We start from the raw sequence: 64,492 nt of genomic DNA, 5'->3' as shown, positions 1-64,492 counted from the left end.
CAAATCCATAGCATAATTTTGCTTTATAACTTACCTTTAATGAGCTTAACAGGCTGATAATTATGCCTCGTGAAGTAGCGTCAAAAATATTACCGGAAGTTGTCGGATTCATTTAACCTAATTATTCGGCTAATTCAGAGACAAAATAGATTATCTACATCTCTGGCTAATTCTGATTTCAATATCCACTTTTGCAATTATAAACTTACAAAATTTATCCGATAAATAATGTCTTTTTCAAAAATTTCTTGGAATATAATACAAAAAAATGTGATGATAAGGCGGATGAGTAAGTTAAAAATATTGCAAGCCGTCAAGCACTATGACCCAATTAATTTACTATCCCATTCATAGAATTATGTTGACCTTTCAAATTATATCCGCCCTACGTTTCTAATACCGTAATTCAAGCTCAATTGCACATTATTTTCAAAAAATAAATAAATTTCTTGTCTCCTCTTCTGTTCGCAATAAATCGAAGTTTTCAGAAATTCAGAGCACTATTTTTCACTCGCGGCGGTTATCGCGTCGGGTCATGGTCGGGTGATCACTATGAATTCAGCTTACTTTGATTATGTTAGAATACAATATAGCAATAGAGTGGCCGATGAAACGTCACAGCAGTGGGCGTTACCCTGTATGGTTGGAAATTTCGGGTTTGTAAGTGCACTAGTTGGGACTACGTCCCAACTAAAAATTGCAGACTCGATTTCTCTCAATTTTAATAGTCTGTTATCAATGATCACAAAGGCCAAGACAAATATAACAACTCTGATGTGATGTACGGGGCAAACATTTTACAGCTGACAATTGCTGTTGTGAAGTATAAAAATGTAAAAACAAAAGGATCCCTCGGAAGCATTTATCACAACAAAATTACATAAGATTGCAGACTCGGCTTGATTGAGTCTGTACATGAGGAATAATGAATAAGTGCATCATCCCTAATACTCATTAACACCGGCTTGAACGGTACTCAATTTTCAAAATTTATTAGCGCTGGTATCAATGATCCCGAAGGACCAGAAAAAATAACAACACTGAAGCGAAGTACGGGACTGCCACACGACACTTGACAAGCCAACGTCCACGCCCCCTTGCACCGGCCTTAATAGAATTCAACATTTAAACATGATACTGATGAATTTTTGATGTTCAGAGTTTGAAACATCCGCATATGTGTTCAGAATTATGTCGTTTTATCATGAAACCTTCAATAGGACAAGTAAGTGCAATTCCATGAAAAGCGGCAGGTAAAAATGCGTGTGCCCTAAAGGCGAAAACAATGGGCGGAACTGAATTGAATGGAGTTTTGAAGGAGGATGTAAGGTAATGAAGGCTGCATAACATAGATAAGCTGACAAAAGATGAAGTTAGAAAGGATGAAGTTAGAAAGCAGGCAACTTATACTATGGTGATTCAACATATTTAAGTGATATATTAGAACCACCCGACTAGGAAATCAAAGAAACTTAAGACTTTAAAGTACCAAACACTTGCATGTCGTGCTGAACGATCGTCAGTGATCGAATATATAATATCTTTGATTAAATATACGGTGAGATTCTAGTTCTGCAAATAATACATCTAGGATCAGAAGTGCCCCCGATAGGGGTCACAAAATTAGCAAATTTGTACCATTAAGGTATTTTTTTTTCTTTTTTGCGTCAATAATATTGTCGAAGACAAAATACTTTGTGGAACGTTTTTATGTGTATATAAGTATAAATCATAATGCACAAATATGTTGTTACTTTGAAATAAAAAAAGATAAATAATAGAAATATTGATAACTTTATTAACAGAATCAAATAAAACCTGTTTTTTAATGTGACTATTCAATTATATTAAATGTGATCTATTAACCGTACATGATTGGTTAATTGACCTTTTCGAAAACCTAGCTAAATACCGTTAGCCGGTACGTTACGGATTTACCCCGAGTTACATCTGATTAAGAACACATATAACCATTACATGATATTTCCAATTTTCTATAATTATTTTACCGTTTAAGGTGGAAAATCTTCAATGATGTGTTTGAAAAAAAAATAGCAATGATCAATGTTTCTTTAATATCTATCTCAAATTTTACAAACAATAAATTGTTTATAGTGAAAATCTACAAAACATTCGTGGCATCTGCCATAATAAATAGAGATATTTTCTGCGTAAATTTGTGTAAATATTGCACGGAATCATTCATACAATGATATTTAATCATTTTCTTAAAAAGAAATACCGTAATTATTTTATGTTCGACATTCTCTCCGGCCTCCGGTCTTCAACGATCACCAGTCTCCATAGACCTCCTTCTATTGATCGATTATTTTAAACTATATTCCTGATACAAACGTTTATTTATTTTTTCCCCAAACATTGTTGAAAATAGTTAAATGAAATATCTTTATATCATTAAAAATGTTTCCCGCAGGAAACCATTTTATTTGTACTTGTCTTGGCAGAATATCAAATACTCATATGTGCGATTCTGTCTGTGTTTATTCCGGGATGTGTATTTATATAATTATGGCAATAGTTTATACTCAAACAAAATGATATAATGGAGAGCGGTTGTGTTTCAAGGATATCATGTACGAAAGAAAATATAGTTATTTTTTTCATTATAACACATATTAGTGAAAAGTAGAATAAACAGTTGACTTAGTGCATTAAAACATTAATTAAAAAGAAACAAAATCAAAAATAAGAATTGTATATGTATAAAGCTTGAATAAATTAAGTGTTTCACAACAGCTTGTTGTTTTTCAAAACCTAAAGTTTCAAACAATAATATGTTGCAAATATTAAGAGGATATTTTTTTTTGTTTCAGTGAAATATTGAATATATTTTCACGAAACATGATAAAATGCCACATATTTCCATGAGAAAATAACATTTTTATTTAATTTCATTATCAAAGAAAAATGGTTACGAACCCCTTTGCTTGCTACGCAACTGCAATTGTACAGCGTGCAGTAATCTTGTTATGCACGCGATATTTAGCGTTACATTGTGACGTCATGTAAACAACTCTTTGAACGTCTGTACAGCGTTAATGACAGAAATAGAGGATATTGAATGAGTGTAAGTTCAATACTGAATTTATTGTACGAGTTGAATAAAATATATTATGCAAGCCTCTGGCGAGCATAATATTATTTTATTCAACGAGTGCAATAAATTCAGTATTGACTTACACGAATTTAATATTCTATTTATCACATACCCAAAATAAAGACCGTTTAAAGTGTAATAAGAGTCATTTTTCATTGACGCGCCTATAGCGCGTCTTTATACTATGTTTGTATAACGCTAATGACGTCACGTCAAAATATATGCACGGCCGTGCAATACCATATTCACGGAGTCGCAAAATCGGCACGGGTGTGTGATAATTAAAGATATTGGTGTTCGGATTTATGTTCTTAGTTAGACCATTTTCTATCATTCTAGATAGTTTTCAAAAATTCAACAAAAAGTTGTTTTGTATTTTTCAAACAAAATGGTAAAAGAAGTCCCTTTAAATAAATATGAGTTTTGACTCCGTCCAGTTTCATATTTATATTTCATATTTATTTTTTAAAAATATGAAATATATTTGACTGATATTGCATAGGTAAAATTAAATAATACCAATTATTATATTGATAAAGGGATCGAACAACGTGCTACAAAGGCGGAGTATGTAAATTTAATATTCGTTTGATTTCTACACAATTATTCTGTAAATGTATGAAGTTAAAATTTCATTTTTTTGTATGCATCAAATTACAACATTTTAATATTTGATGACCCAGTCACATTCTTAGTATGGCAATAAGTACAATTAATGTCTTGATTTTCTGTAAACAAGATACTCATGGTATGTTCTTAGATAGAGTGGAGTGTACTTAGCGTATTCTTATACTAGTGTGTATATATGTTATAGACCGTTGGTTATTTAGCTGTCACAACATTTTGCTCCGTTTTGTAGATGCCCATTCCGTCCCATTTCGGCTTGTTTCCTATTATCGAACATACATAAACGGTGTAACAATATTGCAATGTTTTACACGGTACATATTTTGTATTGTTAATTTATTGTAAGAAGATTTTCATTTGTCAATTACAGAATATTTTATCTTTTTTAAAGTAGTATAAAAACTACCATAAAACTGTAAACATGACAATTGTATGTTTTAGAATGGATAGATCATTCAAAAGCACACAATTGTAAAATAGTGAAACTCGCAGACTATGTGAATTAAGTCTGTTCTCATAGCTATGTAGAATTGTTCTACACATGTCACATTTCTTACACCGGCCAGATTCTTACATAACCTACGGGTTATTTTCTAGAAACTTAAATATACAAGTATGTTTCTTTATATTATACCCTCGAAATCTGGCCATGAATTCTGCAACCAGAGTTATGAAACAATAAACAGTATATTCAGAACTAAACAATATTTTTCTGTAATTTATTAATTATGCATGTGCAATAAATTACAGATATTTTAAAACAGTATATCAATTTCCGCCACCATCCAGTCTTAAACATGACAACACATAGAATAACAGCAACATTTTGCTTGATTTTTTTACACACGCTGTTAATTAAATGCAATTATAAGATATTTACACTTTTTGCTTATAATTATTTCAAGTATGCAGGATAAAATCTTTTTGCATACCTAGAATATTTTCAGATTGATTATATTTGAGTATAGATGTCAGATTCAGAAGTGTTTAATACTAAGTATCATGTATTGAAAAAAATACAATCTTCAAATGTGATGCTATAGTTTTTGAATATTTTTAAAACAAGCAATGTATATCTCTAATTTGCCTATGGTTTTGCGTAAGAAACCGATAGGGAAACCGTTTGCAAGAGAAACGTATGTTGTTTGCTATCCCTGCAAGAAGATAAACGAAAGAATGTGAATATGTTATGCCTACATAACAGAAATAATACAGAGTATATCAACAAGAAGGCAAATTAACATTACTGAATATTAAAACATGACGCAATTCTTGCATGTAGTAAATGCAAGTACATAATTATGTCTAATACTGGAAATTCTTGAAACGATTAATACAAGTTACCAATCGATAACGCCAAGTATTAAATACACTAATTGTTTCACATTGAATAAGATAGTACTTTATCTGTATCTATGTATCTTCTACAGGTACTCATCAATAAATAATGTAATTTATATTATGAGCTTTTGTTGAGAAGTCAATTTTCCCTGACACGAGCACAATTTACCGGTATTCCGATAAAAGGCGTTAAACATAACATGATGTCTTTTTTACACTTATATTTATGTATTTGCTTAGTTTATGAATATGAAAGTTGTGCTACTATACCATAATTCAAATTCATTATTAATCTATAAATAGAAACACGTTCCTTGTGATAAATTTACGATAAGGATTTGTGTCTAATTATTCCAAGTATATTTGAGATTAAAATTACAAACAGACCAATATATTCTTAAAACATATTCTGAAAATATCTTACACTCTGTAGCATTGCGGTAGATTAAATGCGGTAACATAAACTTTGTTCGACATGAGTTGCTCCGCATTTAACCCTCGTTTAGATTGGATCAATTAATAAGTGGTCTCCCGATATTAAATATGAATTAAGTGATGCATTTTCAATCACTATACCTTACACCTAATAAGAGAGAAGATATGAATCTTAGATAATAACTAAATATATATGTTAATATATATAAAGTTTAAAGATGTTTAGTAGATTTACTAACAACAAATAATGTAATAGAATCATTGGTATATAATGAAGTATTGTCGTAATATATGAAGCGGTTCAAATTTATAACATCACAAACACGAAGGAATGAACTATCTCACGAAACTAAAATTGAATGGTGAAATCGGAAATTGTCTAGAATGCATTTGGGAAATATATGATTTAAATAATGAATCATGGGGTTAATATACTCACATTTTTTATGAGTTGTTTTGACGGCTAATACAATTCCAATAATGGATATACTCATTGATGTTAAATCCCTTCCACATGAGTTTAAGATATTTGTGATATGAAAAGCAATAAGCACATAATTTTCACACCTTTACATTTCCAATTAATGAAGTTTTATAGTTTATTTAGTGTGTCTAACTATTCTATTTATGATTATAAGACATCTTCTCATCTTTTTATATTAGATTACTGTGTGACAATAGACTCCGGTGATCACACACATTGACAAGAACGCATTATAGTTATCATATCTAAGTGTGAGAATACTGTAAAGTTTGTACTGGAATGATATTAATTTACAATTTTTATCATTAATATTTGTTATATACACTGACATACTACAATATATTTCACCAAATATTAAATATTAGAGTATAATATCATATCAAGTCATAAGAGTATCTTACTGCACGATTTAATATGACTTTAAAATATTACCACCACCAAGTATTTGAATTATAGTATTTATATGGTCAATCTAATGAGTTACTACATCGTCACAACATCGATGGAACACTATGAGTCTTTATAAATGTATGGTTTTCTTAACTCATAATGTAAAATAGTCTGTCTAGATGTGTGGAGAGTGAGAATAAAGTAACCAATACAGATACTCATTAATCAAAGCCTTAAGAATGTCACACAAAAATATTAAAACTATTGATTTATCCTTGCATTAAATTCATACATTAAAAATTACATAACTTTGAAAATTCCGTCATGTTCAGTGAAAGGTCAATGTTATTTTATAAGACTCATCATCACATAACAAATCACGGGAGAGAAAATGTTTTTTTTAAAACATTTTTTTCAGATTGATGATGCGAGTGAGTGAGATGCACATTTTCGAGTCCGCAAAGCGATCATAACATATTCCACTGAAATACACACATATCATGTTGTATTAAATAATTCAGAGAAATATTGAGTGAGTATAAAAAACATATTCTAATATGCGAAACAGAGCATATCACTTCTCATATGATTAAATATCAAAAACACCAAATAATTATGATATGTCGATATAAAATGAATAGGAATACCACCCAAGGCATTAAGATTAATATGTTGGACCAAGAAAATAAATATGGATGGCTGTCCATAATACTTATAAAAAACATTTATATATAGAAGACATTCGTTTATGATGTTGCCTGATCTTGCGAAATCGAAGTAGCAAATCAGAAGTTATATATATATTTTTAACCCGGTGAATTGAGTATTTATCTACTGCAAATCTTCCGTATAGGTATATGCCCCAAGAAAGAAGCCGCTGGCAAGATATAAAATGAAATCGAAATATAGATTTATGAAGGTAAAAATATTAAAAGAATAAATGAAAGATGTACAAAAATAATTTATCTTATGCGTATGAGTAATGGCTCTCTCTCGGATTGCCATATTCAACATAATCAACTATTATATCCAAAGAAATATGTAAAAATTAATTCTGTGATATATTAATTATATATAAATCGCTCTCAAGACAGTGTCATAATCAGGGAATGTTCACCTAGTAAATCAAAAGTACGGCACACACGAGAATGGTGTCTCTACAGAACAACGTGAGCATTCGGTAAACACGCCAAATATTCATGAATTGCGGTTAGGAAAAATCAACATGTCATGAGTACATTGTTAGTAAATATAGTAGCACACTTTGAGCATCAAGTGATTTCGAGAATCGAGAGAGTGAAGAAGAGCGAGAGTGTGCACCTCTATATTGCTGTCTTACATATGGTGGTTATTTTTGTGTCTGTAGTCTTGTTGTTTTTACTATTACAGAAATAGAAAACATTCATTATTTATATCTGAGTCTCACGACCAATATAAATATATATTCAAAATTAAAAATAATTTGTGCTACTATGAGTGAGATATAAATATAAAATTATTCATGGAGCGCTCTTTGATGTTAATCTTGATTTCTTAGTGTTTTGTTGTAATTATAATATTACGCATATATTTGGTTTTCATAAATCTTTTGGGATTCTTTTTGCGATTACAATATAAGCAACTCGCTTCCTCAAAATTTGCTCTCATTGTTCTATCAATTTTATCAAATACTCTTGTTATAAAACTTTTAAGTATATTCTGTTACAGTTCCCTAAGAGTGGTACGATCTCATTTCTATATAGAATAGAATTTTTGCGATAAATATAATTATTGTAAATAAGTATTTCGTGAAGAATGTCAAAAATACTGCGCCTAGATACATATTAGCTACCTTTACGACATATTATTGAACATTCATCGATACTTTCCTCCATATGTTAAAGCATCTTACATTCTCTAAAAATCTTGATAAACCAATAGTGAATACATGTTTTACATTATCTAAACATTTTAATTATTATGGATTTCTGCGACAGATTGTGCCTTAACCTTTTTAACATTTTGAAACTAGCTTTTATCATCGAATATATTTCCTTGATACGCATATTTTCTATTATGTTTATTATATTGAAATTAGATTTTTTATTTTTGTGTCTGAACTTTCGATAAAAATCAGAAAAATAGATTATTTGAGATCAGAATTCTGCAAAACACATAATGTTAGTTATTTGTATTATATTCCGATGAATGTTCAGGAACGTCCAAATTTGCCTTAATTTTCGTTTGCTGCAGTAACACAATGACATTGAAATTTTTATTAAAAAAATAAAAACTATAAGCCCTTTATATGCATAAATGTAATTGCAAGTTTAATGGTTTTTTTTTTGTTTGTTTGTTTGTTGTTTTTTTATCCAAAAAAAAAGAAGCAACAACAACAACAAACAAAATAGAAAAGAAGAGAAACACAGGGAAAAACGATCCAAAAGAAACATATCATTGAAAATACTTATGAATATAAATAGTACTATATTTGTTATAACAAAGCAACCTCGTTTACCATGGCCGAACATTTTTGAGATATTTTTGTTTTTGATGAAAAAATAGTTTCATTTTCAGTTATGTACGGTGGCATAAAAGTGACATTTGCAATTCTTTATATTTTTTTTTGTTTTGTCTAAATTTTTGTTTTTTTTTTTGTTTCGCATACATATTTTATTTAAGTGTTGAATACATATTTGTTTTTTGCATACATATTTTTTTTTAGTTTTAAGTTTTGAATACAATTTTTTTTAGTTTCGCCCCGGGGGAGTGCGGGTTAAAACAAGAATCATGATCATGTTTTGACGTTTGTGCTGTTCCGGGCATCAGGCAGGAATGTTATTATCCCCCACAGGTCGAATATTTTACCAGAGGTCGGCTTATGTATTCACATTGTCTCTTGTTTGTATTTGAACTTATAATAGTTATCATAAGGTAGGCAAGGTATATTATATTATAATATTTTTAAAAACGCATTTTTTAATGAAATGCCTAAAGATGATGTAGAACTTCTCACACATTGTTGTAACTAATCAGCACAATGTGTAACTTCTGTATTTATTTCCGCGTTATGTGGTAAGACTATTAGTGCTTCAGTGGTATTTATTGACTACTAGCGAAATGATTAATGTGGAATCGACTGTCAGTAAAATGGACATTATTTTACAACTAGAGATTGTACGATAGCTGATAAGATTTACTACTTCTTTGAGTAAAGAAATCTTAGAACATTGAATTGGCACTTTTGGAACATACATGCATAGCAAACAGTTATGTGTCATTTTTTTGTCCGCATAAACTTGGATATAATTTTCAAAAGAATTAACAGATGAAGATGTGCCAATATATAACCATAACAAATTAAACTTTGGTTGAAATGAGTTTTGTATTTTCTCGATGAGACCGGGTTATATAATTAAGCTATTTACTCAGCATTGAAACAATATATTTTCATCAAAGCTATCAATCACATTATTGCATATAATTGATAATGATTTACCGCAGATAAATAACATTTTTACCATTTGATGTTTTTATCACATTTCAATCACCTTATATTACATCAATGATTTATATATATATATTTATTTATTTTTTTCATATATTTATTTAATTATTTATTATTTACTTATTTTTTCATCCCTTTTTTTATTTGTTTGTTTATTTATCAGTTATTAAAAAAGAAAAAGAAAAGTAAACTTTCCTATCATTAAATGCTATACGAGTAAAGTACCTTTTCATTTTGTTAATGTTAGAAAGCAAAGATGCTTTATCTTTCACCGTATTTGCCACTTCAAACAACTTTTCTATGCCCACACTGAAGTAATGGGGTAATTTGGGAACACATTCCCCGGTATATGTAACAGTTATATTATATTGAATAAAGCAAAATTTTTATCTGATATTTTCATTTACACTTCTAGGCATATAAGTTTAATGAGAAAAATAGTAAAAATAGTATAATCTTATACTAAAACACTAACTGACATTAATTTATTTTTCTCATTTCAATATCACCCTGGCAAATAAACATGGCATATATTTTTGAAAAGAAAATGAGAAACATCAGTTGAAAGTCACTTATTAATATATATGTTTATATATGAATATTGAAGTTCATTATTATTATAATTATTATTTCTATTGTTGTTGTTATCATTATTATTATTCATTTTCACTATAAATATTATATTTTTTGCACTTGTTTTTTTTAAAGTTGATAATTAATGTAAATAAATGTAATGATTACATTGTAGGTAATGGATACGTATTTTTATAGATAGTTTGGTTAAAAATGGATTAGTTGGCAATAAATACGTTTACCACTAGCTTATTAATTATCATATTAATATCAGTTGTAGATAACTTTTAAATATTTTTTATTTTTGTTTGTTTAACTACATTTTTTTTTCATTTTAACAACATGATGTATGATGGAAAATTTTAAATAAAGAAACTTATTGTCATAAAAAAAGAAACAAATGTTTTGCGTTATTGAATGACCCTCCATTTTGTCATTGATTATATCATCTTCATATAAAACGGGGGTAAAAAACCATATATCACGAACACATTTTCATCTACACAAATAACAATTATCAGCAAAGATCATACTAACGCATGAGAAATATGGAGAAAAAAATATCATATTTATTCATTTCGTAAAAATAGTATTACACACATTTTTTGCGATTTCGGAGAATGAACTGCAAAAATGACAGTAATATTAAATTATGATAAACAAGACCAACAAGGAAAGGCGGCGTCCAATAAACGCAACCCCCATAACGACCCAGCAACAAGAACCATTTTAAAGTATGAACAATATACTTCTATGCATATTTATCAAAATAACTCCAAACAACAGTTTTGCAAAAATTATCCTTAGAAAATAAACCCCTATAAAAAGATAGTCGAATAGTATCCGCAGAACGGACAGGTACTAGGTTTAAAAGATAGGGGAATTATTCCCCTATCTCTCTAGTCTCACTATGTATCTATCTCTGCATGTAAATTTGTTGCTGAAAAAGTGGCTTAAGGTCGACCCCCGGAAAAAGGACATCTGGAATTTCCTTTTTTATTCTGGAACGCATTATAGATTTAAATAAACTTTTAAATCATCAATAACCGGCTGTTAATTTATTTTTCGTCAATTCTTTCCGTTATCAATTTATCATAACAACTTTGCATAATGGATACATGGTAATAAATACGTTGGCTGATAATAAACCATCACACAAAATACAATGACTTTGAGAAGGATCGTTGCTATAAATATGTTGTATCGTTGTTATGAATAAGTTTGGTAAATATTCTATATACATGTATATTGTATGTGTTTTTCTTTATGCTGAGTAAATAAGCTTTTTGATACGACATATATAAACTATAAGACAATAGTGGGAAAATGTGCTATTATGTGTAAATGGCCTGTCTTGAAAGCAAAATGTATCTTGATGACGATGTCATGTCCTCAAACAATGTTAAATCTAAAAAGTCTTTTCACATACGTTCTAAAATTATGTATATTTTATGATAAATTTACTTGCAATCGAAATTTCAAAAGTATTGATAGGCACGATATCGTTCTTTGAGTCACACATCATGGCATAGAAGTAATGCATTCAATTTCTTATCAAATTTGTATATAAGACAAAATACCACAAACCAAAAAACAAAATAAGACAATATAGTGCTATATGTTGTTCGATGTAACTAGATTGACAGGTCAATTCTGTGGTGAAAATTCATTATGTGACGCTGTTCGCCTGTTATAACATTATTGATGTTTCATGAAAGGATGTGTTAACAGATAATTTTGTTGACAGCCAATAAACCACATTTGAAAGTTTAATTTTAGTTAAGTGTAGATAACACACTAAATGTGTTACAAATTGTATTGTAGAAGATAAGTTTGGCACTGTTATTACCATATATTTGTTCATGTCAATTGATCATACACTTATATTTAAATAGTACGGGGTACGTGGCAATGTGAGAAAGCTATGCAGATAGCTTAAAGAATGTCGATGGTTTAACTCAGGTGCCCGTTCGTGCTGAGGGGTGGGTGCCTTTGGACTTCCTTCACCATATAAGTTAGAAATGACCTATATGACCTCGACGGTGTCGGTGAGACGTAAAACAGAACAAAAATGAATTGCACATATGTTTCTCACGATAAATCAATAATATAACATTTTATCCATCTTTACTACTATTAATACTCTAAGGAAAAAAGAAAAAGTGATCCCGTATTAGCCTTTGACCTAGCTAAAATGTCTATTAAAATATTGAAATATCATTTCGAAATTTTGTCGTAAGAAATTCGATTCAATGACATTTTTTATTTTATAAAATTGAAAATAAAAACCTGACCTTTCTTAGAGAAAACCATTTAATGTACTGCTATATTTATTAAACTAGGCCAACCGGTTGAAGTCAGGAATTTCAGTGATTCTACTAAGATGCTCGCTCGTGTCTGCAATAATAAACCTGGATTGAGGTTCGGCATCTGATGATGATAACATTTTTAGAGCTTCATCCAAAGGAAATAAAAAGTAACGGTTATGAAACTCTAAATATTGCAAATCATTGAATGACAGGATTATACAAGTAAAGTGATGAATTTAAACATAAAACATGGATAGGGCAATTTAAACCTTTAAATATTTCTGTTATTTAATTGCACAAGGACTAATGTATTATGTATTTCTAGATAAGACGTTTTCTCTCTGTCTAGACTGCATTGGTTAAATGTCAAATTGACATTTAGAGATATTTTACTTGCTTCCTGTAGGAAACATATCCATTACTTTGTTCAGAAACGAAGCATACCGTGTCAATAAGTCTTAGTGTACTTTGTTTAGACTCGCCATTATAGGTTAATGTTGAAAAACATAGACATTACTTGAGTCTTTTGTAGAATTCTTCTTGGGAGTTGATATAACATCACTCTGAACATTTTTCCACCCAACCCCTCCCAAAAAAGTAATTTTGTGTAAAAAATAGAACATGATAAATAGTTTTTCTATGAATTCTTAAAAAAATGAATTATAAGAAACTTACATTGGCTAACTACTACAGATGTTTTAGAACCTTTAAGGCATCAATATTAAACTGTATGATAAATGTGAAAACCCTTTTGATGCAATCAAGCATACGATTTATGCAACTAAGTATCAGACTAATGAGATGAAAAAATGTTTTGGCTGTCAGAAATATATGACGACATTTCAGCGTTTTATCCTGATGAATACATTGGTCTTAAACATCTCTATAAGTGCATGACGTAAAGTCAGACCGGCTTTATAATTCCTTAGATCATTTACATTAGCGTGTGCTATATTTTCAGCTGTCTAAGGTTTGATATTAACATTAAATTTCTTAAGACCGCATTGGGGGACGCACGACCTGACTAAATCAAGACGTTTATGCCTGTTAAGGATTGTCTTAAGAATTGTTGTCCCAGGGGTAAACATTTTGCTGAAGAATTTAAATAAATGAAATAAACACATAGTATAAAATGTCTACCTAATAGGTATCATTGTACTTGAGGGATCGGCCCCATTACATGTTCTAAAAGTTAAACAGAACACGTGCTTTGTACTACAGAATGTTTGAAAACTATAATTATTTCATAAATGAACACGATTCCTGAAAGAAATTGCAGTTATAGTTATAACAAAACGTTATAATTTACTTTATGCAGAATTGCCTTTTTCATCGAATCGAAAATCAAAGCAAGTTAACGTTCTTTGTTTTCCCTCTATTCTTAATTCATGCTTTTAATCCATGTTAGTTAAAGACAAATATAACGTCATTGAAAACAAAGTCAATATATGTTGTTATTATTTTAGATTACTTAGTCTGCGTTTTTTTATGAATCTGAAGACATAATTAACCGAAAGCCAACTCTTAAAGTCGTTACAAAAATATTCTTCTTCACCACTAATAATACAATAACTTTTTTAGAAGAAGCAATGTCTTTAAATAATAGTTTTCAACGGTTCTAGTCAGTCTGATAAATTTAAGGCTTGTTTTAGTGACATATTATATCTTACACTCGGCGACCTTTCTTAAGTTAATTTGAAGACTATGCTGCTCTTATTTCGTTGTTGAAAAAGAAACTAACAAAAAATAAGTGACCAAGAAACAGTTATTACATATACATGTATCTTTTATAAAATTCACGTACAATATGATTCCAAAGCCGGCATATTAGGGAACACTATTTGATTTCAGTCAATTAAAAGATGGACAACATATTTACGGCTAAATGATTTATGGTTGAGGACACGTGCTTTATTGGCGCAATATAAATAAATATTATGCAAAAAGTCTTTAAACGTTTCTTGGTTGCTTTTTGAATCTACGATATATTGTTTCTGTTTATCCATTGAACGGCCATTTTCTGTAAACATTTTACATCATGACAACGCTATATAATGGTGTCAGAAAAAGTCAGTTGTTCTAATGATAACAGAAATAATATAACGCAGATCCAAACAGCGATCAAAAAGAGCGGGTCTCTCGTGGCAATTGGTTTTGTGCCTTATATTGCCTTAAAGGTGAACATTCAAATTATTACTATGACCTATTTGCAAAAAAATTAGACACGGTTATCTAATGGTGAGCTCAAGAAATTGTGTCATTTTTAACGAAAATTTAAAGACTTTATATACAGAAAGAACAAATCGCCAACTCTAACCTCCAAAAGCGACCTTGGCATGCGGACGGACTGTTCGATGCTTTATTCCTTTGACTATATATTTTGCCGAAAAAAAAACAGACCTCCAAACTATTGCTATGGCTAATCCACAATGGAATCAGACAAATAGTCTGTTGTTGGTTCCTGCAGAAAATAGTGCTTTTTACGGAAATTCGAAGACAATATACGGAATTAACAAATCATCAATCGATCAAGGGACTATACCATGCGGGCCTCTCACCCCTTTTTTCACTTGAGCTAGAGCATGGCATTGTCACAAGAAAGAAAGCAGCGAGATGCCCGCATATGGAACGCGTGACTGTCTTATGTGATCAATGTTTTTGATCTCTTGTAACATTATGATACTATTTTGTCGTTTAAGCATGTTAACATGTGCAATTTACATCATATATTGTCAAAATACCATGCTGACTTGTTTAAACAGCATGTTTACTTGTCAAATAATCATGATGACATGTGCAGACAACATGTTAACTTGTCAAAGTACCATGACGACTCGTGAAAACAACATGTTAACTTGTCGAAAAAAATTCATGATGACATGTTCTAAAAGCAAGATTACATAGCAAAAAAACATATTTTGTATGTTGGAAAATATGTCTTTTTATTGCATACGTAAAATAAATTAGAAATGTTGAAAATATCTGCATGTTAATTTCGTTTTTTATACTGATAGGAATGTTAATGTCAAAATAATCTATGTGACTTGTTGTAATATATCTGAATGATAGTTTCATTTCTAAATTTTATTTTATTTAAAAAAATATTTTAGAAGTATTTTTACATGTATGCACATTTGAATGAGTTTTAAAAAGTGTTGAAATTGGATTTTATATTAACCTTAATTAATACATGATTAAAATCAATTTTAAGAAATGTGATTGAATACATTAATCCGTAGCTTAATGAACAATTGTTTTCGCTTATCAGATTATTCAAATAAATGTATAAAAAATCAAAATATATGCAACAATTGCCTTGTGTTATATATGAATATAAACTTGTTCTGTTACTTCAATAATGATATGTTTTATTAAAGATATGTTACATTAAAATACATTAAAAATTCAATTCGTCCAATTTTAAACGAATGTAATCTCAAGTTAGCAAGAGTCATTTTGGATTTTATGAGCAAATTCATTTGAGCAATTTTCCTTTGCGCTACATATATGTTGGCCTTTAATAAGAAGAGATAAGAATGAATACTGACAAGCGATACATTTCTTCTAGTGCAATTCCGTAAAAAGCTGCCACTGAAAGCCAAAGATCTAGAATTGAAAACAAATGGTATCAATCTCTTTTCAAGAAAATACACTTATTTAAATGATTGATACATGAATTGAATTTATTAAAGTAGAAGTCTGGGAAATTGTTGCATAATTGTCAATCTTCCTAACCAACTATGTAGAAAAAGGCCAACACTTGTGGATTAAGATTAATATTATCGTCTGCAATACAGCAAGTAAATAAAAGCAGATATCAAAAACAATACATACACATGTATCATAAGCTCACAGTAACTTTAGCGGATTATTTCCCATTTTTTTTCAAAGGTAGCTAAAAAGACATATTTCAACAGATATGAAATTTGCAAAAACTTCCTGCTCGGTTTAACTGTCTGCGTATTTTTCAAGTTCAAATATACACACATTTAATTTTATTTTCGAAATTATTCATTTTCATTTTTTCCGCATAAATTATTTGACATGTCAAGTTTTTAAATCGCATTCATTTCAAAAAGGTTGAAATTGTAAAGGTCGTCTTCGTCATTGAAAATGAAGCAAATGTTAATTGAAAACTGTTCAATTCAATTATAAGACGTTTCCTTCCTTGACAATTTGACAGTTTTCTCATTATTAAACCAAATTAAAGCTTGCTTTATTGAAACACAACCTTTAAAAATGACAATTTTTATAAAATAAAAAATCTACTCTATTAGGAAGTTTTGTTATAAAATGTATTGTCACAGTGATAAATTGCAAATATGTGATTTAGTGTTGCTTTTATTTTGTTGATAATTCTGTTAGCCATATTTAAGGGTAAATAATCCTACTTTGTCTTGAGTACTGTTGCATTTGCCAAATTTGAATTTAATCTGTTCTACCGTCTCTTCGTATTGATTGATATGAGTATGGTATAAAACATGCCAAAATGATTGAAAATGTTGCAGGCTCGGTTTGATTGTGCGTATTTATTGACAATACTGGAAAGTGTAAGTTACCGTCCACACCCCGTAGTACAGGCTTAAGCAGAATGCATAAAAATGGTATTATGTATTTGGGGTATACTGTTTTTTCTCCTATGTACTTTTTGAAATTCTACACAATATGTATATGTTTAACATTTTTCCTGTGAACTATCCAGTTCACGGCATGAACACAACAAGGACATATTGTATACTTATGTTTGTTTTTGTAAGGGTTTTACTACACTGTACATTACTACACTGTGCATTATGTTGAAGATAAAATGCCTTGTGTTTGTACGTATCTATTAAATGGGTAATAAGATATTAATTTAAAATAAAGAAATGTACAAATGAATTATTGTTTCAAATCAAAATTTTTTCCCCGGGAAAAATTTGTCACCAGGGCCCAAATAGCTAACTTTTTTTTTTAACCCAATTTTTTGCCAAATTTGTTATTCTAAATAGCCCTTTGCCAGTTTTTTTAAAAAGTTTTCCCTTTTTTGTAAATTGTCTATGTACATTTTAATTTACCGGGGTTTTTTCCTTTTTTATTTGCAAGTCTTATTTGCTAATCAAATTTGGGAAAGCAATAAATTTACTTTGGGGTTTTCATAAACTCTCGGTTTGAAAAAATTTTTTAGGGTCAACTAACACCCTATTTAAAATTGCCCTTTCCATTCATATCTTTAAATCAAGTGCGCCCAATATTTTTTCAAAAAAATATATATCTTTAAGGATACTCCTAAGTTTTTTGATTTTGTTTCTATTAAAACATTTTTTAAGTATACAGATAAACCCGAAAAAACCGGGAAATCTTCACCTTTCAACAAATTTCAGGTTTTCAGGGTCCCCGAGATTTTTCCTCGCGTTTGTGTTAGGATACGATTGTCAGCTTGTGAAACGAAAGCAAAATCGCGGATTAAAACTAATTAAGCTCTTTAAAATTCATACCGCATGTCAATCCACATTTTCTTGAATAGAAAGAAATAATTTTGTTTCACGCGGAAGATAATACTTTCCCTTAAATTATAAATATTGGTTTTATTTTTTTTTGTTGATTAAACATCTGTAAGGTACATATATAGGATTAGAGAAGGTTATTTAAATTATTGAAACACAAGTCTAAAGTAAGGGGGAAATTACAATTATTGTATTTTTTTTAAAATATTTTAAATTATCGTTGTTTTTGCATTTTTACACTCGTCATGAAATAACATCAATATCAACTTAAAGTAAGGATTCAAATGGAAGATGTGGAAAATAAGCATACATTTAAATTAACTACTCAACTCCTCCAGTCTTTATTAGTTAAGAACGTCAAAGCCTTAAATCTTCAGTAAACGGGACATGAACCCTCGCTTATCCGGAAATTTAGTCAGGTCCCAAACATGTCCGGTTATAGTAGTTTTTTCATGTATTTGTGGTTTAAATTTTTAACATAAAAACATTACGGCCTTTGTTAACATACCATGATCTTTTTTAACTTTATATGATCTGTTTGTATTGAGTAAAACTAACGCCTGTGTTTGCAGACAGTTTATGGCATGATTGCTGCTGCAAAACATCACAATTACGTTCTACAATGAAGGATTTATACCCATGCATCTTCATCTAGAATAACAATATTAATGTTGTATATGCTTATAAAAGCTGGCTTACAAAGGTTACGCCAAGGCGCCTATGGAGGAGATAGTATGATATGTTACTGTGTTATTTAAACTTGCAATAAGGAGACCCATTGGTATAATTATAACAGCTGATTGAATTTGATAGATGTTTTCGGCTTTAGAGTCAACACATCTGTATGCTGATTATTTAAATTGAAAGTAAAACAATCTCGATGGAAATCAAATATAATTTCATACTGTAAACAAAATAAAATGAGAATTTCTCTCTTATCATTTCTTAACACTCCTTAAATAATTAAATACAAATATCATCACTGTTGCCATTAACAATAAAGTCAGTAGGAAACAATAAATCTGTCTCATTATTATTCAATCATTTCAAAAAACGTATAAATGTGGCAATAAAATGCTGTAACACGAAGTGATTTTTTCCAGACTTTTTCCTCAATTTCATTTTTGATTCTGAATATATCAGTAGATTTGGATCGAAAGAGATAATAAAATAAATGTTCAGTCGATTTATAAAGATAAAGTTTAGTTTTAAAAGTGAGCAAAGAACGGGTATTGTGTTAAGTGAAATTCAGGTATAATATAAGTAACACAAAGAATTCATGAAGATTGTAATTAACTTATTTTCCTCCAAATACATTTAAAGCTATGCTTCTTTTCATAAAATGTTTAAAAGGAAATAATATATCAAGATATGTTCTAAAAACAAATTAAATTTAAAAGCCTGTGAGCTTTGAAAAATATTTTCAAATATAACTTAATATAACTAAAGCAACACTTTTCAATAAACCTACTTAAATATTTCTACTTTTTAATTTCATATTAAGAATTTTAAAAGAATTTGTGAAAATGAAACAACCACAAAATTGCAGATGTCAAAAATCAACATGCTGACATTAATCAAATACGACTGTTGATAAAGATTCCACTGAGAAATCTTTGAGAGGTTTCTCAATAAGGCGAAATCTGTTTCCTTATTACAATACATTTTTAAGGTGAAAAATACCATATTTCTCCTTTCAAATATTAAGTAAACGTTATTGAATAAACACGAAAAACTCACAAGTTTAAATCTAGTTGTAACAATCTAAAGTATACGGTAGTTACGTACGCACAGAACATGTTCCGCGTCATTGTATTTAATCGAGCAGATATTTATGCATTAAAACAAGCGGACCGAGACCGCTCTTCCACAACAAACTTGTGCAGCAAATTATCGTTTTAAGAAGTAATATATGTGCGTTGGGGTTGAAAATCCACATCGATATATCCGAAATATCGATACATGCGATATCGATATATGCGAGGATGCTTCCGTTAGGTTATAATGGAAGTTGGCAGGGACCAAGACAAACGTATCGATATAACCGATATATCATTACAAGCGATATCGATACAGTTGGAGTTTACTGTATATTTTTTTTTAAAAAAAAATCTTGATATTAATTGTACATACAATATTCATGTTTGTTACGAGACATTCTATGTTGCAACTCTTACTAACATATTTAGATGTTAAAACATTTCATTTCTATTTATTGTCAGGTTACCATTAAAATTATTTCGATTACATTTCAAAAAGGAGATTAGGGAAAGAATGACAAATATTGCCGCCAACAGTCTCCTTTGAAACAATAAATATGTCTCATTGTTATTCAAACATTTCAAGAGTGCAACAAACACGATCATAAATTGCAATATGAAAATAAACCAAGCTACGATTTATGTTTTTAACCAAATTGAATAAAAACATAAACTTCCTTTATAATAATTTCAAAAGGTTTTCGGATCAATAATCTTGTAGGATATAAAGTACTGGGTATGTTGCTGAGATAAAATACAAAGTACGTGCCATTTAATGTTTTTTTTTTACGGGACCTCTGTGGAAATTTATATCTGTAAATCTTTTAGAAACATTAAAGATAATATGAAATCAGACATGTAATAGCTGGCGAACAAAAGTCACGATCTACTGAGGAGGAAATAGAATAATGTATAACTGGGTTTTTAAATCTTGCCATTAGGAGAACAATGGGTAATATAGATTATTATTTTATAGATAAAAGGTAAAATTATACAGCTCATTAAATTAGGCAAAAGAAACATTGCAACTTTAAGATGGAAATGTTTATTTCAACGGTTGTATGCTAAAGTTCAATTCTCGTCTTCAAAAATTAAGAGTTTACCCTCTTATCATTTATTTTTATACAGATATCATTTTTAAGTACAAGAAAAATCTGACGCCTCATAGAGATGAAGCCAATGTGAAAATCTAAATTTGAAGAGGTTATATAGAAATGAAATATCTATCCATTCCGGTATATGCGGTAAGCTCGCCATTGTAGGCTTTCAATGTGTCAATGAATTTGTAAGCTAAGGTACAAGACTGAACATGTTTCTTATTATACGTGTATAAATATTTAATTCAATTTATCTATTTATTGATTTTGCTGCTTTTTAAATAGTAGCTATTGTTGATAAAGAGAAAACAAATAACCATAGTATATTTCTGTGACTGTCCTAGGTAACATTGGCATGATAAAAAACTCAGTTCGTATAAATTCTGTAGGAAAAACACAACAACCCCCCAAATTTTAATATGAAAACATGTCTTCATGTACTTATCAGGTTCAATAATATCCGCTGGTTTTAGTAAGATTAAAAAACTATTTCAAATAAAGTATGAATGTACTCTTTGTATTATGGAAATTTCTTTCAAAGTAATCTTCTCAAGATTGTTTGATATGAATTACAAATAGAATGACGAGAAAATATTACCGCCACTTATCTCCTTTAAAACACTGACTATTGGTGTACTATTTTATTTACAATGTAGAAGTATCAAATTAATGTATGTCATGGTTTGAAAATAAAGTAAAATGTGCTTTTTTACATCGAATACGTCTCGTAAACTACTTTTTCACTTGTCATTTGTTTATAAGACATAATATTTATTATGTATATTCATGTCTTTAATCATCATTGAATGAATACAGTTCATAGACAAAGTTGACAGACGATATAGAAGATAAAAAGTTTCAAAATTAATAATAAAATGGGTGATACAAAAAGTAAAGACAAATACATGCGAACAAAACAACTTTCGTATAATTATACTATAGTTCCTCTTTTAGAAACCTACTTCGTTTCACCAAGAGAGATCACCCTATTTCTGGCTAATCTTGAGAAAATTGTAAAAATTGATGACATATTTTTGATTAATGGTGTCTCTGCAAATCGAGTTATCCTGATGCGGTATGAGTACAGTTTCCATTTAATTCTAATATATGAGAGAAGAAATAATTAAACAATGTATAGCTTTTTCCTTCAAATAAATAGATGCAAATAACATGAAATTTCTCAGGCACCGTATAATCATCTTTGATAAATCCTATGTTACACGTTAAAGCTTCCTAAAATAGACTCGGATTGTATTTGGCAATGAAAAATTTCTAGGAATTGAATCTCTTTTCTTTAATAACACATTCTGACAATCTAATTACTGTAGTTAACAGATTACTACTTAGAAACTTCAACACACTATTCAGCTCTGTTCAATATCTCATTGCTTTTGTATGTAATACAAATGTCTCTACCTTAGATTTACATACTATATGGATACAATTCTTGACTCAAGTTTTTCAAAAGTGCATTGTTTTTAGTTTTAATAAAAGTTTAATTACGTTATATTAAATGACACTTATGGCAGTATGCAGATAACTGCGGTCTACAACATGGATAATAGTAACTTAGTTTCGTAGTGACTGAGATATAGAATGTAAAATAATGCCTAATTGATTATAGGAGACTGACATAGAGGTTTGTATCATGTGGTATCGTGCAGTGAAATGCAACCTAAAGGTGGAATGTGATAGCATGTGATAAATACTACTTTGTATTATTATATTGTTGCAAACTAGATTGCTTTTTTATATTTTTTAAAATCTTAGTTTAAATTGTTATGCTATCAAATTAATATAAAACAAATAGGTTACTTCTCATGCTTTACCTAAAATTGTATTACGTTACCGTTATTGTTACTGATCTCCTTTTGTTTAACATAGACATCTCAGAATTTTCCGAGCAATAAATAAGCAGGGTTTACCACAGGCGACTGTCTAATTGTGAAGATGCTTCCATTTTTTATTTTGTACTACCAAGTAAATCCAAATAATATATTTTGAGTAAAGGTGATTTGTCATAGAGAAATGAGATACAGATATACCTGGAAAATACCTTTCCGGATATTTGTAAAGGAATTAACTGTCTTATATTTTCAGATAAATGAAGTTCGTTATTTATTCAAAACATTGTCTTACAAGCAAAAAACTGAATGTGTCGAGTATGAATGTGACGTATTTAACCAGACTGGCAATGTTAAAGTTTTTTTTCGGAAATTTATGAATTATACGAACTCATTAGTTATATGTTCTATTAACATTAAATTTGATATCAATCGAAACCTAACTTTAACATATTGGCGTCATGGTCAATTCAAAGGCAAAACATGAGTTGCTAACAATTGCACATAGGGAGCAGGAGAATTATAATAATAATTATATAAATGCCATTTCTAAATAGTTTAGTAGTTGTATGACTTCAAATGATTTTTAGGAGAAGAATTTCATAAGACATGTCTTTCATTCTAATCCTGTTTTTTTAAGAATATTTGAATTGCATCTGTATATTGTGAATTATAACATGTATATATATTCTGAGAAATAAAATATGTTTAAACTAACTAACTAAATGATTTATATCAGGGCTATGTTTATTAATGTTAATTATCACTTATCACTTGATGTTTACAATGTTCTATGAAATTTGTTCGTTTTTGTAAAATCAATGACAACGTCACGTTAGAGACATAATCTAATCTGAATTGTATTTTACAAAAGAAATGACAAGCTTTGACATAGCTTTACAAGGTTACTATTATATATGTGAATAAATGTAAGAGTTAACGTATTTCTAAAGAACAAAATGCACTTTACTCCAAAGGGCAAACGAAAATTTAATTAAGTACATCTCTCTTTAATTTGTAAACTATTGGAACTTTCGAAAAAAAACCCCTGCCAGTGCAATATCATTTTATAAAAGATGTTGTTGTGGAGAATAAAGTGTTCTGTCACAGAACTTTGCCTTTGAATTATTTATGGGCATGCATATTATCTAAATTTTGCCATTCCTGACAAGAAAATTTATTTTCAATATTTCAAAGATGTAGTTTATTTTATAATTACTTTTCCCTGTTATGTCTATAAGACAAGGACAACTGTTTACATTTATTTCTATTTTCCTTGTCCAAATGCCAATATACATGTATAACATATCTAACTTCGAGAGTAAAACGAGATACTTTGCGATGAAAACGTTAAGTGCTCTTCTTGTTTCAAGCCAGCGTTAAACACAATTGCGGTTAAAAATTCATGAATGACTGACAGAAGACTTTATAAACAATGAAAAAAATTGTAGAAATAACACAAATAAAACGATACTATAGAAGTTAACATGTTATACTTTATGTCTACACATGCTTTTGTTTGTTTTTAATTCAAGCAGATACATCTATAATTATTATTTTGAATAAATCTTTGACATGATTTGTTTTTAACTTAAAACAATTCATACACACTTAAATGTTTGTAGAAATAACATATATATTTGAACCTGAATCACCTTCCCCCTATTTTTTGCAGATAGTGTCGTTTCTCTGAAAGCAGTAGTGAATTACTTTTATTGAAAAATTGTTTTAATTATCTTTTTTATTTTCCTAAAAATGGCGACAAATAAGCTTATGTCATCATGATCATGAAGTTTACGTTACTACAGATGACATTTTCTTCTTTCCAGTCAGTGATTGTCGTATTTCAATATCACTTAACTCATATGACATATCATCCACCGACTTCCAAGCTAGAACTTTGTTTATACACTCATTACAACAAGCACAGTAGCAATTACAAATGGTTGGACCAAGTCTCATTGTCACAACAATGGGTAAAGATTTAATCGAAATAATAAAAGCAACAAAGAAAAATATATCAGGACAAAACAGTGCTTCGTTTTTGCACGATAAAATTGTCAAAAAGTACAGGAAATTTATTGCACAGTTTAACATGCAAATAGTTGATGTAATATTTGTGTGAGAAACGTCCAAATCAGATGCCCGCTTTGACGCGTACGAATTATAGCCAAATCCTCGAACGTATAAAATACATAGTCCTCCAAGAGACAAACAGTATGGGAGAATGAATACTGTGCTGGCATAAAATCCTGTCCAGATACTGACATGGTGACTTGGAGATGTTATATCTGCCGTGCAAATACCCATGTCTGGAAAACAAAATGTTTGAACAAATATATTAATGATTCAGTATAAAATATTAAAGGGTATTTTAATATTATGTTATCCGAGTCTCTAAGCGAGGGTTATATGTAATAGACAACTGTTAATACAAAACTGAATGACATGCATCTCATATATTACTTAATAAACAAAATACTTTATACATAACGCATGGAATCTAATACGTTACCTTGAACAGGAAGATGTTTCTGAACATAGTTCTGAAATTCCGGCATCTCAATATGTGCTGTTAATGCTGTGTCACTTATATTTAATGTACTTGCAATGTCTTCAATAAATGACAAATCTGTTATATTCTGAGTGAAAAATTGACCATTCAAATGTTCCATGAACGTTTCTAAAGACTTCTTTGATGTTGCTCTGATACTGAATAAAATTCCATGGGGTAACCATTCCGCCTTGCCGACAATGATATCAAAGTGCTGGTGTATATGACGCGAAATTAATGACAGCATATCCGTTCTAGGGGAGCTGTAAGATGAGTGTCTAAGATGGCTGAATAGTTCGTGAAGATTCTGAAGTTTTAAAGCATCCGTGTGCTCCTTGTGACTTACAGGCAAAGGTAAGGATATATTTGAAAATACAAATACATTCAGATACCCTGAAATATATCACTGAACATTATAAATATTGGACATTATAAATACTTGTCTAAATGAATAATTATAATAGTCATTTCATAATGCGTAATTTTAGTTATTAATATGAAAAACATGAATTTACAAGTTTTCAATGTATCGTTATTTAGCTTTGTCCATTTATTTATTTTTTATATATTGTTTTCTTTATGTTTTGAAAATCTAATAAATAACTGGTTTCATAGTTTGAGTAGATTGTCACATAATTCATTGTCTTTGTCAGATATATTTCTCACTTATTTGCTTTCACAGCTCTCCCGGGATCGTTTTACTTCTCAATCAATAGTATTTCTCTTAATGTTGACATAAATAGTAAATGATATGTGCCTGTTTTAAAGTTCTGCAAAATAACAAAATGTACCTCTAAGATAAGTATATTCTCCGAATCCATAGAACGGTCCGGTGACTGCCATCATGACAAGGAACAACATTCCTACTGCCATTATTTGTGTATTTCTTTGTGAAAATGCTGATGGAACTTCTGATGGAGACAAAATAGCTAGATATCTGTAATTGAAAGTAGTTATACCTAAATCTTAAATTTAAAAGAAATAAATATAACATGTACAGTGATATTGCAAACATAGCAACCATGTAGGGGGTCAATCAAATCTTACCGGCAACTTTTTCCAATAATGTTTTAAAGTTTCAATTTATATTTAAGTATATTTATATAATATCATTTTTGATAACTAAATATGGTTGATTCTTTTACATGATGATTTAAAATAGAGATTTTGGTGCTTGTAAACGATGAAACGGTTTACTTAATAAGAAGATGTGTTCAACTGTTGGCTAGTGGTAAGAGTGTCTGCCTCTCAACCCTGGACTCATGGGTTCGAGCATTTGACTACAGAACCGGTAATTTCCAAGAAGCGAACTCGAAATAATATATAAATATAGGTTTTAAGAACTTGTTTCGCAATCGAGCTTAAATAAATATGCTTACACTTTGAAAAGAAAAGTGTTGTTTTTGTGAGGTGCAAGGGGGATAGAAGTAGTGCATATATAGTTTTATCTTGTAAATAAAGTTGTTAAAAAGTGTAACAGCAACAATAATATTTCATTGCACATGTATAAGATACCTTTCTATTACTGCTAATGTTATCATCCATGCCGTAAAAGCCAGCATCGTGGTGGATGCAAAGCCCCAATTTTCACATGCACCAAATCCAAGCGGCCATTCACCTTCAATTAAAGTTTAATAAATTTAAATAATTATGTCATAATAAAAATATCACACATATTAAATAGCAATGTGAAAATCTTAAAATGATATCATCCTTCTATCTATTCGTAGTATTTCAGGAAAGGCAAATTTATTCCTCGGGTTAAAATAATTTCCAAGATAATCGTTTTTGTGTATTTTTGAGCAAAGTATGTATTCCTTTGAATGTGTAATCAAAATGGATTTTTACTATTATATCGTGCGATTTACTAAATTATCATTAGAAGTTTTAAAAGCATTTGTCTTTCCAAGTGAACAACATTATATTTTTGCAATTGCAAATTTGAATATAGTAATGAATTCTTAGAACGTTTAATTAAATTTCTTCATTTTGTATTTTATTATTATAAAAATGTCCCTATCTAAATTAATGAGATCTTGATTTATTTAGAGGAACAATGTTGCATTGCCATGAAATCAACTTGAGAAGCACTTAAGAATTAGTGGCATAAATAAATACATACAGACGATTCAGAGGAATCAATTTCTTTCGACATAATAGCTGTCTGATAATGTAATCATTTGATAAAACAAAAGCTTTTGATAAGAGTTTTGTACAATGTTACAATTATGCTAATCGTTTAAGTTCGTCGTGTGTTTTACAAATATCTTGCAAAGTATATAATTTCCCCTTGCATTGCAGACTTAAAAAGCATAGGAATAACAACATGATGTAAGTTTTTGTATAAACATCTGGAAAAATGTAATTCACAAAAACATTTATCACGACAAGATCACACTAAAATTGCAGACTCGGTTTTATTGGGGTTAATGAAAAAGTGCAACATCCCTCACTCCCGTTAGCATCGGCTATAGAAGTACTGGATTTATTAATATATTTGAACTATATTGACAACTGGATTTATATTATGATATTTATCAAAATAGTTTGCATTAATAAAAATTGAAATGAATAGAATAATAAATTAAATCAAAGTCTTAAAAAGTTACCTTAATGGTTATCACAATGAACTGTATTCAAGAAATATATATATATGTTTTTGCTTCATTTAATTGACTATTAAAGCACACGAACTGTTACAATAATCTATACAAATGGAGATAATAATAATGCGGACAGCAATTTTGACCAAGCCTATGACTAAATCATGAACTGATACGAAATATAAACTGAGATTCTTAGACAAATGCCTGTACTTAAAATAGATAAAAATGATGTACAAAAATCCCGGTCGGTCTCACTAATTACTTTTCTCATATCTATTTATAAACATAATGTTTCCTGTGTATCAAACCTATGATTATATGTTTCCGGATATAAGCATCTTAAATTCAATGTTATTTCGAAGTAATCAAAGGTTCTAATGGACTGCGGCTGCATATATGTCTTATTTTATATTCTGAATCAATGCAAAACCCAACCCTTTACCGCTTAGTTTTTTTTTGAATGAATATAATTGTTTTGAATTTAGAACTGTCAATTTTAATTACTAAAGGATTGCAAAACAAAAGTCTTAACTTGTGAAATTAGTATTTCACAGTCTGTTCTTCTGATATTTAGACTGGCCTTAATTTATGATACATGTAGCACAGGCTTATACATGAAAAATATCATTTCTATTCAGATGAAATGTTTACATTTTTGTTAAATTTTAAGCTCTAAACAGAACAATTACTCTTTTATGATAAGATATAAATCAGACGATGCTAAATCCAAATCTGTAACATATTTATTTTTTACTCTTTTAACATTCATTGACTAGTATTGAAATGTGATATAAATGTTGTTATAACGATAAGTATAAAGATAAGTTGTTTTGTTTTTTTTCGTTACTAAAAGTTTAAGTTTAACTCCTGTAAAGCTACTTTTAACGTTTTCTTACAGTTACAGTTATTTAAATTGGAATGTCAAACGTTTCTTCATACCTTACTCATACGACACAAACATGTCTTAGAGAAAATTTGTTTTGTAGTAAAACAAGAGGTTGATTGACTGAACTCGATTACATGGAGGAAGATGGCATTTTTTTTAAACAAAAACACATATTTAACAAAGTATTTTTATAAGTTCACAAGAGTATGCTACAGGGTTACTACCTAATCTCTTGGCAATGCGATTTTGGACGAGGAGATTCAAATGCGCTTATGTAACCGAAGTAACCCATGTAGCAGTGTCATTTATCACTATGTTTTTTATAATAACAAACTTTCAACTTTTGTATAGGACCAAAGATTAGCATACATATAAAACATTTAAGAGTACTTATTTATTTATTCAAAAGATTAATGTTTGTGAAGGAGTTAATCTTCGTCTCTGCAAAACAATATCTATTCCTCAAAACATCTGGATGCGTTGACAAAATACACGAGTTGAAAAGGTTCTTAACGATTCAACTATCAGTTTATGTACTGAAAGTATATCCTACGACACTTCACGTAATGCCAGAACATTTATTCCTGAAAAGTCCTCAATAAAATAGTTTGTTTTGATCGTATCGTTCATTTACAGATGGTATAAATAAGTTTAAATTTCCCCTATATCTAAGTTGACATATTGATCAGAGTTGTTAAAACAGCATTGTCTTGATATTCTTGCTAATTTTCATGATTTTTTAAAGTAAAATCTTGTGAAGTGAATAAAGATAGAAACTTACATATCACACTTACAATCACCAAAAATTATCAAAACGAGGTCATAATATTTATGCAAACATACCTTTCTGCGTTAGTCTTGCAGTAGAAGTATTGTAAATTATTACTTGAATCTTGAATCTTTTTACTTTTCTTAAAATCTTAGTACATTTTTCTTCAGTTTGATTTTCTTGAAATATTTAGGCAAATCTGTTGGCATGCAACTTTAAACGAACCAGATGTTATGTCATTATACACTTCAAATATATTATCTTCATTTCTCAACACCCAATATCCTTGGCAAGCAGCAATAGCACGTTCATTTTCTAATTTCTAATCCTGCAAACGTAATAATTTATAAAATACTTTTCTTTATTGATATCGATTTACATATCTAAAGCCTAAAGTTTTCATGTATTTTTCAAGTAATTGGCTTGTTAATCTAGAAAACATGTTTGAAAGTTTCTATTTTAGAATTTTCAAAACTCCTAGGATTTTGTCCTGTATTATGTTAATTCAATTGTGGTAAGGCACATTAAATATCAATTAAAAAGAACGTATTAATTGTGTCATTCAACAAATTTTATCGGTTGCTATGTAATTGGATATAGGCAGATATCAAACGAAGACAATTTTCAGTCTTCAACACCAAAAAGAGTGAGTGATTTCTGCCAAAATATAGTAGTACTGTGATGATCGTCTTTACCGATAACAGGCATTCAAATATTGTTTAATTTTAAGGTGTATACTTTCCTTAAAAAGGGTTATCAATGCAAAAAAAAAAAAATTATAAAAATAAAAATAAATTAAATAAATAAATGAAAAAAAAAACACCATTAACAATAGACAAGTAATAAGGGCTACTTGCAGAATCTGTAAGTTTATTTATAACAGAACATTGATACTGCCTTACATGTTTGGCACGAAATAAAAGCGTTTTTGTCCATATTAGCAAGGACACTTATTTATATATATCATAACAAGAAACATATTTAAGTGTCTAAATTGAAAGAATGTTGTTTTTTAGTTTAAGTGTCATCGGCCTACCAAATGACTCGTCGCTAGTTGAACTAAAGGTAGAAATAGAACAATTTGTAAAGGGCTGTTTAATAAACGCGTGCTTCATAATAAAGACAGTATGTTGTTTTTTACTCCTTTTACAGCAAGGGTACAAAAACAAGCTTTTTGTAAATGTGCCAGTTAAACACCATTTCAAGATTAAAAGACTTCCCTACCTCAACAATAAAATTATCATGATAAATTAGGATAAAAATATTTTGACTTACATTTTCCGAGACGACCTCTTTTATTGGTTAAAAGTATATTCTATGAGTAACACATGATATAATTAATAGATTATATTTCTCTGCTTGACGTTGTAAACTTTATATGTTTCTAATAACTTTGTTTATTTGGAGACGATAAAGTTCTTGATGATTTGGAAAAGATTTACAAAAATACCTTTGCTATTAATAATTATTATTGTCTGAAAAGTCCATTCTATAAAAGGTCCAATCATCGGAATCGATTTTTTATGTTTTTTTTTATTTTTACCATTGGTCACATTACAAAATTAAGCTTATGTTATGGTGTTGCAACCATTTAAAGGTAATGTTTATAATGTTTATAAATGCTCCAATCATTTATTTAATAGAAACGGCATTGTATATTAGAAATAGAGAAAGTAAATTGTGGTGTACAATACTTGCTTATTACTTTCTATTAAGCAACATTGATTAAAAATTGGATACACTTTTCAAATAGAATTTCCTTTTTTGAAGACGCAATGCTCTTGAAACGATTTCCCGCTGATGTTTTAAAATGACATTTCATACTTGGATCTTGGAACTGTCAGGAACATACTTTGGATTTGCACGATAAAGCAATGATATTTCACAGCAAGACAGAATAGTGTCTCTTTTGTTTAAGTGGCAGTTTGTATAATTCTTTTCAGGTCATGTACGCTCGTATTTATATGTAGAGTAAATGATTTTTACTGATTGCAATTGGAATTATTTTGTTATTTTTTGTCTGACAACGCAGAAATAACAAAAGGTTAAGACTACAAAACAACGTATCTTGAGATAAAATTATTAACTGAGAATTAATCTTTATGTTAAGATACTTTTTAATATATATTAATATCAGGGTTAATGCAATGTTTCAAATTGACATTTCCTTAGAATGTTTGAATATGAATGAAACATTTATAGATTATTGATACACAGCCGTAAATTGCATTTGTAAAATGGGCAGCTGAAGGTAAACATCAATACATTTGATAACTCATTGACATTCAATAAGTGAGAGAAACTCGATGTAATTTCTCAAAATGGTCTTTTTAGTGATGAAGGTTAGTTTTCTTGTATGTTAAAAGTTTTTATTTCAAAGCGTATAAACGGATTTACAATTTCATTAACACGCATTTTGCGAAAAGTGCTGACATTTTGTTAGCTGTTTTGAAATTGAAATGTTAAACGCACGCGACTTTGAGCAAAAAAAAAAACATGGGGCAATATTTAAAATTGATGTGAAATTAAGATATTAAAAATGACTTGTAGTTTATATTTTATACTTTGACATTAAAATTGAACGAATAATCATTAACTTACCAGACGCCGCAGACAACAGTAAATTGAACAAGCCCATGGTATCGCTCACTAATGCAGATATGAATAAATATTTGACGATTTGTTTGAAACTTGGATCCATGCTTTCAAGCCTCTGTAGTCTAGAAAAGATATTTATCGCTCCAATTAGGAGCAGGACAATGGTTACAACCAGTCCCAAACACTTGAGTATCCCTATAAAATCCATTTTCCTGATAGCTTAAAGCATGAGCATCACAATATTTCAAAATAATTAAACAAATAATCAAAAGTAATTAAAAACGTTTTCCCACTACATTGTTTAAATCTTGTTTGACATTTATTCATGATTAGTCGGACTAAGTTTTAATACATAAACATATCACAAAACACAAGAATCGTGTTAAAATATTTCTATTCCTTGTTTAATATTTATTTTCACATTTCCGGGTTTTATTTTTGCTCTACTGGCATGCGAGCAGTTCCCGTACAAAAATCGTAGTTACTTAAACATTATTTTTTATTACGCTCACTCACCAAAATTTGAATGTTACACATCAATATTCAGCTCGTCACACAAATCATGGAAATTCCATCATGTTCTAAACATAGAATAACCCTTAGTTATGAGGCCTCATATGGGGTACCGAAATTATCAATTATTTTGTATGAAGAGAAGTAGTTCCCGTACATAAAATCTAACCCATTATAATTATACAATTTTATTATATCGGACCTATTTTTCATTTACAATTGTTGAACAGACCATTATCTAAAAGATAAATAGATGTAATTCAGGAAATAGAGCGTAGACTAAACGCGGGTATCTATTACCCGGTACCGTTACCCCAACGCATTTACAGGCAATAGCATGCTTGTATGCATGATATTTTACGCATCAAAGCCATAAAATTATTATATATAGTAATATTGGTCAACATTCTGCTAATTAAACAAGTTTTCATCACATTGCCTACTTATTTGTAAACAGGTGGTATTAGTGGAAAACCCTTTAACAAGCCTCACGTGTAAGTATTTTTGCGCATGCGCGCAAGGACGGAATCCCCCAGAGAAAACAAGATCACGTTTTGACGACGCACAGGTGAAAGTGATTTAAAATGAGACTTTATATACGTACTGCCGAACTGACACTTAGATTTTGTCTCGTTTATGTATCTGCTTGATTTGAAATGAATTTTTGATGAATTTCAAGTAAAAATCAAGCGTTTAAATGAAAAATACGGGTACTGCTTCTGTACGGGAACTGCTCGCATGCCAGTAAAGTATTTCTTACTGGTCAGTTAAAATGATTTCCTTTTCTGCTATATTTAAGTAGTTTTCTTTATTCCGAACTAAGCAACTGAGCGATTACCAATGTTTTTCTGCTCAAACCGTGAAAGGTGTGAAATCCCGCTGTAACAATTTCCAATACAACTCTCCGATGAAGAATCACACTGCACGTCTCCGAACAAATGCATTGACTTTAATACTCATTGGAAAAATAAAAAAAAATGTTTAACCAACAGAAACCATTAATCAATCTGCTGAAAGATTTGAAAAGAGAATAAAATGTAAAAAAAAAACAATCTTGTTGCGCTTAAATGGTAACATTTGCGATATGTTTTTAAGAGAGAAAGCTAATTACAAAATTCACACATATACAGCAATTGATTCCATTCATAATCAAAGTCATAGAAATCTTGCGGAATAAATAACACAAAAAAATGAAATTTTATTGCGTGATATAATTGGTTAACATATGGTGTCTTTAAGCTAGTCAGCTAGGCAGCAATAAAAATTTCTCTCAAAAAATGCATAATTATATTTTGACACACACTCTCTTCTCCACAAAATATACAAATGATAGAAAGAAAATATGCGGAAGCGTATGAAATAATGCGCCAAATAATTATTTACTTATTATGAATATATGTAATTATGTATTCTTGCTTTGCTTTCCAGGATTCTCCAAATTGTAGAAAGGACTGAAAATAATGACAGGCAATGTTTTGTCATTTTATTTGAAGTCACGGGCTGGTTTCAGAGCAGAACATGATTTAAAGAAAATGACTTTGCGTTCGTCATATGTCGAAAGTACGCCTATTGGACAAATGCAACCGACACATTTAACTAATTTTTTAATTAAACGACTTAATAACGATAAACTTACACACAATTTAATTTTTAACATCGACGTCATTAAACCAATCTAATGTCGGCTATAATTCTGGCAAAATTGTGCTTGTTGAAATATTGGAATATAAATGAAAAAGTTTATTGTTTGACTCTTTTTATGGTACTGTAAATTCCTTATTACAATGTTCCACTGTGCAATGAGATGGGAGAATCGCATTATTTTCCATCTTGTTTTAAATTATTACTTGAAATCAGATTTAAGAAATTTCAATGATGCTTTTCCTGTAAGGAAAAATGAAGTACCCATAACTCATGATGTCATTAAAAATGTTATCGCCTGTCTACACAGAGTTTGCATGACCGTTTAGTACTGAAATCGGATATTTAACTGATAAATGTGATAGAAACTCTATAAGTTCTGGTCTGTCGACATCAATAGAGTGATTTCTACAACAAGAATATCATATATGACATTGCCTATGAATTTAGAAGAGTTTTTATGTTTTCACTTTGTGAAGGTTTAACCTATAAATTTACCAACTTTGTTTCAATTTTTTCTGTTCTATCAAAATAATTGAAGATAGAACACGAAAACAAATTTCAACTTTCTTTACGTTAAATTAAATAATATTCAATACATGTTGTTTTGGTTTGTTTTGTTTTTGTTTTTATAATTTTATAATATTATAGAAAAAGGTGAAAATGACCATAATTTGCTGGTCTAGATACTAATATGTTTCTAGAAAAATGTTGTCCATAAAATTATTTTCAAATCATTTACCTTTATTGACAGTGAATGTGTCAATTCGTCATAAAGACAAATTGTTTAATAAAAGTTTCCGAGTTTCATTTTGAGCAAATTTGAGGAAACTAAAATCACCATTTATAAATGTTTTAAGAAAGATTTAACAAGTGGTTAAGTTATCAAACATATTGGTCCCTTTAAAACTTTTGACAAACACTTACTAGCATAACATTTGTCCAATTAGTTACTAGTAAATTGAAGCGTGTAAGTATTTTGTATTGAAGTTAAAATACCACTATGTTTATATTTTGCTACATGTATTTGCTACCAGCAGCACTACTTTATCAAGGCGATACGCACCAAACGTGCTCTTAGTACACTCATACAACATTATAAAATAAAACAAATGTTGGGGATCTCTAAAGAAATAATTTTTTATCACTTTTGATGTGCCTTAAGATAGGTCATTCATTTGAAAACAAGATGTTAAGCCTATTGAGCTTGCACGTTCACATTGATTGGGCAATCATTTAAATGTATAATAATAATATGAATTTCATATCTTATGTCCTGTTAATGTATCCTGGCAAACGTACAGAATTGATTAAAATATGTATATCATTTTAAAATATATACTATTGTGAGTCGACTGTTTTGTCTGGGACTTAAAATGACATCGTAAATCTATGGTCTTAACTTGCCGGTTTCTTTTTTTTTGTGGTTTTATTCATAATATAAGTCTTCATTGAGTACATATATTTCAATTCAATAGGAAAATTATAAATGCGTTCCAGAATAAAAAAGGAAATTCCAGATGTCCTTTTTCCGGGGGTCGACCATAAGGCACTTTTTCATCATAAAATTTACATGCAGAGAGAGATACAAAGTGAGAATAATTCCCCTATCTTTTAAACCTCAGACGAAACGCATTGTATCTGTCCGTTCTGCGAATAATATTCCACTATCTTTTTATAGGGGTTTATTTTATAAGGATAATTTTGTAAATCGCTGTTCGGAGTTATTTGGTCAATATGCATAGAAGAATATTGTTCATACTTTAAAATGGGTCCTGTTGCTGGGTCGTATGGGGTTGCGTTCATTGAACGCCGCCTTTTCTTGTTGAACTTGTTTATCATATTTTAGTATTACTGTCATTTTTGCCGATCATTCTACGGAATCGCAAATGGTGTAATACTGATTAACGAAATGAATAAACATGATATTTTTCCTCCATATTCCTCATGCGTTGGTATAATCTCTGCTTATAATTATTATTTGTGTAGATGAAAATGTGTTCGTGATATATGGGTTTACCCCCGTTTATATGAAGATGATATGATCAATGAAAAATGGAGGGTCATAAAATAACGCAAACATTTGTTTTTGTTTTCTTTGTTTTTTGTGACAATTAGTTTCTTTATTTAACATTTTCAATCATACATCATGTTGTTAAAATGAAAATATGTAGTTAATAAACAACAAAAATAAAACTAAAAATGTTAAAAAATTTCTACAACTGATATTAAAATAATAAATAATGAGCTAGTAATACCTTATTATTGCCAACAAATCCATTTAACCAACTATCTTTATGAAAAAAATATATATCCATTACCTACAATGTAATCATTTTATTTATTTACATTAGTTATCAACTTAAAAAAACTAGTGCAAAAATATAATATTTAAAGAGAAAAATGAATAACAATAATAACAAAAATAGAAATAATAATAATAACAATAATAATAATAATAATAATAATAAACTTCAACTGATTTTTCTCATTCTTTTTTTATTTGCCCGGGTGATATTGAAATGAGAAAAGTTAATGTCAGTTATTTTAAGTATAAAATCATACTAAAAGTAACTGACATTTACTATTTTTCTCATTTAACTTATATGCCTAGAAGTCTTCATGAACATATCAGATAAAAAAATTGTGCTTTACCAATATAATATAACTGTTACATATACCGGGATGTGAAATTACCCATTACTTCAGTATGGGCATAGGAAAGTTGTTTGAAGTGGCAAATAAGTGAAAGATAAGCATCTTTGCTTTCTTACAAGGTACTTTACTCGTATAGCATTTAATGATAGGAAGATTTTACTTTTACTTTTCTTTTTTTATAACTGATAAATAAACAAATAAATAAATAAAGGGATGAAAAAATAAGCAAATAAATAAATAAACAAATAAATAAATTTATGAATGAATAAATAAATATATATATAATTCATTGATTTAATATAAGTTGATGGAAAAGTGATAAAAACATAAAATGGTAAAATATTATAAAAATGCGGTATATTATTATCATTTATATATGCAATGATGTGATTAATTGCTGTCATGAAAATCTATTGTTTGTATGCTGAGTAAATAGCTTAATTATATGTTCAGAGAGAATACAAAACTCATTCAACCAAAGTTATATCTTTATGGTTAAATATTGGCACATCTTCATCTGTTAATTCTTTTGAAATAATATCCAAGTTTATGCGGACAAATAACACATAACTGTCTGCTTTGCATGTATGTTCCAAAAGTGCCAATTCAATGTTCTAAAATATCTTTACTCAAATAAGTAGTAAATCTTATCAGCTATCGTACAAACTCTAGTTGTAAAATAATGTCCATTTTACAGACAGTCGATTCCACATTTATCATTTCGCAAATAGTCAATAAATACACTGAAGCACTAACAGTCCAACCGCATAACGCGGAAATAACACAAGTTAAACATTGTGTTGATTAGTTACACAATTTGTGAGAAGTTCTACATCATATTTAGGAATTTCATTAAAACAAATAATGCGTTTTTAAAAAATAGTATAGTATGATATACCTTGCCTACCTTATGATAACTATTATTAGTTCAGTTAAACTTAAATAACTACAAACAAAAACGACAATATGAATACATAACTGAAAATGAAACTATTTTCTTCATCAAAAAACAAAGTATCTCAAAAATGTTTGGCCGTGGTAAACGAGATTGCTTTGTTATATCAAATATAATACTATTTATGTTAAGTAATTTCAATGATATGTTTCTTTTGGATCGTTTTTTTCCCCTGTCGTTTTTCTTTTTTTCTATTTTATTGTTGTTGTTGCTTCTTAAAAAAAAAAAAAAAAAAAAAAAAAAGCAAAAAAAAACACAAAAAAAAAAAAAAAAAAAAAAAAAGACCATTTAACTTGCAATAACAATTATACTTATAAAGGGCTTATAGTTTTTTTATCATAAGATTTCATGTATTGTTACCGCAACAAACGAAAATTAAGACTGACCATACATGGAATATAATACAAATAACTGACATTATTGTTGGAGAATCTCATCTCTATTTTTCTAACTGATTATCGAAAATCAGACATAAAAATAAAAATTAATTTACATATGATAAACATAATAAGAAATTTATGTGTATCAAAGAAAGCTTTTGGATGATAAAAGCTAGTATCAAAATGTTAAAAAGGTTAAAAGCACAATCTGTCGCAGAAATCCATAATAATTTAAATGTTTAGAAATGTCAAACATGTATTCACTATTGTTTTAATCAAAGATTTAGTGAATGTTAGATGTTTAACAGATGAGGAAAGTATCGCTGAATGTTCAGTAATATGTCGTAAAGGTAGCAAAATGTAAATTAGGTAGTATTTTGACTTCTACACGAAATACTTATTTACAATAATTATATCAATCGCAAATTATTCTATATAGAAAATGAGATCGTACCACCTTTAAGAAACTGTAACAGGATACCAAACTTAAAACATAAAGAAGGGTTTTGAGAAATGAAACTAAAAGCATTTTTTAGGCATGATGTGCCTTTAATTGTAAATTCCAAAGATTATAAAAAAAAACAGATATGCGTAATATTATATTACACAAAACACAAAGCACTGACAATGCAAGACATAATATTTATACATTTTTCTGAATATATTTTTGAGGAATCAAATAATTTACTTTCTGTAAAGAAAAACAAAAATAAAACAAAAATAAAACGATAGTTGAAACATGATAAATTGAAAATACCAATATCACTTCAGCAACTTCCATATTAAATGTTTATGTCTGATGTTTTCATCGCGCATTCAAAATGTTTGCGTTTGTTCCGATGCATCACTTGTCTAAACAACCCCTTTTTATCCATATTTTATGGTAACTCATTCATATAATATATAACGCCGTTTTATATTAATATCCAGTATACGTCTTATTGATTTGTTGAATATGAAGTCGCTTTTTTGCTTTCTTCTCTAATCTGTAAAATAAAATAAACAATTTCATTTGCATTTTTTCCACATCAAATTTGTTCCTTAAACAATCAAAGTCATACGTTAATTCAAAAAGTACCTGATTAATTAACTATTTCCCAAAAACTAATCGATCACCATCATGTACTTCTGATAGCCATGTTTCATTGTTTGTTATGTTTAGCTTATTAGTTCGAATCAGTAATTCAGTGTTCTATTATATGATTCTTGTACACACTGACACTATAAATTTTACACAACACATATTTACTCTTCCCGCTGAATCTCCCTTCTACTAAACAGTCCTACGCATAAACCCTTCCAGCCTGCTGAATCTCAGTAAGGGCTTATCAGCTAGTAAATCACTATTAACTGTATGCTTTTGTATGTACTAGTATTCTTATCTAATGGCCCCAACTTTGAAGGATAAAATTTCTGTAGAAGATACGCTCACTAAATTTATCAATGTTTCTTTCTCCTTTCTTTTGTAAATGGGTCTTTAGCCCAATTGAATTGTGAAATTATTTGTAAATATACTTTATAACATACAATAATTTTTTTAATTAATAATGAAAAATGTTCAATAGCTAAGTATCACTGTTACTCATGTTACTGACTGACCCCCCCCCCCCTCCCGGCCCGCTGAAAACAAAAACCAAAAACAAAAATCTGTTCATAAGTGTAACTTTTACTGCAAAGTGCAAGAGTCTTAACTAAACTGACCAGGTAAGTGATATTTTTTATTATTAGCTCGACTATACTAAGAATATGGTAATTTGTCCTACTTACCTTGGTTTGCAAGTCGAAGTGAGCGTCCATACTTTAAATTAATGTTTATGCGCCTATAACTTCTTTATTTCTTAAGGTATCAATTTCAAATATATATTCCTTATCACCATCCACATCATTTGATAAGGTGCAAAACTCTAAAACCAGTATTTCAAGAACTATATCCCCTTGAATTTAAATAATGTTATATTTTACTCTAACATCTTCATTTCATATTAAAGTATTGACTTTAAACTTCAAACATGTGTTCCTTATCATCAACTACATCATAGTTGCAATGTTTTTTTTTAACTCTTAACACCAATTTTTCCAGAATTATCTCCCCATGAATTTTTTTCCTCTCAAAAAATGCTACTTTTTACTTTCTTTTTTTTATTTCTTAAGGTATCAACTTCTAACTTCACATATATTTCCTTATCATGTGTGACAAGATTCATAACTGTAGCATGAATATTTCGAGGATTATTTCCCCCATTCAAATTTGTTTTGAATAAAAATTGATATTTTATAACTTTAAACAATAACATGACAAGCTTCATTACTCTAGCATCAATGTTTCAGAATCATCATCCCTTTATATTTAGAATTTTCCTTATTAAATTCGGACTTCAACAAGAGCTGTCACACAAGTGACGAATGCCCCCGAAAAAGTTTCTTAAGCATGTGAAAAGAAAAGAGGATGAAGGTAACTAATTTCTTAATATTTTTCTTTAAATTATTGTACCTATAATCTCTAATTGTGATAGCGTGAACCTTCAAAATATAAGTGTGACCTGACCTTTGAAGAAGGGACGTGGTTCCTAGACACAGCAGACTGTTGTCATGAGATAGACATTTGTGCCAAGTTAATTCAAAATCCCACAATGCATGACAAAGTTACATACTGGACATGATTGTTGTGAAAGTGGGGACACACAAACGAACAGACGGACATGAGCCTTAGCTGCGATACATCGTCCTGATGTGGTAGACATTTGTGCCAAGTTTATAAAATCTTCCCATGCATGACAAAGTTACAGTCCGGACATGAATGTGTATCTTCAAACTCTTTTCGAATGAATGAATACCTTCACACTATAAGTATGACCTTGACCTTGAAGGTAGGGATAGGGGTCTTAGTCGCGACATGTCAACTTGATGTGGAAGACATGTATGCCTAGTTATTTTGTAATCCTTTGATGCATGACAGTCCGGACACGAATGCGTGTACATGTAACTATAAACTCTTATTATGATAAAGTGATACTTCAAAATGTTATGTGACCTTGACCTCTGAGGTAAGGACGTAATTCCTGGACGCAACACATCGTCTTGATGTGGTAGACATTAATGCCTAGTTATTTAATAGCATTCAATGCATGACAAAGTTATGAATGAAGTGGGGACGCACAGACAGACGGACATCCAGACAGACAGAGGGACGGTGCGATTTTAATATGCCTTCCTTCGGCGACATCAAAATGTTTCAACACCTATATCAGGTGCGATTAGATTTATAACTCAAGTCCTGTATTTCTAGAATTATCTCCATTTCATTTTTGAATTAGGGATTTATGGATTTATTGAAAATTTGAAAATAAAATATTTCCAAACATTATTTTGTTATTATAAATGACATCAAATCTAGACTTAAGACAATTATCCTTTGTCATTACTTACATCATTCATGGCAAGGTTTATAACTTAAGCACCCTTTTTTCAAGAGATATTTCTTTTTTAAACTTAGAATTTTACTTTAAAAACTTTATGTACTTTTAGATTGTATCATTTTGGTACCTTTTTAAAAACATCACATTAATCTCTTTTCCTACTAGATTGAATGATAAGCTTCAGTAATGCTTTGAATCAATTATTATTATTACTAAACATTATTTTGCTACTTCTGAAAAAAAAGAAAAAATATGTAAATCACTGAGATATGATATGCCTTTGAATGTAATTTACACAATTATTTTCATTGTGAGTTGTAAGTGATTAAAAACCTTTTTACTGTAATCCAATTTTTATTTGTCTTAAACTATTATTAAAAATTTTATGTATCTCTTTACATTAAAAAGTTAAAATGCGTTCCAGAATAAAAAAGGAAATTCCAGATGTCCTTTTTCCGGGGGTCGACCTGCAGGCGCTTTTTCAGCAACAAATTTACACGCAGAGAGAGATATATAGTAGAGATAGAACATAGGGGAATAATTCCCCTATCTTTTAAACCTTAGACGAAACGCATTGTACCTGTCCGTTCGTCGGTTATATGACTATCATTTTAAATGGGTTTATCTTCTAAGGATAATGTTGGAAATGGTTGTTCGCAGTTATTTGATGAATTCTCTTACTTTTAAATCGGTCAGTATTACAGTCATGTACGCGGATTACAAATCTTTTAATTGTAGACGTTCAATATTTTTTTTTTAAATATGAAATAGTAGGGTTAAAAATAACACAACTATCTGATCATTTTTAGATTCGTGTTTTAATACTTTTATTGGAGAATATATTGTAGAGAGAGAAAAAATACATCCAATATTAATTTGTATACAATAAAAAATAATGGGCTATATAACATATTACATTAATCTGTAAATTATTCATCTTACTGTGAAAGACATGAATATGTTTATCACATAACTAACCGTGCACGTTTGATTATTTAAGTAAAATAGAAAACTTTTATAAAATCGATAAGCATATGTTGAACTTAATTCTAAAGTATTAATGTAGTGTTAAGCATATGTTTTACTATACACTTTCGAAAAAAAAATATTCAGTAGAATCTATGAAATGAAATGTTTTTTTTTCATTTTCCGTATTTTTCTATGTATTAGTTTACTTTTACTGCAATGTAACATATGTTACGTACTTATCACTGGTGCCGTAACCACTTTCGTCAATAAACATATTAAAATAAATAAAAAATAAATGTAATCGCGGTAATCATTTTAAAACAGAGAAACTATAATGAATAGAAATTACATTATTTTTTCCAAAATTACTGGATTATTATCAAATTATTATATCGTACATGTGTCTACAACAATTGGTGAAATATTTATTTCAGTATCACTTGATGAAATAAAACACGTAATTATAGATAAAACTTCATATCCTCTTTTCATTATATTCTTGAATATCCTTAATATAAATTCTAAAATATTGAGAAATATTTATTACATAAACATGAGTGGTTCCGTTTAATTTATTTTTCACTACTGTAACAGTGAAATTATTTCCATATTGTCACTAGTGTCTTGCCGGATTACATTCTTTCAAAGTCAGCCAAATCACATAATTATAGGGTAGTCATTCAAATGTTAATGCCGAACAAAAGAAAAATGTACGCAATAAACAGCAAATTCTAGTTTTTTTTCTATAAATACAGGATTAAATTTCAAATTGTGGCATGAAAGTTCTGATATATCACTAGTCGCAAAATTTCTATTTTCGTACTAGTTTCAATCGATAAAAAACAAATCTGTATTTATTGAAAAGTACTGAAACAACACCTATTAAATCATCTAATATCTTCTTTTTCAGTTTTTTTAAAAAACAAATGAAAATTTGGTCGTCACTTATCTTTTTATTTTGAATTCGTATTTATTGTACGATACATGTGTAACTATTGTTCAATATACGTTTGTTAATTGCTAAAAATAAAACAACAAAAATAAATAAGCAAATTGTGATGCAATGAAGTTTGTCAGACAATCAATAAAATAATCGTTCATATCCTAAAATGCAGGTACTGTGTGATATCTATTTGATTTCGTCTATCACATGTGTTGTTTTGTGTTGTTTTATTTTTCACATATCTGAAAACAAATACTGAAACAACGTTAAATTTTTTCATAATACAACTTAGTTTTACCTTTATCATTTATTTTATTGATTACAAGCATAAAAAGGAAATAAAGATGCAGTTTGTAATTATAAAAGCCCTCTTGTCTCAGATTCTTTATATATGTGTTCAGGTAAAGCATAACATGTAAATGTAAATAAGATTAATAGAAGAAAGTAACTCTCATAAGAAACTTGTCATAGCTTTTTTCCATTCATTTAATGAAATACATATCTTCTCCTCACTTTACTGTATACTTGCCTTTGCTTAAATTATTTTTAATCTATCATTTCTTCGATAAAATGAACAAATCCTTTAACCCTCTGTAATAGCATAATATAAAGGTGTAATAAAATTAAAACAGTAAGAAAATAGCACCGCCTATTTATAATCAATACCTTGAATCTGTCTAGGTGATAAACTAGTAAGATCCATTATAGATGAGATAAGGGTGAACTCACGCCCAGTCGAAGTTCTCGACCGCCTGTGAATTATTTTACACGTGTCTGCAATTTGCATTAATTTCAACAAAGCATATAAAGATACGAGTTTCAGAGTACTGACTTATTATTTTCTTCACATGTCCTCTTAAAGATACAAAAGAAAACGTATTTAGATAATTTTATTCTAAATGTTCTAATAATGTCGTTAGAATTATTTCATCCGTAAGTATTTATCATTTTTTTTGTATCTAAAGGTATTATATTGATTTTCTTACAATGTGCAAAGATAAAGAAAATGTTAATTAATCATGTTCTTTAAAAAGAAATGCTGATTTCTGTTTAAAAAAAAAGTAACCTTCTTTGTCATTTGGGTGTCAATATAAACAATAATTGACGAAGAAGTGATGTGCAATGTACATGTATACGGAACAATATATTGCATAAGAAGTCATGTTATCTACCGTAAAGATTTTCACGTTATTTTCTGAATTTATTTCAAATATTCAAAAAATAAAATATAAACAATCACTACATGACAATGATACATATTTTTGCTTTTAAACTGAAAAAAATGAAATAAATACCTTTAATTTGCATCTGATAGAAGCATAACCTTTTGCTCACTTTAAGTGCAATCCTTTTGATTAAAAAAACCAAAAACACTCTTTCACATACTTTCAAATGTATCAATTGTACTTCTGACATCAATTTTTCCATGACGGCGAGATAGCAATAAAGCCCGCTAAATTCGTTCCAGATTGTATATTACGTTTCGTTAGCCCATTATATGAGCTACACCGTAGTGTTAATCCTTTTATTACACACATAATTATACAAATACTTCGCTGACCGTGCAGTAATTGTCATTAAGGTAGTTATTCCCTCTATCTGCCAACAGAAGAATATTTCAATTATTGAGTGTTGAAGGAAGAGAAATGTAACAAAAAGATATACACACAGTTGCAGAAAGCCTAGATATATGGAAAATGAGTTTAACTATAAAAAACTGTAACAAGATACCAAAAACTAAACATTCTTTTTTAATTAAAAATGGTAGCATGACTGATGCATTTTGGACCTTTAAGAAATACTTATTGCAGGGGTTATGTATTTATGCGTATATGTCTAGATTAGATTTTACGGCACTCTGAAGATCTATTTAAAAAAAAAATATTTACTCAGTCGCTTTGAGATAAAATAGCAGCTTATACAAACATTAAATAAAAAAAGAACCACAGATAAGTAGACCTCTTTTCTATTAATATTTTTTTAGATTTTCTAAAATGATAAATTTTTTATACCACATTGTTAGTAAGATCAATAATTGTTAAACGGACTCCACTGAGGGTTTTTGACATGATGGGACTGAAAATATGCTTTTTGAAAATGTACCATTTGATTTAGGTTTAGAGCACTAAATGTTTGTGCAAAATTTTAGATCATTCGCTCACTTTGTCTTTCCAGAATAATTATTCAAATTGTAAATAATGACACAAAATGAAAAGCGTTTGAACGCTTTTCACTCAAATCGAGCTATAACGTATAGACATACCGTATAAAGTATAGACAAACAATTTTCAATTTATTTCAAAGTAAAATTCTTAACTATATTTGCATATATTTCTGTTTAAAGTGCCCTAGCCTCATTTATGTAATCAATTAAAATGTTAAAGATTTACTGATACTTTAAAAAAAACCCACTAGATTTATATTTCTTTTAGTAGGAACAGTTAAACAATTTTATGATAAATTTTGTCTAGAGTACATTTTCTTTTCTTTTCATAGTTAAATCATGCTAGACTGTAAGGTCATTCATTCGCGAGCGATAAAAACTGTCAAGATTGTAATCAGCCATGCAAGCAACATGCAGTATCGCGCAAAGATATTGAGGCATCCATCTGCAAATTAAACGATACGTCTAAAGACATAAAATTGCTAATGGACTCTCTGCAAGAAGTAGCTGAAGAAATACATGTATATTTCGCCGTTTTAACATTCATTAAAGACATTGGATATACAAACAGAACTGTAACCGTGAAACAAAACAACCCGTTTAACAAGCCGTTGATCCAACATACACGTATAATTGTTTGACAGACGTTCCCGATAATAGCGTTAATAGCAGATAATCACGGACACCAACGAGCAAACAATAAAAGTCAGACTTTAGTGGGATAAAACGCGAGACTTGTAATCTCGACATTGTGGGTTCGATTTCCGGGCTGGTCCACTAAAGTTACTAATCAGTCTCTCGGATTAGACTTAAAATCGAGGTCCCGTGTATGAGAGCTTAAACACTTGGCACGTAAAAGAACCAGGAGAAGCATTTAAAATTTGGGCTCTGGCGAGTATAAATAATCTCAAACGCCCACGCGCACGTGCGCACACACGCAAGCATACAAGAAACAACGAGTTACGCATTTCAAAATATAAGAGTGCTACAAACTGTAATATATATCCATACACCGTGAATTTATAAATACAAAACGTATTGCTCAAAACTTCACTTGTGCCCAGGATACGCATGAATGAGAGGTTTGTAATACGATGATATGCTATGTTCAGATGAAAAAAAGATCTCAAATATAATTTAGACATTGAATATTCTGACAGTTTATTAGATATTCTGTCACTTGTAAAATTTATCTTTTTTTCTGATGAAATTAATTTACGGAAACAATCTAATGCAGATTATATCTAAGTAACTGACTTTGTCTCGACTGAAGTAATTAAATGTAAGGTTTATAACGTTTTTTACGAATATATGTAGATGTGAAAAAGTCGACATGTGCTCAAGAAATACTATGTCGTGGCCACGAGATACTAAGTCGTGCGCACGAGATACTATGTCGTGGCAATCAATTACTTTTTTGTGCGCTAGAGATAATTAAGTGGTGCCCACGAGATAATAAGTAGTGGCCACGAGCTACAAAGCTGTGCTTACGAGATAATTATGCTGTGCAAACAAAATAATTATCCAATCAGATAAAATTATATAATTATGAAGGTTGTAACCTTAAAAAAAGTCTGGTTAAAATTTTAAATGCAACGTTAATCTACTACACTACTTAAGATATCCACTTTAAACATTGTACATGTATTAAGTATCATAAGAACAGGTCATTATCCAAGACCAATAAATCAGATTTTAATATCTTCTAAGTTTTTCCCTTTGTTAGAAACATCATGTTATAGGATTGATCTTTATGTAGTCGTACGCACTAATGACCTGTTAACCTTTTCCATACCATTACTTGAGAAGAAATTAGCCCTGGTTTATTTTATTTAGTTATTCGTGGCCACGACTTAGTAACTCTTGGATACGACATAGTATCTCTTTCGCACCACTTATTATTTTATGCGCACGACTTAGTAACACGTGTCCACGACATAGTATCTCGTCTGCATGAGATAAATAAAACATACACACACATGTCACTTTTTGTCACCGTACGTAAATCAGCTTACGAACAATTTATGTGAAGAAATATATATTTATATAGCACTTGTTGAAAAGTATGAATGCATCGACTGACTGTTTATGTTAGTTTTCCTTAAGCATAATATACTTCATAAATGTATACAAAACGAGGTATAAGCCAAAAAGTACCTATCCATTGTATATTGCTTAAAGAATAAGAACGTCATTTAATCTTAAATGGAGTAAATAAATCAAAACAACACATTCTATTAATTTCGTCTTTGAAACGAAATGAATATATTCAAATATTACCGTTTAAGCGGTAACGGCAACGACATTAAAATATAAATATAGATCAACGATTCTATGTAAAAAAATGAAATTATTTTTTCAATTAAGAAAAGTTGTAGTACACCCAATATATTTAAATGTAATAGAAAAGATAAGTAATAAAACTAACCAAAAAATAACGCCTTGATACAACAGTTATCAAAAATAATAATGAATATAACCAAAATATCTCTTAACAAAAGAAATTAGTAATGTGAAAAGGCAAACAAGTGAAATATACATGTAGATTTTACATAAACGACGTATCATAAGTCAGCAGGATGTCTGATGGTTACGTCTTTCTATATAGGGAGTCTAGAAATAAATGTTAGCTGCAGATCTTTTTTATTTCCAATTTCTATTTAAATATCATTCATAAACATAATATGTGAAAGAGTGATTCATTCTTATATAATTATTTCTATTATATTTCTTCATAAAAGAATTATCATGGTTTAATATGTAAGAGGGCTCGTTATCAATTTAAGATCAATATACACGTTTTAGTATGCGTTATGTCATGTTTTTTGGTGTGTTTTTTGTATTTTTTATACGCGTATTGCGTATTAACTTATTATCAATATATGAAAATCACTAATAAGCTTTTCTTAGGTTAATTTTTTTCTAATAGTTTTTTTAATAAATGTCTACACGTACATTACTTTTTCAAAATATCTTCAAGTATTTCTGTGTAATTTTGATTATAACTGTATATTCCATACTCATTATGTATAAATCACGATCCCGTTGACTTCAGACAGATACAAAAATCGCATTACGCTAATAACATTATGCATGCTTAAACATTAATGATTATTGTAACTTAGTATAACATTGCAGGTCATTGACTGATTTACATTATCAGCAAATCAATAGTAAATCATTCCTAAGGTAATTAGAAGTGGTCCTGTTTTGTAAAGCACATCCTTTTGTCCCAATATGAAATGACATTCGTTACATGTAATAAGTATTTTATATCCTTTTTAAACATATCAATTTGGCGTTACATGATATGGAAGATAATTGTACATTTTGAGCATTAATGTATATTCTTGCAGGCTCTGGTATTAAGTATTACTTTCATTACAATAATTAAAGCAGCTTGAATGCCTTATCGTTATTTTAATTAATGATTTTACAAGTGTAAGGAGCGGAATGATAGTTTTTACGTGAATACAGCGTTTACATACCTTATTTACTTATTGAATATATCACTGTGATCAGACATTTAATAGGTCATGATTATTACATACACAAAATAATTAATATAATGACAATCTTTGGAAATTTGTTATTATAAATAACAATCACTGTGTCAAAATATATCATAACAAACTTTGACGGTAGTACTATAAAACTACTTGAGTGAATCACACAAAATGACTTATTCTTGTTCCTAATCTGTAATTCAAGTTTAAGTCTTTAAGGTAGGCTGTATGAGATATCAGATAACTATTATGAACACTGCCGAAATAAAAACCTGACAATATTTATAAATGTATGAAAAATTGTTAAACAAATGAAGATAAAGCATCAATGAAAGTTATTAAAAAAAACTTTGTACATGTAAATAGTAAATAAATAAATAAAAAAACCCCACAAAAGTCTACCCACTTTCCCCGTTCTCCCCCCCCCCTCCAAATAAAAAGAAATCTTTCAAATGACCTTTATCCGCATGTATTATTGCCATACCGTTAAATCGAGTTTATAACACAAATAACGGGAGTATTGATAATTACCCTAGAGATAACCTCTACTATGGTGCCAAATTACCGCACGGACTTTCAGTGATTAAATGAAAAATGTGCTCATCTTATGCTATAACCAATGAGTGTTTTTCACTGTTTCGCAATGTAAGTTATAAGTTCCTGGTTTAAAGGTATGATAACCCCTTTCTGACTTATCTTTATGTGTGATCTTTGTGGGCAACATGTCCAGGTTTCCACAACAATAAACGTGTCCACTGCTAATCTAACATGACCCCACTCCCTCTTAATAAAGAAGAAGAAGGAAAGCAAAAAAAAAAAAAATAAATAAAAAATAAAAAATAAAAAAATAAACACACAAACGAAAAACAACTCTCAAGGTGTTTATATACGTTATGCTTCAAGTCTTTATTTACTTCAAATTTATAGTTTGTGTATGATTTTGCAAAATTAAATTATAGTTTGCTTAATTATGTAAATATTTATAATAATAAACATTCTACAGACTTTTTGAAACTCTACATGTGTGCTCTGTAAAACTTTCAATCGGAATTCAGCAATGATTATTATCTTGACTCTCATATTACTCGAAATTTGTGTTGGTAAATCATATACATTATAAATGTACGAATAAAAAATTATATCCAATTTATAAGAAACATTTCTAAATGACAAAAAAGAAAGGCAATGATATAATGGTGGTTTACATTATTATTAAATGGTGTGCACACTTGTATAATTCAATATAACAATAGAAAGGGTGAGAAAAAAAAAACGTCCGTTTTTACCAGTTTTCTCTTTTACGATGTAACTGATCAAAAAGTACTTACCGTTCAAACAAATATATATAACAAAGATTTTCTATACATCGATTATACGCCGTGAGATCCGCAAAGCTTGTTGCAAAAATATTAAGTAAAGTATTTCTTCACCTTCATGTTCTAAATTTCGTCGTTATTCTGGATTTGATGATAATAATGCATTTTTAAACATTTAAATCCTCTGCAGCCTAGCCTTTAAATATTGAGGGATAATGCCATTTCTCCGTCCAGTGTTGGGTATTATTTATAGTACATTAATTAATATGACACACATCGTAGGTTCTAACTTAGCCTAAAACCTACGATGTGTGACGTATCAATTAATGTATTATTTAAGATCTCCAGCACGGCATTATTGTTGGGGCATCCGTGGCCGAGTGGTTAAGGTCGCAGACTTGAGATTATAGGTCCCTCACCGCTGTAGGTTCAATCCTCACTCTGGTTGAAAGCTTTCATGTGAGGAAGCCATCCAGCTGGCTAACGTTAGGTCGGTGGGTCCACCCAGGTGCCCCTCGTGCCTGAAATAATGCCTGGAGGGGCACCTGGGGTCTTCCTCCACCAATAAAAGCTGGGAAAAATCGACGAAAAATCTCAACGGGACGCTCTAGAATGGCCCGACTTGAGTGTACGGTCGCCCATATGGGCTTTCCGGCGACCTTTAATAAACGCATCAACAACTATTGTTTTGAGTGCACGTCTTTGGTAGTTTAAATCTATGTTATGCAGCCTTCATAACCTTACATCCCCCTTTTATCATAGAACATTCAAGAGGAGAAGTAAGCGCACTTCCGCGAAAAGCGGCATAAAATTATGGTCCCAGGTAAACAGTGCGTGTGCCCTAAAGGAGAAAACAATGGATGGGCGGGAACTGAATAAAATTGAATTTTGATGGGATGTAAGGTTATGAAGGCTGCATATTAACATAAAATAAAAAGCTAGAAAGAAGGCAACTTATACTAAGGGTGGTTCAACATTATTTAAGTGAGGTATATTGGAACCATCCGACTAGGAAAACAAAACTAAGAAGACTTTAAAGTACCAAACACGTGCACTCACAGCAATACTATTTTGCTGGACGGTCTTCAATGTTCGAATATATATCTTTGATTAAATATACGGGAAGACTTTTTACAGCCGCTCAAAACCACTAAAAATTATGCAAATAATGCCTCTATGGTCAGGAGTGCCCCCGATGATTGGGGGTCACAAAATTAAAAAATTAGTACCAATAACGTTACTAGCGTTTTATTTGCTGTCTACTGCATTAAGCGAAACGCGTCAATAATAGTGTCGAAGATAAAATACTTTGTTGAACTTTCAATGTGTATATAATGTATAAATCATATAGCACGAATATTTTGTTATTTGAAATAAAAACGATATAAATGAATAGAAATATTGATATTTTTATCAACAAAATCAAAATAAAAGCTTTTGCTTTTAATGTGACTATTCAATTATATTCAAACAAATATACTTGTGAAAAGTATCGTCGAAAGAAAAGTGGTAGTATAGTGATAGGCTGTATGGTATAAACTAGGGTCAAGAGAAGGTCAAAATGGCTTGAATTATGATAGCAAAACGAGATATTGCCTCAATTAGTGCAGTTTCAGTAATTCATCAGAGGAAGATTTGCGAATAAAATCCACAAGCTTTTGAGAACTTTTATAAATATTTTAAAATATATTTTATAAGATATATCTATATACAAATAAGATTAATGAGTCCTGAATTTTAAAAGTTACTAAACATTCAAAGGATGCATTATGTTTCTTTATTCACATTCAATGAATTTTATCATTTCTAAGAGTACAAACCGCTCGTGTACGGTATTTAAACTATTAAAATGCCAACTTCTCACGTAGGATCGTTGTTTTGCGATATTGTTTGGTGTACATGTAATGAATAACATGCAATATATTGTTGAAACGGAGCATTAGGACGTTTGTAAATATCACGGCGTTTTACAATGATACCAGTCATAGACACTATTGTCAAATACTTTAATCTGACTGTTTCATAATCGTTTTTCATGTACAATTTTTTTTTCTTTTGACCTGGTGTAAATAAGGCATTGACTGTATTTGACCCGAACTTCAACATCGTCTTCTGTACTTGCACGTTAATTTAGAAACCATAAATCTGACCGGATGATAAGCAGGTTATTTGAAAAACTACGGGTGTTAGCAAAATATACATAATAAAACATATACATTTCAATGTTGGAATGACATTTAGCACATTATAGCGTGTGAAACATGTAAATATGATAAATGTCTTTATTTTATTGTAGAACGGATGTCAAAATTAGTTAGATATTAAGTCGTATACTGCAGCCTGTAATAACGTGACACCGTACTTACAGACATTTGTGGTGCAATCGTAGAAGAAACTTGAGAATATACCAGGTACAAACTAAACAAGTAGAGATTTTGATGCTAAAGCATCAAGTCGCCGGATAGAAAATGACTGTATTATCATAAATATAAGAAAATATCAGTTCAATGGTTCAAGTATAAAGAAAAGAGGAACAATATGTTGAGTAACTGTTTATTCACATTAAAACATCATATATAAAGCAAACTTGCTTAGCAATATTGTCAAGGAACTGCTATGATTATTAAATAAGCAAGTATTGTCTGGCAATATTGACCTAATATTGCCCTGAGACTCATTAATTTTCGGGAGGTGTTTCGTTAGTTTACGTAACTTATTATGATTTATGCTAAAGATTTTATTGATAGTATAGATCTCGATATTAAATCAATTAATATTGCTCGATGGCCTACAGGTGGTAAGTAGGACGAAGTTGTGACCTAGTAGGCCAAGTCCCAATCTTTGAAAATCCCTTTTGCAGTTTTCATAAAACTATTTTTTTTATTATTTTCTGTTAACTATATGAAACATAAGTTGTGTGTTTCATTTCTAGCATTTTTTTTATTTCATAATTTTGATTTTTAATTTTGTAAGGCGAGTGATATTCATGTAATTCTACTTGTAATTCTACCTTATACATATACCAGACACCGAAATCCGTTTATTATAGTTCAGAATCCGATAATTACCGCCAAATAATCAACGGTCATCGAATATTTGAATATATATATATATATTAATTATTGCATGAAACAATGCAATTCTACCGTAAAAGTGGTATCTGCATAATTTTTTTTTGCGCTATCGAAAAAATAAATGATTTAGTTGAAATCAATATTCCTGTCGTTACATACGATATAGTAAACGTTTAATTGCCTTTCAGTTCGATAAAATATTAACAAAAAGATATTTTATTAGTTTTCTTTATTATGTATCTAATTCATCCGTCATACCGTTTTGGTAACCTGCGCGACGGAAATCGACGGAATATAACGAAGACGACGATTACCACTATTTATTTCAATAAATGTGCCTCTTTCGCATAAATCTATTTTGTGATGTTCAACCTAAACTAAACTATTGAACGTTGACAAAAAGGGCCAAGTTTAACCCTTTACCAAAAAAAAAAAAAAAAAATGAAAAGGTTTTGAAAACTTATTTAATTCTTTAATGTGCAAATATTATGAGTACATTGTATACAGATCTTTCTAGTGATATAAAATATGAAACTGATTAATGAAAGATAACTTTGTAATTATTTATACATATGCATCTAATCAGACGCCATACCGTTTTCCAACTAATCATATGTCTTATCAGCAATCTGTTACTATTAATAGATTCTATAACACTGACATACAACCTGTAGTCACGTGATTCTTACAATAGAACAGGGAGAATCTGTTTATAATTAGATAAAATAATGAAATATAATAGGTCTCATAAGATATAAACAACCAAATAATTTAAATGTGTCATTTCAAATATCATTCATGATTTATCAATCATAAAATAGCAACGCTTGTCACTTAGAAAATAAGTAAAAGTATCCCTAAATTCAATGACTGGTCCATAGGGATACGTTATTAATTCATTTTATGAAAATTGTAATGTGGCTTTTTAAGATGTCAATATTTGTATATTTCATTTCATTTACCAATGTTACTTTATTTTTGAATTTTTAAGATTATGAAAAATAATTGTGGTCCTTAATTGTTCAGTAATTGATTTGCTTTTATATTCAGATTTTAAGGGCTTCTCCTACCATAGATATAATATTAAACTGTTACAAATATAGTCGCCGGTTTCTACCGGCGACTAATAAACGTTCGATTATTTAGCGTTGAATTTATAACGGTAGCTAGCACCATGTAAAGTAAGCAAACATTATTCATTTAACATAATTCATCAAAAATAGTTGTATTCCAAGGGTCCTTATATCAATCCTAAATTAAAACACTTGCCTTAATAACAAATGTAAAAACGAATTTTTAGTAATATGTTTATCTTTGAAAAAACGTACATAAAATTCTTGTTTCTAGATTTCTTATCTTACATTTTGATAAACTATTGGGATAAAACTATCTTATAACCGTAAATAATTAAGTTTCAATTTATTATATTATCATTACAAATGTAACTGACTATCAAAATCCTGAAATAATATAAATTGGACATTTATGTTATTTTCATCTCCTGTCACAGAATAAATAGTGCTTTATATTGACAAAGTACTAATTGAAAAGAAACAAAAACACAATTAGGAATTGTATATTTATAAAGCTTGAATAAATAAATGTTTCACAACAGCTTGTTGCTTTTCCAATAATAATATTGATAAAGAGATCGAGCAACGTGCTTCAAAGGCGGGGTATGTAAATAAAAGATTCATTTTAATTTCTACACATTCAATTATTTTGTAAATGTATGAAGTTAAACTTTTATTGTTTGTATGCATTCAAATTACGACATTTTAATATTTGATGATACAGCCACATTCTTTATATGTCAATCAGAGAATGAGTTAACTTAGCGTATTCTTATACTAGTTATTTATTTATAATACATTTTATAGACGTTGGTTATTAAGCTGTCACAACATATTACTCTGTTATTTAGATGCCCGCCTGTTTCCTATTGTACAAATAGATATCGAACATACAAAAACAGTGTAACAATATTGCAATGTTTAACATTGTACATACATTGTTTGTTGTAGCCCGTCTTACCTATTTCTTAATGTACATTTATTGTTAGAAGATCTTTTTTTTTGTCTTTAACTGATTTTTTTATATTTCTAAAGTAGTACAAAAAACACCTTAAAACTGTAAACATAAAGACTGCTTGCTTTTCTGTAATGTTTTGGAATGGATAGATCCCTTAAAAGCACAAAACTATACAAAATGTGAAACTCGCAGACTATGTAAATTAAGTCTGTCCTCATAGCTATGTAGAACTGTTCTAAATATGTCACTTTCTCACACCGGTCAGATTCTACATTTTTCTGGAAACTTAAATATACAAGTAGGTTTGTTTATATTTATACCTTCGAAATTTGACCATGAATTCTCCAAACAGATTTTTTAAACAATAAATAGTATTTTCTGATATTAACAATATTTTGCTTGTATTTCTTACTTATGCATTGTGCAATTAATTAAAAACATTTTAAAACAGTATATTACTTTCCTCCACCACACAGTCTTTAACTTAAAGATAGGCTAAAACCATTATATTTATTACACACAATTTGATGAAATTTTTGCACAAGAAGCCGATATGATAAGAAAAAAAGGTTTGTTAGAGAAATGTATATGTCTGCTGTTCGTGCAAACAGATAAACGAAAATGTGAATATAATATGCGGTTGTTATGCTAAACAGAATGATACAGAGCATAATCAACGAATGCAAAACTTAATATGATTCAAAAATAAAAACATGCCATAATTTTATGTAGTAGATGCAGGTACATATGACTAATACTCGAATTTTGAAAACCATAATATATTACCAAAAGACGTGCACACTATTGCAATGTAACATGATAACGCTCAACATTACATATATATTTTTAAATATCATATTAAATACAATATTATTTCCAGCATATTTCAAGACATTGAATAAAGTTATACAGGTACTCATCAATAAATTATGTTATGTACGTTAAGAGTTTTGAAAAATACAAGAATTCAATTTATCAGTTTTTCCATGAAACGAGCACAATACCGGTATTTCGATAAAAATGCGTTAACCTTAACATGATTTTATTTATGTATTTTTCTAGACAAGGAAAGTTGTTATACTATGTCATAATTATAATTCATAATTAATCTTGATAAAATAAACACGTTTTTTGTGCTAAATTAACGATAAGAATTATGTCTAATTATTCCAACTATATTTAAGATTAAAAAATCTTCTATTATACGATTGTGCTTTTGGTATTTTCATGTTCCGAACAGATTCAGCATTTATGTAATGGCAGATTTAACCGAAGTATGACCTCTCAACAACTGCGATTTGTAGCAGCCCAGACTGTTTCATATTCTCAAGGAATAGAACATATGTGTTATGTAAAATGTATAAGTGTGTGTACTAACACAACGTAATATAACAATGAATCACAGTGACGATTCGAATTAATAAGCAAAACATTACAATGAAAAATGGCTATTGAAACTTCAAGGAGGTTATTGAGTTGTGCTTGGGAATTCGTTAATTAATCAGGTATTTATATAGTTTTGTATACATTGATTATAACATTTCCCTCTTTGTATTTGTATTAACATCACAGAATTATTACCTTTATTTCATAAGAATTTAATTAAGGTTCTTAAATATTGTTTCAGTTTAGGCACCTCTCTTGCATTGACATGCAAATGTGTGCCATGCATTTTAATAAAAAATCGTAACGATAATTCAAATTGTTGTATTTCAATTGCTCTAACCTTATTATTATTACAATTTTACATTTATTGCACTATACACAAACAATTTTAAAACTTAAACAAACATAATAACTTTAAGCATGTTATAAGACTTTATAGATTATTTCTAATATATCCATATGATATTTATTGTTAATGTTTGTTTGTCTTGCATATAATGATCCTTTATTGATGTTTTGACTGGTTCCAATTTGTCCGAATAAAAAATAACATTCTAAATCTATTATTAATCCTTGCAATAAATCAAATAGATAAAATTATATCTACTTGAAAACCCCGTTATGCTTAAAATGTATGTCACATGTATTTCACACACAAATCAGAGGTAAAAAAATGAATATTTCAGATTGAGTATGTGATACATACACATTTTGTGTCAGTCCTAAAGTGAGTGACAAGTTTCCAAAAAAATACATACAGTCATGTGTTTCATTTGTGTCAAGCAATTTGATCGTTTAAAACTTTTGAATAAATGTATGACTTATATTATTATATTAAAGAAAGCAAAGAATATGATGAGGAAAAATGCAATGAAATTGTTCATTTTATTTTTCAGATTTAAGAAGAAAGAAAATTTCTAAAGTGGTTTGACATTAAACAAATCAATAAGATGATACTGGATATTAACATAAAAAGGCGTCAAATAAGGAGTAACCATGAAATACGGATAAAAAACAAGTGATGCATCGGAACAAACGCGAACACTTTTTGAAAGTGCAATGAGGACATCTGGCATAATCATTGAAGTTGCTGAAGTGATTTTGATATTCTCAATTCATCATGTTTCAACTACAGATTTTTTTTCAAAGAATTAAACTTATCATTTGATTTTGCTAAAATATAATTCCGGGAAATGTATAAATATGTCTTATCAGTGCTTTGAGTTTTGTGTAATATAATATTGCGCAATATTACAATATTTGATAAGTATGAATTTCTGAGACATATTGTGCCATAAACTTCTGTTTGTTCATAATCTTTGGTATTAAATACTTAAAGGCACGTCATGCCTCAAAAATGTTGTGCTGTTAGTTTTATTTAGGTTTGGTATCTTGTTACCGTTTCATAAAAAATAGTACTCACTCATTGTCCATATAGAACAACTTTGTGATATATTATGGGACATATTGTGCCTTCAACCTTTTTACAATTTTGATACTAGCTTTTAAAATCCAATATCTTTCTTTCATAAATATCTTTTCTTTATATGTTTGATATGTTTCAATGTTCAAATTGATTTTTTTTTTTTGTTTCTGATTTTCGATATCATTTAGGAAATTAGATATGAGATCAGAATTCTCCATAAATAATTTATTTGTTATTTCTATTACATTTGATGAATGTTCAGTAATACCAACTTTGTCTTTTTTGTGTTTGTTTCAGTAACAATGCATGCAATTTTATGACAAAAAATGAAACTTTAATCTCTTTCTATGCTATGCATATATTTTATTGCAAGTTAAATGATTTCTTTTTTCTTTGAAAAAAATAATTAAACACAGAAAAACACACAGACAACATGAAAAATGATCTATGAAAACATATCATTGAACAGGACTAACATTGTATATATAAACAAAGCAACCTGGTTTAAAACGGCCGAGCATTTTTAAGATACTTTCGTTGTTAGATAAAATTAATAGTTTAGTTTCATTTTCAGTTATGTATCCGTTTTTTTTATTTAATTTTAACTTGTGTTACATAATAGTTATCATAAAGTTAGAAATGTATATCTTATTATATCATTTTTAAAACGCATTTATTCTTTTTAATGAAATACCTGAAGATAGTGTAGAACTTCTCACAATTTGTGTAATAAATCAACTTAACGTTTAACTTTCATTATTTCAGCGTAATGCGTAATGAATGGACTATTAGTGCTAGCATTTCTTAGGTCAGTGTATTTATTGACTTCTAGCGAAAATGATTAATGTGAAATCGACTGTCAGTAAAATGGACATTATTTTACAACTAAAGAGATTGTACGATTAGCCTAGAATGAAAGCTTATTAGTTTAGCAACCTCTTTGAGTAAAGATATTTTAGAACATTGAATAATCACTTTTGGAACATACAGTTATCTGTTAAATGTCTGCATAATCTTGAATATTATTTCAAAATTATTAACAGTTGAAGATGTGTCATATTACCATAAAATCGTTTGAAATAAAACGTTGGTTGAGTGAGATCTGTCTTCTTTCTGAACCGGGTTATATAATTATGATATTTACTCATCATTAAAACAATAGATTTTCATGACACAAAAATCACACCATCTCATATATTATTGATAATGATATACCGCATTTTTATTACATTTTAACCATTTGATGTTTTTATCACATTTCAATTCACTTTATATTACATCACTAACATAATTTATCTTATTTTATCTTTATTAATTCATTTTATTTATTTATTTATTATTAATTTATTTATGCATTTATATTTATTCATTTATTTATTTACTAGTATTCATATTGTTATTTATGTATTTACTTATATTTACTTATTTATTCATCCCTTTATTTATTTGTTTGTTTATTTATGAATAATTAAAAAAGTAAAAATCTTCCTATCATTAAATTCTTTATTAAATGCTTTACATGTATTTTACGAGTAAATTACCTGTTCATTTTGTTAAAACTTAAAAAGAAAAGGAGCTTATCTTTCAGATATTTGTCACTTCAAATAATTTATCGATGCCCATACTGTATAAATGGGTAATTTGGAAACACATCCCGGTAAATATAACAATTATATTGTTAGAACGCAATATGTTTTCTGATATTTATTTTAAGACTTCTAAGCATAGTTACTGTAGTAAAATGAGAAAAATAGTATGACATTATATCATTATTCTAAAAATAACTGACTAATTTTTTCTCATTTTAATGTCATCATCATTATTATTATTATTATTTTTTTTTTTTGTTATCATTATTATTTAATTATCTAAATAGATATTATATTTTTGCGCAAGTATTTTTTTCTAAAAAAGGTGATAATTGATGTTTATAATGATTAAACTTTAGGTAAATGGATAAGTATTTTATATAAATAGATAGCTGATTGACAATAATATGTAACTACTAGCTTAAAAAAATATAATATCAATATCAGTTTTAGATAGCTTTTAACTATTTTCTTCTTACTTTTGTTGTTTACTTACTACATATTTTCATTGTAACAATATGATGTATGATGGAAAATGTTAAATAAAGTAACGAATTGTCACAAAAATAAAACAAATGTTTGAGTTATATTATTACTATCCATTTTGTCGTTGATCACATCCTCTTCAATAAAACAGGGGTAAACCATATATCATGCAACATTTTCATCTCAATAAATAACAATCAAAGGCAAAGATCATACTAACGTACGAGGAATGCGATGAAAAATGTATCATGTATATTCATTTAATTGAACAGTATTAGTCCATATGCCCGCACTATACTAATTACGGAGAATGAACTGCATTAATGACGGTATTACTTATCCTTTTAAAAGTATAAGAAATACATTCTTCTATGTATGCGTATATGTGTTCATCAATTAACACCGAACAACGATTTCCAACATTATCGTTCGAAAAAAAGATAAAGGGATATCGTCTGCAAACGGACAGGTACAATGCGTTTGAGGTTTAAAAGATAGGAGAATTATTCCCCTAAGTCTGCCAACACTCTATCTCTCTTGCTGCATGTAAATTTGTTGCTAAAAAAGTGCCTTTAGGTAGACCCCCGGAAAAAGGACATCTGGAATTTCCTTTTTTATTCTGGAACGCATTTTAAAATTATTTTATTCGTTACATCTAAAATGTTCCCTTCTTGAAACATGATAGGATCATAAAACATTCAAGGGTGCTGCTATCAGTAATACAGTGACAAGCCGTGTAATTATAATTAAATGCTCATCACTGACCAGAGATAGGAAATTTTGGGGGAAAACTGGAAATCTTGGGTTTATGCGTAGGACTTATTGAATTCTCAACAAAGCTCTTAACGTAAATTACATTATTTATTGATGAGTACCTATAGAAGATCATTGTACTATCTTATTCCATGTGAAACAATTAGTGTATTTAATATTGGTGTGATCGATTGGTAACATTTTATCGTTTTCAAAATTCAAGTATTAGACATATGTACTTGCATTTACTACATGAAAGAATTGCGGAACATTTTTAATATTCAGTTATGTTAATTTGTCTCCTTGTTGATTTTACTCTGTATCTTTCTGTTATGTAGCATAATATATTCACATTTTCGTGTATCTGTTTGCACGGATAGCACATACGTTTCTCTTGCAAACGGTTATTCTTATCGGCCTCTTAAAATAATTAACCTATAGTGTGCAATAAATATACATATAACGGACAGACGTTTAATAATTGTGATTGATAACGGTAATAATGAAAGATTTAAACCTTTTTCATTCATTTTTATTCAAACACACAATTACAAATATTGCTTATACTATCTCAATACAATTATGATAACACAAGTTTGGTTTTATACAGATGCATGTACACATGAATTTCGTAAAAGCACACTAGGAACATTGTAAAAAACAATTCAAATTCAATGAGTCAGAATATAAAATGATAGGACTTTTTCGAAACAAAATTTTGACTGGCCCTTACAGGGTTATTATGTTATGGTATCGACAAGATATCGTTTCGCCTCACCATAGGCAAAGTAGAAAATATACATTGCTTGTTTTAAAAATATTCAAAAACTAAACATCACATTTGAAGATTGTTTTTTTCTCAATATATGATACTTAGAATTAAACACTTCTGAATCCGACACATATAAGCGGGATCTATACTCAAATATAATCATCTGATAATATTCTAAGTATGCAAACAAAAGAAAAGATTTATCCTGCAAAATTGATATAATAATAAGTAAAATGTGTAAATATTTTATAATTGCATTTAATTATACAGCGTGTGTAAAAAATCAAGCAAAATGTTGCTGTTATTCTATGTGTTGTCATGTATAAGACTGGATGGTGGCCGAAATTGATATACTGTTTTAAAATATCTGTAATTTATTGCACATGCATAATTAAGAAATAACAGAAAAATATTGTTTATATCTGAATATACTGTTTATTGTTCAAAACTCTGTTTGCAGAATTCATGGCCAGATTTCGAGGGTAAAATATAAACAAACCTACTTGTATATTTAAGTTTCTAGAATATAACTCGTATGTTATGTAAGAATCTGGCCGGTGTAAGAAATGTGACATGTGTAGAACAATTCTAAATAGCTATTAGAACAGACTTAATTCACATAGTCTGCGAGTTTCACTTGTTTATAATTGTGTGCTTTTGAGGGATCTATCCATTCCAAAACATGCAATTGTTATGTTTTCAGTTCTTTGGTAGTTTTATACCACTTTAAAAAGATAAAATATTCTGTAAAAGACAAATGAAGATCTTCTTACAGTAAACTTACAATACGAAATGAGAAAGACGGGCTACAATAAACAAAGTATGTAACGTGTAAAACATTGCAATATTGTTACACTGTTATTTGTTTAATAGGAAACAGGCCGAAATCGGACGGAATGGGCATCTACAAAACGGAGCGAAATGTTGTGACAGCTAAATAACCAACGGTCTACAACATATACACACTAGTATAAGAATACGTTAATTACACTCCACTCTATCTAAGAACATACCATGATTATCGTTTTTACAGAAAATCAAGACATTAATTGTACTAATTGCCATACTAAGAATGTGACTGAGTCATCAAATATGAAAATGTTGTGATTGGATGCATAAAAACAATACAATTTAACTTAATACATTTACAGAATAATTGTGTAGAAATCAAACGAATATTAAATTTACATACTATGCCTTTGTTGCACGTTGTGCGATCCCTTAATCAATATAATAATTGTTTTTTTTTATTTTACCCATGAAATATGGTGCTATATCAGTCAAATATATTTCATATTTTTTAAAAATAAAAATGAAATATAAATATGAAACTGGGCCGTCCCGGCTCGTGAAAATATGTGGCATTTTATCATGTTTCGTGAAAATATATTCCATATTTCACTCAAACAAAAAAAATCCTCTTAATATTTGTAACATATTATTGTTTGAAACGTTGGGTTTTGAAAAACAACAAGCTGTTGTGAAACACTTAATTTATTCAAGCTTTATAAATATACAATTCTTATTTGTGTTTGAGTGTTTTGATGCACTAAGTGGACTGTTTATTCTACTTTTCACTAATATGTGTTATAATGAAAACAAATAACTATATTTTCTTTCGTACATAATATCCTTGAAACACAACCGCTATCCATTATTTTGTTTGAGTACAGACTATTGTCATAATTATTTTAAATACACATCCCGGAATAAACACAGACAGAATCGCACATATGAGTTCTTAATATTCTGCCAAGACAAGTACAAAGTAACAGAAAATGTAAATTTCAACTCTCAACTCAAATGACTATCTGAAATAAAACTTTTTTCACACGTCATCCAGTTTTTTAGTTTGTTTCAAGGAAAACTGAATCTAAAATATGACCATTATACATATACTGTATATATAAATATATAAAGTGTTCTTTTTTTTTCGGGGATACCATTATCAACCGTTTATGAGCCTCTTCCAATTATTGACGGTTATAAGCTACAGTTATAAATTTGAAGCTGAATAACGAGACATTTATACAGCGTGTGCCTAATATATTTTCAATTTTCTTCTACGATTGAACCACAAAAGATATATTTATATCATATGAATTTAAATATTGTGTCACCTTATTACACGCTGCAGTTTACAAGTTCAC

General features: G+C 29.3%; 1 protein-coding gene and 1 long non-coding RNA gene across 3 annotated transcripts; one reads left to right on the top strand and one right to left on the bottom strand.

The window, feature by feature from the left end:
* Nucleotides 1-25,146: 25,146 nt before the first annotated feature.
* On the bottom strand, nt 25,147-32,640 carry LOC132734559 (uncharacterized; the record flags this gene model as incomplete). The annotated part of the gene is made up of 5 exons (XM_060721315.1): nt 32,368-32,640; nt 27,021-27,123; nt 26,297-26,442; nt 25,467-25,898; nt 25,147-25,263 (listed from the first exon to the last, which is right to left on the bottom strand). Coding segments are annotated over exons 1-5 (1,003 nt in total), but the record flags the coding sequence as incomplete, so codon positions are not given.
* Nucleotides 32,641-52,449: 19,809 nt separating this feature from the next.
* On the top strand, nt 52,450-60,391 carry LOC132734558 (uncharacterized). 2 transcript variants are annotated; one of them, XR_009626338.1, is made up of 3 exons: nt 52,450-53,236; nt 57,171-57,435; nt 58,213-60,391. It is a non-coding gene; the product is annotated as an uncharacterized LOC132734558 (long non-coding RNA). The 2 variants fall into 2 exon arrangements; XR_009626339.1 differs by lacking the exon at nt 52,450-53,236 and adding an exon at nt 56,684-56,842.
* The last annotated feature ends 4,101 nt before the right edge of the window (nt 60,392-64,492 follow it).

Source organism: Ruditapes philippinarum, unplaced genomic scaffold, assembly GCF_026571515.1.
Source record: "Ruditapes philippinarum isolate M1 unplaced genomic scaffold, ASM2657151v2 ctg6221_1_1_1_1, whole genome shotgun sequence".
Classification (NCBI taxonomy): domain Eukaryota; kingdom Metazoa; phylum Mollusca; class Bivalvia; order Venerida; family Veneridae; genus Ruditapes; species Ruditapes philippinarum.
This window is presented reverse-complemented; position numbering and strand designations above follow the sequence as displayed.